Raw genomic sequence first — 60948 nt, 5'->3', positions numbered from 1 at the left:
AGGCGCCATTGCTGGATAGAACATTGCCTTCCTTCCATGGCAGCAGACACAGCACATTCAGGTACTGTGAAAGCTAGAGCACAGGAGGGAGGCTTTCAGGATAAATCCAGCTTGGGTCTTCGGAATCCTACGTCTGATGTACGTTGTGTCTTCAACAATAAGGACTTATCTTCAACTCCTGAGAGGCAACTAACTGTAACAGCGATAACCTCTTGTTTGGGGAGTCACTTGGACAACCCTAATCCATAACTGAAATGGAGGTTTCTCATGTCAAGTCAGTTCTTTTTAACGCGTATGGATGCTATTACTTTGCCTTTTCATTTAACATTTCTTTCTCCTCCAGAATGTGAGCTCACAAGAAGAGCTAGGACTTTGCTTCATAGCCTTCTGAAGCCTCGGTGATCAGTGTAGCACTTGGCACAGAATAGATACTTATATTAAACACGTGCTGTATGAATTTTAAACATGAGGAAATATGTCTGTTCTAATCTTGGACCTTTAGCCACTATGACTCACCTGTAACCCACATAAGCAGTACAATATAATCTTCTGTCGCATTAGATTCCATCATCTTGGCATGTCTGGCTTTTGATCTGCCCTTAATAATTGCCTTCTTTTTTCTCATCTGTTACCTGCAGCAAGAAGATCCTCCTAGTTGGACTTGCGGACACTCTTCCCTCTTTAATCTGCACTCCTTGTAATAATCAGAGGAATCTTTTAAAGTCACGAGTACCATAGGAGCTCAGCACTGTATTGCCTGACATTCCTAGTACCATCAAACTGAATTAATAGGGATTCTGTAATATAATTGCACTAAAAGAATCACTTTCTCCCTTCCTCTGTCCATTGTGGCTCCACAAGCTTCTTCGCTGTCCGTGAACTTGCTCAGCTCTTGATGCAGAGAGGTTTCTGGACGGTGTTCTCCTCTATACACAATTCTCCTCTACTCTCAACTCAGTTTCTTTGTCTTTTCACAGAAGTCTCACTTCATAACCCCTCTTCTCTCTCTCTCTCTCTCTCTCTCTCTCTCTCTCTCTCTCTCTCTCACACACACACACACACACACACACATCTCTTGGCATTCATCTTATTATTAGAAGTTACTCTCACTTTTGTGGAAATCTTTCTCAAGAACCGTCATATTATTTGAGCAAGGAGGGCAGGTCATGTATATGTTCATTATTTTATTCCCAGTAACTTGCACAAATTTTTAGAAGATGTTTATTAAATATTTAGGTATTTACCATACTTCTAATTTGTTGCCTTCAGGGCATTTAAAAGCCATTATCAGAAGTCACCTTATGAAAAATATAGCCTTTCATTTCCTGGTTTTGAACTCTTGCTGAGAAAGTCACCATCATTAACCTGGGCCTTTGCTGTTATGTCAGAAGATGTCTTTTTCTATGCTATTGTGGTCCACTGGCTGCCTTGGGCAACTACCTGGCCAAGCTCCAGTGATCATAGCCCCTGTCCCCAATGGAGGCTTGTCCTGTGCCCTAATTGAGCCATGAAAACTCAAATAAATGTATACACGATGATGACTTGGGACCTGCATCAGACTTTGAGAGGTTCTTCCAGTCCAGTGCCTTCTCCTATCTGCATCTCCATTTCACATCACCTGACTGATTTTGGGACTTCAGATTGGTGCCCCAAAGGTCATAGAGGACATAGTTATTAGAAGAAGCAAAGCAAAACAAAACAAAAGAAACAAACCAAGATCTTGGCCTCTAGCCAGACAGATAAAACTTGAAGAATTTGATAACTACTGAGGTCAAATCTACAACATGGTTGAAACTAGGTACCCGGGGACGCAGCCACAAGGCAAGGCTTCAACCCACCAGAGAGATTGTTAGATGGCTTTGACCTCCTCACTCCAAGCTCAATGCTTTAGATTTGGCCTTCAGTTTCCAGCTGAGTCTGGGAGTCCTGTAGCAAAACTACCTGACTCGCTTCTCTCTTTTAGGAGGATGGCAGTTAAGAAAATGCCAGAGAAGAGAGATTAAAAAAGATCTCTGTGAAATAATGTAGAATTGGGCATGGTAGTGCATACCTGTATGTCCTGAACTTGAGATGTGGAGTCAGGAGAAACAGGGTTCAAAGTCATTCTTAGCTACACACTGACTTTGTGGCTAGCCTGGACTACATAGGACACTGTCTTAAAAAATGATAAAGTGTGAAGAAGAACAAAGTTCTGAATACTCCTCAGCACTGGAGAAGTTTCTAGATGAGACACACTTGGTGTCAGAAATGGTACTGGACCAGGACTCCCAAGACTAAGTTCTATGTACAAAGGAGATTTCTTCACTAGAGAGGGACAGAGGCCATGGAGTAAGGGATGAATACAGGAGACAGAGGAAGAGGGAGAGAGGAAGGAAACAAGGGAGAGAGGGTAGGACATTTTCCAGAGTGGGATAAGGGACTGCCTTTAGATAGACCTCGCCGATAGAAGTGGCTCATAGAAAAATGGAGGTTTTATAAAAGTAAAGTGGGAAATCCCATGTTAGGATGCAGTACTTCATTTTAATTGGGCATGAGTTAGATGAGCCAAAGGGAGCTTTTGATTGCTGGACTTCAATAGTTTGATAGCTGGATCTTGATCGTCAGCCTCTGGAGGAGGAATTAGCTGAATAAGGGGCTAGCTTTAAGAATGCAATCCAATGGTTTTTAGAAAGGCAGAGGGAAAAAGGCAGAAGGGAAAGACCTGTTAGAGCTACACCCAACTCACTCAAGCTGGCCTGTGTCCCTTCACTTGGGTAGAAAAAAAAGGTCAGAGGAGGGAGAGGTGGGAGGGGAAGTTGAAGCACCTTCAGGCTTCAAGCAAGCAACTTGCTGTCAGCTCCCTAACATAGGCTTACTTGCCCTCATTTTGGCTTCTGTGTATCAGCATAGCCTTTGGTGTAGGCTGTTTCCTCTGGTAGCCAAGAACTCAGTCTAAGAAAATTTGCGTGGGCATTGTTAAAACCTCAAGGGGAGGCTTTCTGACTCATCTTCATACTTCGGTCTCACAGCTAGCTCTCCGGAAGGAAACTCCCTGGGTGGAGTCAATGTTACTTGCCTTCTGGTTCTGGTCCATTTTCCTTCCTGTGAGGGGGATGTAGCAGAAGTGGGTTTTCGGCCCTCATCATCCCCTTTCATAGCCCTTCTTCCCTTTTCCAGCAAGCTCTATTTGGAGTTAAAATGGAAGGATAGCAGGCCTTATTCAAAACATTTTAAAAATGCAGGATCTCTAGACTGGAGAGATGACTTGCTGCTCCTCCAAGGGACTTGAATTCAGTCCCTAGCACCCACATGATGGCTCTCAGCTGTTTATAACTCCAGTTCCAGATGACCTTATACTCTCTTCTGGCCTCTCTAGGCACCAAGAATGCAGGAAGTACACAGATACACATGCAGATAAAACATTCCATACATTTTACAAAAAGTCCCCAACCTAAAAATTAAAACCCTAGGACCTCATTATGTAACCCAGACTGGCTTGCACCACTCTGTGTAATCCAGTGTGCCTTCACATAATCTCCTGTTTTAGCTTCCCAAGAACTGGGATTATAGACAGATGCAGAAAACACTTTGGAGGTAGGTAGTGTTGGTGTATGACTTTAGTCCTAGCACTTAGGATGCAGACACACACAGATTTCTCAGTTAGAGGTCAGCTTGGACTATAAAGGGAGTTCCAGGATGGCCAGATCTACTTACATAGAGAAAGCCTGTTTAGGAAAACCAAACCAAACCAACCAACCAAACAACCGACCACCCCCAACCACCATCTAAGCAACAGAACAAAAACCAAACAAAACCAACCAACCAACCAACCAACCAAACAACCAACCAACCCCAACCACTTTTTAATTAAGAGATTAAAGTTTGATAATGTTTCCAGGTTACAAGCTCCAATAGCAATGATGCCCAAGGAGAAGGTGCCAATTGATTTTCTCCCAGATGATTGACAGGCAGTGGAATTATGCCTGGGATCTGCACAACCAGGGCAGAGTCCTCTGGTCCTCAGCAGCTTCACGAATTCCTGCAAAAAATAGTCAAGACTATCTCCAGCATTAGTACCATTGCAAACCACAAAGAAAAATGGAGGAATTACACAGGTGAAGGAAAAGATATTAAAATTTTTACTAAACCTACTATTTCCAAATTTAAGAGAACCCTCAAAGGTGATAGACATATTCCAAGGGGCAGTGAAATTAAAAGCCACCCCTTGTCTTGACATCAGAAGAGCAGCATCCAGGCATGTAAGAGGACCACAAAGAAACATTCCAGAGGGAAGTGGAGGGAACAATTTGCCCTGCCTGCTACTGCTCCTGCAGAAGTCCATGTGCTGACTCCAATTTTTGAGAGAAAAGGGGCCACTGCTCCATCCACACAGGATAGGAAGCAACTTAGCAGTGGCCCCCATGATAAACCCCCAATCCTGTCCCATCTGCATGGGCTCGAACAACCAGGTCCCCATCAGACACAGGTTGAGGATCCCCCTGTAGGTACCTCCCCAAACCCCCACTTGGGGCAAATCTCTGTTCATGCAGCATCCTCTGCACTGATTGGGTGGTAACCACCGCTCCCATATCATGCAAGATGTCCCTCCCCCATCCTGCAGCAGCATCTCTCCAAGGTGGTTGGGTGTACTGCTTCTGTCATTCTCCTTTCCATATGAGACACCCCTCTCCAGACAGCACTGCCCTACATAATTGTTGCCAATCTCCAGGATTCAAATTGGACATAACGTAAGATTCAAAAAATAGCAGAAGTAAAGGGAGCAAGGGAACCATAAGCAGAGACTGCTTCTTTCAGGCTTTTTAACTCATTAGAACTCAGAGGAACATGTTGCCTAATAAGTTGACCTGCCTTGTTGGGGTCCGGGACCTCAACAGCAGGATACTCTGCTCCCTGTCCAGGGGAAGGATCAGGAAAAATTACCCCTCTCCTTGGAGCCTTCTCTCCATAACACCACTCCAAGGAAGGATAGGGCTCATAGGCAAGAGGAGCAGTAGCTCCCTCTTCTTTAAAGAAAGGATTTTTACTAGGAGGACGAGATTCTGATTTTTTAGCAACCCTGCACTCATTAATCTTCCTTTTAAGCGCCTCTATTTCTTTTTCTAATGTCTATTCTTCACCCTCCTCTGAGATTGAATCGTGATCTGAATCAGAGGTTTGTAAAGACTTGTGAGAGGCATCATCCTGTGCCGCTCTGAATATTCTTTCTATCTCTGACATTCGTTCCTTTATTTTGGCATTAGTACTCAAGACAGCATTCTTGACTAATCTCCACAAAGAGAACATGGCAACAGGAATGCTCTTAGGGCCATCTCTCTTCAGTGTTTTTGGCAAATCTATCTTAACATGTTCCCAGTCAGGAACATTAAGTCTTCCTGAATGGACAAACCAGAGACTAGTCTTTTCTAAAGTTTTAATACATTCTTTAGCTGGTTTTTACCTTTATCCCTGTTCTCTGCTGTTTGAGCAGAGCTACTATTTGATCTGTTATCTGTAATGTGGAACTTGAGGTTCCCATGACGTGATCCTTTTACTTACTGCAAACTAAACTTCCTTTCTATTTGCTGCTGCGCCACTCACCCAATATGTTTCTTTCACTTTGCCAGCTGGCTTCCTGGAACAATCCCATCAGGGGTTCCTCACTTTCCTGATCTCGGTGGGACCTCCACTTGACAGTGCCTGTGCCTCCATGGTACCGAGAACCAGGTGTAGGCCTGGGGGACTTAACAGAAGACAAGGACTTGGGTCATTCATGCTAAGAAAATGCCAAAGCTTTACTGAGTTCACACAATATATATAGTCTTAGCCCCTGGTGGAAAAACCCCAGAAGCACAGTGGAAAAACAAGTTTATGTTCTTAGGATAAAACAGGAAGGAACACAGAAATAACTCAGGACTTTATTGTTTGGCCATTTTAACCATAGCTGCTACATTGTGTGCTACAGCCTTGGGCAACAAGCTGGTGGAGCAATTCATCCCACAGGGGTGGGGGCTGGGCCCAGCAGTCTCCTGTCTCTTTTGCTATTTCTCCTCATCTCCAGACTTGAGGGTGTTGAAAGACTGTACAGCCTAGCAGTTGGTCCTCCTTATTATTGGTCTCAGTCCATGATCAAAGTCACCAGACTTCAAGTTTTGAAACAGTATTCTTGGATTCAAAGACAATTGCAACTCCCCAACTGCCTGTAGGTTCATACTGACCTTCTACTGGTAGAACAGGTTCACTTGGGAAACTCAGCCAACTCCTGATTTTCTCCATCTTGGTTGTCTGGATTTGTTCTACCTGCACCTCAGCATACCGTTAAAGCCATTGTTGACTTCTCTCCCACACCCCACACACAACTAGTCAGCAAATGGGCAGTTCAGGTCTATCTTCAAAGCACAACTAGAGTCTGGTCTACGCTCTTGATACCTTCTCTGCTACACCCTGGTCCGATGCTCCATCACCTTAGGCTCGAGCTACTGTAAGAACGTCTTATGAACACTTCCTGCTTCTATCCTGTCACCTTAGACCTCACTTCATAGAACAGAGTGACCCATTGGGAGAGTATGTGAGATCATGCCAGTTTTAAATTCAGAGTCCTGCCACAGTTGCTTATTTGAGTTGAGTATTTGCCAGTTTCTACAGTGACTCTTTGTGATCTGTCCATTCAAATATTCTGACTTCATCTAAGTCTTTCTTACTGTTCCCTCTGCACTAGCTACACTGGAATATTTGACATTACTTAGGCACCTCAAGCTCTGTGCCTGTGCTTCTGCTAGGTCTCCAAGCCTGCTTCCCCTGAATAAGACAGGATAGTTCTTTTTGTTCTGGGGACCTTTTAACCTCAGGCCTTTGGCATGTCTTTGCTTCTGCCCTATCAATCCTGGGTACTCTTGCTTTTATTTTGACTTTTCAGTTACTTGTTAGGATTTTCAGGTTGCTGTCTCCATCTGCACACACACACACACACACACACACACACACACACACACACATTGGCTAATGATGTAGAGATCCCTGGATTCGGTTTTACAGAGATTCGTATGTCTTTTGACTATGGATAATATTTAAAAATGGCCTGTTTTGAGGAATGGATACAGAAAATGTGGTACATCTACACAATGGAATATTACTGGGCTATCAAAAACAATGACTTTATGAAATTCGTAGGCAAATGGTTGGAACTGGAAAATATCATCCTGAGTGAGGTAACCCAATCACAGAAAGACATACATGGTATGCACTCATTGATAAGTGGACATTAGCCCAAATGCATGAATTACCCTAGATGCCTAGAACAAATGAAACTCAAGACGGATGATCAAAATGTGAATGCTTCACTCCTTCTCTAAAAGGGGAACAAGAATACCCTTGGCAGGGAAGAGAGAGGCAAAGATTAAAACAGACACAGAAGGAACATCCATTCAGAGCCTGTCCCCCATGTGGCCCATACATATACAGCCATCCAATTAGACAAGATGGATGAAGCAAAGAAGTGCAGGCCGACAGGAGCCAGATGTAGATCACTCCTGAGAGACACAGCCAGAATACAGCAAATACAGAGGCGAATGCCAGCAGCAAACCACTGAACTGAGAATAGGTCCCCCGTTGAAGGAATCAGAGAAAGAACTGGAAGAGTTTGAAGGGGCTCGAGACCCCATGTGTACAACTATGCCAAGCAACCAGAGCTTCCAGGGACTAAGCCACTACCTAAAGACTACACATAGACTGACCCTGGACTCTGACCCCATAGGTAGCAATGAATATCCTAGTAAGAGCACCAGTGGAAGGGGAAGCCCTGGGTCCTGCTAAGACTGAACCCCCAGTGAACTAGATTGTTGGGGGGAGGGCGGCAATGGGGAGAGGATGGGAGGGGAACACCCATAAAGAAGGGGAGAGGGAGGGATTAGGGGGATGTTTGCCCGGAAACCGGGAAAGGGAATAACACTCGAAATGTATATAAGAAATACTCAAGTTAATAAAAAAAATAAAGAAAAAAAATGGCCTGTTTTAATTTGACTGAGAAGCCCAGGAAAAAGACACTAGGTACTAAAAAACAGCTAAAATAAAAACTGTTTTCCACAGAGGCTACTATTATCTCACAGTATAAAGGTTTCTATAACAAAACCTAACAGGATGCTCATACATGGAAAAGACAAAAGGAACCCTCTGTCCAAAGTCTTTCAACAAGAACTCCAACTTCATAGTTTTAGTAGGGCTTGCCCAGTTAAATTTTGTTAGGGAATGTGAACGTAAATTTTTTTTTTTTTGGTTCTTTTTTTCGGAGCTGGGGACCAAACCCAGGGCCTTGCGCTTCCTAGGTAAGCGCTCTACCACTGAGCTAAATCCCCAGCCCCGTGAACGTAAATTTAATGATGATTATGATAAAACAATCTACCTCGCCATGCTACACAAGTTATAAAAGCTGTCTTATATTTTCTATAAGGTTTACCTGGAAACTTACAAGTCCTAATAGTTTTACAGTATGCACACGGGCAGTGCTAATTTGCAGCATCACTTCATATGTGTAATTTGGATTCAACCCTCCCTTATTAAGGTGATGTCGCACACTATGATCTCAGCTAAACAGCTGCCAATGTCAAAGCTCCAAATGTGTCTACTTAAAACAATGGCAGCTGAACTTGCCAGGTGTTAATAGTGTACTTCGAGCAAGGAGGTGGCCAAGGTCACTGGCCCATCACCTGAGTATCCAGTTGCTCCTGGTATGTGATTAGGGCCCAATTATATCAAACACCAAGGGTTTCTGGGAGTATTCATTATATGAGTCATTAAGGTTTTCTAGGAATACAGGCTAAAAACTAAAATTGGGAAGAGGATCACCTATACAACAATAAAAAAACTGTTGGTATAGGAGCAAAGCCCCAAATATTGCCTAACACCCCTCCCCACCTTTAGAAAATTTCTTATCACAAATAATACACTTATTTGTTACTGTTATATCTTATGGTATTATATTTTTAATCAAGAGAATTGTTAAAATTGCTAAATATAATAATATAAATATAAACTCTTCCCTAACTTCTTGGTTCTTGTTCTAAAACCTACAACAAAAAGTTAATATATAGGCAATCTTAATTTGCTATACCATGTCATGTGTAAATTCTTTTTTTTTTTTTTAAAATGTATTTATTTACTTTTACACTCCAGATTTTATTCCCCTCCTGGCCCACCTCCCCTCTTGGACATTTCCATATCCCCTCCTCACCACCCTACCACTGTGTCTCCACAAGGATGTCCCCACCCCACCTACCCCACTTCCTGGGGCCTCCAGTCTCTTGAGGGTTAGGTGCATCTTCTCTGAATCCAGACCCAGGAGTCCTCTGCTATATATGTGTTGGAGGCCTCATCTCAGCTGGTGTATGCTGCCTGTTTGGTGATCCAGTGTCCAAGAGATCTTGGGAGTCCAGGTTAAGTGAGATTGCTGGTCCCCCTACAGGGTCGCCATTATCCTTAGCTTCCTCCAGCTTTCCCCTAACCCAACCAGAGGGATCAGCAGCTTCTATTCATTGGTTGGGTGCACATATCCGCATCTGACTCTTTCAGCTGCTTGTTGGGTCTTTTGGAGGGCAATCATAGGTCACTTATTGTGAATGTCCCATAGCCTCAGTAATGGTGTCAGGTCTTGGGGCCTCCTTGAGAGACCCTTGAATTGGATCCTACTTTGGCCCTATCGCTGGACCTTCTTTTCCTCAGGCTCTTCTCCATTTCTATCCCTGCATTTCTTTCAGACAGTGTCGGCACCAGCACAGACACAGTACCGAGAATCGGGCGAAAGCCTACAGGATGAAAGAAACACACACACACACACACACACACACACACACACACACACACACACACACACACAGGTTATCATGTCCAGCCAGGAGAGGAAGAGAGGAAGAGAGAGAGAGAGAGAGAGAGAGAGAGAGAGAGAGAGAGAGAGGAAGGAAGAGTGAGAGTGAGGAAGAAGAGTGAGAGTCTCCTGTAGCTCTATTCACCACTTATATACCCAAGTCTCCAGGTAGAAAATAACTGGGAAGCACAGTGGGAAACCCTGGCTCGTGACTACCTGGCTCCTGACTTCGGTAGCAAAAGACCAACTAGGAGACCTGAATTAATTAGGGAGAAATCCGAGAAGACCAGCCTAAATCTCAAGGATAAAGGCTGAGGAAGCAAAAGGCAGAAGTAAATTGACCACCACCCAGGTGTGGTCCAGGTGTGTCGGTTCCACATCAGCCGGGCTCAGCAGAGGTCATGCAGTGGAGACACCGGGTGTTTACTACTTGGTCTTTTCTTCCTGTGCGTAAATACATGGGAGAGGCCTCTGTCCAACAATCCCATGACTTCTAAACTGTGGCCATGCACTTACAAAGCAACCAGGCCCAAATCAATATGGCTCACTACATCTCCCCCGTTATTCTATTATAAAAGACCATTAGGTGGAAGTAGTCGTCTGAGAGAGATCAGACATGCCTCACAGAGTGCCCAGGTCGGCCATGGCGAGCCACTCTTGCAGTTAGGACTGCACCCCAATGGTTAGGAATGAACTTATGCTGTAACACACCGTTCTGGGCTATAAGTGTGTGTTTATTGGGGGAGAAACTGGGCAGAGGAGCATTTGACCGGCCCGTACGTTTAAACGGGGTGTACTACCTCTGTCTTAGGATCGACCTCTCAGACCCCAGCCTCTCTGTCATAGGACCACCTTGTCGCCCTCAAGGCTCCATGTCTAGATTGGTCAAGGGTCAGAGGAAGTTGCCCATCGCTGAGAATAGCTACATCAGGTCATCTTCTCATTCCTCTTACTTGAGCCCAGGGGCAAGGGAGTAGGGGCCAGATGGCATTAATTTAAGAGATTGTGGAAGTTGAGCCTCTCCTGATAAGTAATGGGCACCTCATCTGGTTCTCCTCAGCTGCTACCACCAAGGGCAGTAGTCAAGCCGTTCCTATAATAAAATTTAGAATTCCCGATTGTTAGCAACTACTCCAGAAAGTTCACCCACTGTGTTTGCCTAACAATAGATTGGGGAAGGGTAACTCCAGACACTGCAGACACAATGGCTGCAGCAGTAATGGCTGCTACAATAGCAGCGAAAATGCCAAGGTCTCTCCCAAGACAGTTCAGGATTGGTCATTCTTCTCTGGAACAACCAGCAGGCAATGGAACCATGTCTGAGATCTGCAGAATCAGGGCAGAGTTCCCCAGTCCACAGCAGCTTCCAGCAAGCAGTAGTGCACAGAGGGTTGGAGCACAGGCCGCAGTGGGACGGGACACAATGACTGCAGCAACGCCAGAATTTCTGTGATGACAAAAGATGAGGGGGGATCTTCCATCTTCCTCTTAAGGGCACAGGAATGACTTCAGGAACCCAAACCACGAGAGCTGAATCTTCATGCTCCCAGGATCAGCAAGTCTCACCAGCCACTCAGGCAGCTGGCACACTCCTGTAGCATCCCCCAATCCGTCCCTTCTCCTATGCTGGCCGGGCTCCAGGGACATCCCGTAGGTGGTACCCCTTTCTTCTCCGATCTCGGTGGGACCTCCATTTGTCGGCGCCAGCACCAACACAGTACCGAGAATCGGGCGAAAGCCTACAGGATGAAAGAAGCACACACACACACACACACACACACACACACACACACACACACACAGGTTATCATGTCAAGCCAGGAGAGGAAGAGAGGGAGAGAGAGAGAGAGAGAGAGAGAGAGAGAGAGAGAGAGAGGAAGGAAGAGTGAGAGTGAGGAAGAAGAGTGAGAGCATGTGTAAATTCTTAAAGTTATAATGGTCCATTCATGTTAATAAAATCTGATTTACAGATATAGGTCTAATCACATGTCTATGTTAATGTTGTTAAGCTTTATCTACTTAGAAAAACTAAATTGTATAAAAAAGTATAATATTTTATAAATGTAACTACAAAAGGATTTTTGGAAAATGAGATTTCTAAGCAAGTGCAAGGCCCTAGGTTCGGTCCTCAGCTCCAAAAAAAAAAAAAAAAAAAAAAATTGAGATTTCTAGGTAGTCAGGGGCATCAAATCACATATAAATGACACCCAAGCAGGACCCGAAGCCTAAATTCCAGGAGAGCAAGTGAATGCTGTGCTCTTTCATGGGCCTTGTGTTTATGAAGCAAAGTGTGTAAAGGTTGCCATAAAGGACAAACAAGTGAAGTATTTTATCCAGTACAGCGATTGGAATAAAAGTTGGGATGAATGGGTGCCCGAAAGCAGAGTATGAAATATGTGGACACCGATTGGCAGAAACAGCGAGGACTTCAAAAGACCAATCAGGAACAATATGCAGAGGGAAAGATGAGAGGGGTGCTCCAGGGAAGAAGACATCCGGTCTGCAACAGAAAAATGTTGACGTGAAAACAAAAAAGAACAAGCAGAAAACACCTGGGAACAGCGATGGTGGCAGTACCAGTGAGACAGACACCTCAGCCTCCTAGGAAGAAGAGGGCCCGGGTAGATCCGACCGTTGAAAATGAAGAAACATCATGAACAGAGTTGAGGTTAAAGTGAAGATTCCCGAGGAGCTGAAACCATGGCTCATGGATGACTGGGACTCAATCACCAGACAAAAGCAGCTTACTTTATCTTCCTGCCAAGAAGAATGTGGACTCCATTTTGGAGGATTATGCAAATTATTAGAAGTCTTGAGGAGTAAATACAGATAATAAGGAATATGCTGTTAATGAGTGTGTGGCAGGGATACATGAATACTTTAGTGCAATGGTGGACACTCGGGTACTCTATAAATATGAGAGACCACATTCTGCTGAAATTCTGGCCGATCACCCTGATGCTCCGATGTCCCAGGTGTGAGGAGCGCCACATTTACTGAGATTGTGTGAACTGGAGCGATGTTGGCCTGTACACCTCTAGACAAGGAAAGGCTTGCTTTATTACTGATCTAGCTGCATGATTTCCTCAAGTACTTGGCAAAGAATTCTGCAACTCTGTTCAGTGCCAGTGATTATGAAGTGGCTTCTCCCGAGTACCACTGGAAAGCCGTGTGAGGTGCGCTCTCTCTCTCTCTCTCTCTCTCTCTCTCTCTCTCTCTCTCTCTCTCTCTCTCTCTCTCATGCTTGGATCTCGGTAAACAGTTTGGTTCTTAGTCCTTCTCTTGTTCAAATGATGCAATTGAAGACAGTGTATAACAGAGTTGATGTTTGTTTTCTGTTTGATTTTAAACTGAGAAAATAAAAGGAGTTAACTGCTCCTTTTTTCTTTCCTGTTTTCATTTCAAAGTTTCTACCAGTGTATCAGTGATGGACAATGGAGAGACACGCTGTAGAGCGTTTGCCTAGTTGACAAAGCTGCTTTTGCATGCTGGAGGTTCTGTTCCTTTGACACTGCACACTTTTATAATATGTGTTAATGCTCTATGACAAAAACGCTCTGATTCCTAGTGCCAAAGCTTCCCTTTAGTGTGTATAACTGAGCACTCATCCATCTGTGCTCTTTTTCTTTAATGGTGCTTAAAGAGTCCATCCTCCGCAAGACAACCATACTGTTTCTTAGGCGTTTTATCTTTGTTCAATTGTTAAAGAATGGCGGCTTGTTTTCATGGTTTTCGTATTTGTGTCTAATGCATGTTTTAACACGATAGACGCAATGCATTGTGTAGCTACAGTTTTATAGAAAAATCAATCTTGGGAGTTGTTTTTCAGATATTCAATAAATTTTTCTTTAAATTAAAAAAAGAGATTTCTAGTCTCTCTATGAACTGTATCTATGGTTTAAAGTTTATTTCAATACTAAGAGAGCTTCAATGTTTTTCTTCCCCCCTAACTATTATTTTTATTATTTGAGAAATTCACATAACTCACCCCAATCACACTCACTTCCCAGTCCTCCTAGATCCAACCCCAACTTGTAACCTTCACCACTCTCTGAGAGAGAGAAAGAGAGTGAGAGAGAACTAGAGAAAGCGAGAGAGCGAGAGCAAGAACGAGCGAGAGATACACAAATTCATTTTGTGGTAACCATAGAGCATGGTCAAACTTCCAATGGCCAGCCCCTTAAAGAAAACTGAGTCCTTCCCCTCCCCCACACCTGCCAGAAGCCAACTGTGGAGAGTTATACTTTAGCATCTTGATTACATTTTTAAAGAGTTCTTGTCAATGACTTGGTGTAGAGGATGTTTCTGTTCCCTAATGGGTTCTTGATCTGTTAGTAAAGAAAACCATGGGCCAATTACTGGGTGGAAGGGACAGGCAGAACTTCTGGGTCCCTTGGGGAGGAGAGAGAAGCAAGGGAGGAAAAAGAGTGTTTGCCATGCTTTGGAGGGAAAATAATGGGTCAACCATGAAGGATCTCAAAATGGACTGACCCCATATGCTGCTCCTATAGGCGGGTGGTCAGGGGAACTTAGCAACTGAAGTTTAGGGCAGGTGGAGAGACAGAAGAAAAAAATTGGTAAGGGTGTGCTTTTCCAGGTGGGAGATAACAGTATCCAGCAATTGTGCCAAGAAGGCAACTGGAACAGGAACAAACTGTGTGTGTGTGTCTTTTGTCAGAGGATTCAAGGGAAACTGGATGGGTGCTGGTAGCCCCTTAGAGTAAAAGCTACAGAAAGAACATGCTACAGAAAGAACATGCTACAGAGGTTGCATAACGTGGAAGGCAAGAATCTACTACTAATTAGGAATTCTCAGCTGGACCTCTCTCCTCTCTCTCTCTCTCTCTCTCTCTCTCTCTCTCTCTCTCTCTCTGTCTCTCTCTCACACACACACACACCACACACACACACACACACACACATACACACACACACACACACACACACACACACACACAGAGAGAGAGAGAGAGAGAGAGAGAGAGAGAGAGAGAGAGAGAGAGAGAGAGAATGATACAGGTCTAGGAAAAGGGGAGAGCGGATTGAGCCACATGGTGGCTCCAGTGTGCAGGAAACTTAAATAAAAGAACACAGATCATGGCCAAGTTCATCTGTAACTTCGTGGAGAAGGCACCGTCAGTAATGGCCGCTGCCGTGACTTACTTGAAGCCTCGATTGGCCACATTTTTGCACTACGCCAAGGTTGAGCTGGTTCCCCCAACCCCTGGTGAAATCCCTACAGCTATTCAGAGCATGAAAAAAATAATTCAAAGTGCCAAAACTTGTGGCTTCCAACACCTTACAGTTAAGGAAGCCGTGCTGAATGGTTCGGTGGCCACTGAGGTGTGGATGTGGTTTTATATCCGAGAGATCATAGGCAAACGCGGCATTGTTGGCTATGATGTTTGAAGGTCAATCTTTAACTTCCAGTTTGAGTTCTTATATGAATGTTCTTGGACCATGTGTATTGCTATCTGAGTAAAATACTAGCTGTGGGAAAAAAAAAACACAGGAGGAGCCTCAGCTGGAATCCCCTGCTGTGAAAAAAGACAGGATTTACTAGAGGAAGGCAGAGAGAGGCTGCTGACCCCCAACAAGCAGATAACGGATAGAGATAAATGAAATTTAATTGTTTTTAAGGATAGAAATGAGATTGAAAGGAAACATGCTTTAGGGAAGACTTGAAAGGGTCTTGCCAGAAAATACTCAAATTCTGCGAATGTGGGCTCCACAGGAATTCTGGGATCAATATTTCTGGCATGACAGACTAGAAGCCTAAGAATAGGCTTATATAGACAGCAGGGATAAACTGCCTAACTTATCGCAGACAGTAGGAATTTACGCCTTGGGAATTAAGTAAAGAGTGAGCCTAGAAATAGACTCATACAGTAAGTAGACAGAGATATTAAATAAGTAATTGAGGTTTTGATTTCATAGACGGTTGGGGCAGGGGACAATAGAAGCACTGTCTCAACAGATGACATCAGTTTAGATTGCTTTATTTGCTTTGACTTGTTTTAATTATCACAATGAGTGTAATTTTGAGTTTGGTTATATTAAATTCCTGTGGGAGAGAGGTCAAGCTAAAGGTTTAATGATTTCAAGTTATGGGACCAAGGTCATGCTATTTTGGGAGAAAGGCTCTGCATTTGTGGTGACAGGAAAGGAGAATAGGTTCTGGAGCCCCTCCAGAGTGATATGGATCAGATATGACGAGGGGAGACCCCTGAAAAACTAGAAAATTTCAAGAGAATCAAACAGGACAGGTAGAGATTCTTCGTGCCATCCTTCACGTGGCATGAATGAAGGCTTACTATAATTAGTTATTAATAAAATTGACTTCCATAAAAGACAGCTGTCTTTCACCTGCTCAAACAAGGAGCAGAATTTCATTCTTAACTAATTTGTGCACCCTGCACAATCCATGTAGATATCTGAATGGTACTAAAATTTTGGTTGTGAGATTTATATATTACAGAATGTACAGCTTTGGTATGATTTATCCTCAGAGATGCTGAGCTGACCTGCTTGGACCACCTGTGTCACAGATTCTAGGTTATCTTGCCTCATACATTCAACCTTTCAAATAGATCTTGTCAGAACTTCAGTCAAGCCCCGAGCCTTCTAAGCATACAGAGACTGGAGAACAGATACTAAAGTTAGCTCTTTAAAAGTCTAACCAAAGTTTCTAATTTTCCTACCCCTTTAAAGAATTTTTGTCACCCCTATTCAGATGAAAGAATTTATGGAAAATCATCAACCCAATTCCCTGGGTTTGGGTTATTTTACAAAATATAGAAAAGTTGTCATTTAAGTGGTAATTTGGAAATGGTCATCATTTTGAACAGGGAAGAAATAGGAGGAATTGATTGTGTAGCCACAATCTTAATTGGTAGAAATCTTTATAGTTGATACAAGGTTGAAGTTGTAATTTTTTATATTGGTACAGCATTTATTTTGATACTGATTTAAGATTTTTATTGGTATGAATTTCTTACATTGAGACAAAATTTGGGATTAATATTGTTACTACTAGATAGGCATTGTACCTATGCAACTCATTTAAGACTACAAAGCTTTGGCCCAGTCCTTCTACAACTGCTATTACAAACTGTTTTTGTATGATTAAGCAATATGAGTCAAGGGCCAGAGAGCAAACTTATGCTTAATCCACAAAATGTAACATTTAATGTTATTTAATCATTTGACAATGATATATAGCTGTTTCTGACAGCACCCCCTTTTTGGTTCAAAGAATTGAGCATTTTTACCTCCAAGTGTGGTTGCTTATCGTGGCAAAGTAGCCACTGGGCAGAAATGGCCTATTTCATTTGCAGACTAAATACTGTCCAGGAAAAGAACACATTTTGTAGAATAGTCAACTGTTGGCTCTGCCAGCACAGGGTAAGCAGTCCTTAATAATTCTGCTTTGCAGGGGTCTGTCAGATGATCCTTGGCCAGAAGGCTGAAAACTATGCTGTAACATGGGGCTGTCCAAGTAGTTAACCGTCTCTACAATTGTTTGAGAAACTATGTTTTGTGCTTCCTATATACCCAGGTAATGTTTAAGCCATTCCCAGATTTCCAATGGGGTTCAAGACTAATTTTAGTCTGATATTCAAACTCAAGTTGTTTAACATTGAGAGAGAGAGAGAGAGAGAGAGAGAGAGAGAGAGAGAGAGAGAGAGTTTATAGAATGGATAACAAGGTTTCCAGGTGATGTTACAGGCTTAAATCTAAACATAATCTAGGGATAAAATGATAACTCTTTCAGTTAGGAATGATGGTAGAGTACTTTATATAATTGTCCAACATGATGGACTGAATGTCATTTGTGTATCATACTGTGTAACTTACATGATTGTTATGATTTTGCTCAATTTATGTCTGGGAGACTTTTTTTATTTCTTACTGAACAGAAAAGGTGAGGTGTAGGGAGTGGTTCTGATGGTAAAGTCCTATTTACCAATTGGTTCTTGATCTGTCAGTAAAGAAAGCCGTGGGTCAGTTGCTGGGTGGAGGGAACAGGTGGGACCTCCAGGCTCCTGGAGGAGGAGAGAGATGCAAGGGAGGAGAAGGGTTTTTGTGATGCTTTGGAGGGAGAAGAATATGCCAACCATGTGAGATCTTAAAATGGAGTGGACACACAGGCTGCACCTACAGGTAGGTGGTCAGGGGAGTTTAGCAACTGAAATTAAGGGCAGGTGAAGAGTTGGAGAAAAGAAATTGGTAAGGGTACACTTTTTCCGGAAGGAGAGAGCAGTGCCCAGCAATTGTGCCAAGGAAGCAATTGGAAAAGGAACAAACTGTGTGTGTCTTTTGTCCGAGGATTCAAGGGAAGCTGGATGGGGGCAGGTAGCACAATCACCTCCTGGAGTAAAGGTGGGTAGAGCTTAAAACTACATACTACACTTCCACTTAGACTGATTCTTTTTGTAGGTGTTGGGGAAGGATTCTCACAGAAGCCTTCTATAGTTTTGGAAACAGGGTTTCTCTGTGTATCCCTGCCTGTCCTGAAATTTACTCTGTAGACCAGGCTGGCCTCAAACTCAGATATCCCTCTGCCTCTGCCTCCCGAATGCACTGCCACCACCCTGTCAAAGTTATAAATGTTAAGACTCAACAGAGGTAAAATTACAAAATTCTAATTTTATAAAATTACTTGTTAATCTGTTAAAATAAGACACAGAAATTAATGATCAGTCCCTTTATAAATAATCAAATTCCTTAATGGACTAAAAACTATGTTTGTCATCATCCTAAGTACAGAGACAAGCTTAGAGGGAGAACCAATTTATTCCTCTCATTAAATAGTCTGTATATATTGTCTAAGTTAAGCCTGATCCAAGTAACTCAAAACAAGTTTAAAGTAAACTTAAAGCTTATTTAGTGTAAACTAATATTTAAAATCAGGTACTGTCTTAGTTAGGATTTTACTGCTGTGAACAGACACCATGACCAATGAAAGGTTTATAAAAGACAACATTTAATTGGGGCTGGCTGACAGATTCAGAGGTTCAGTCCATTGTCATCAAGGCAGGAGCATGGCAGCATCCAGGCAGGCATGGTGCAGGAGGAGCTGAGTTCTACATCTTCATTCAAAGGAAGCCAGGAACAGACTAAGCATCCCCAGGCAGCTAGGAGGAGGGTCTCCAAGCCCACCCTACAGTGACATACTTCCTCCAACAAGGCCACACCTTCTAATAGTGACACTCCCTGGTTGCCAAGCATGTGCAAACCACAAACCATCACAGGTACACTAAAAACAAAAACAAAAACAAACAAACAAAACAAAACAAAACAAAAAACTGATTATGAAAAATAAATACTTGTGTAAAATGGGTTCAAAATACAATCTACCTAGTTGGCAGGATGGCCACAAGCTCAAGTAGTTCCCTTTAACGTGAACAATGCCACCAGAGTAAGCTGAATGCTAGTCTTGTCTCAGGATAAGGATGCATGGAAAGATAAGACCTGCCCCAAGTCTGATGCTCCTCTTGCTGGCTGTGTAGGCCTGGCCAGCCCTGGCTGTATAGACCTGACTAACTCTGACTCTATAGACCAAACCAGAAAAGAAACCCTCCTCCGTATCTACAGGGAAGGCAAATTACTCCTCATGTCTTACATGACAGGGGAATGGATTCTCTTGCCCTGTGGAGGAGTCTACATTTATATCCCAAATGTCTCAAACAACAGAGGGGTGAAGAACAGTTACTGTGTCCTCAGCAGTTCCTGAACTGACTTTTGAGGATGCTATAAACATCTTGTATCTAAGCCAACCCTGCAACTGGTATGGGCTGCACACTCTAGTTCGATTGGCCAGGCCCTTTACCCTGAGTTCAATTCTTCCTCTTAGCAGAAGTTAATTCTAGGTTCATACCTTAACAACCCATGTGCCATGATTATAGGAGATGGCAAGACACTCCGTCATAGTGCCCACGGTTTTGGGTGTTTATTCAGACCCTCTAAGTGATGTCTTTAAAAGCTTTGCTAGACGTTCCTGCTAAAATGACTCAATCCCTCATGACCCAACCCTCTGCACAAGCTATTTCCTCTGCCCCAGCAAGATACTTCTTGACTTATTTATTTACTTCTGAGCCTTATCAGAAAAGGTAATCTTGCTGTTCAATCTTCCTTGAGGCCCGTATTTAAAATCGAGACCTTGATTTCTCTGTCTCCCATCCTGTCTTTATCTGTCCTGTCTTCCATGGTAACGGACTGCGTGATTTAATTATTTTTATTTTTAATTTAAAAATTAAATTAAATTTTATTAATTACTAATGAAAACAAAGCTTCATTTTAAAATTTAAACTTAAACCATCTGCCTTTTTGTAAAATATATGTTAACACTCCTGAAGTAGAGGCCTTTGCTTTGCTGATTTGAGAGCTTTGCCAGATGAGTGAGTCAACGGCAGTGCAATCAGGGACGTTCTCACAAATGAAAGGTGGACAGTAGAGCCGTGTGGGCGTTTGAGATCGGAACGGACACTGTAGGCCATGATGGTGATTCAGTAGCCTTCTGGGGACTGTTGTCATTGGCAAGAAGGCAAACTCACTAAATGACAGTTGGTCACCCTCTTATGTAGATCTTATGAACAGATATGACTTAGAGTACTCTGGTGGGTTTTTTTTTTGCCTTAGCTATCAAGAGGCTAATAATATTTCATAATGGAAGAGATACTTAAAATCATTTCCCCTATGTAGATATTAAAAAAATGGAAGGAAAAGTGAAACGTTCCAGGAGAAAATGTGTAGGTTAATTATTTCTGATCTTGGATGTACTGTAGACACACGACAGTGGTGACATGACCTTTCATTGTGGATGAAGAGTACATCAGCCTTTTCAAGACTACAGTCGTCAGGAATGCTCAAACTTGCCTCCATCCTCCTGCTTCTGGACTCAGACCCCTTGATTAAATTCTCATTGCCCTGTGCCTTGCTGACTTCCCCGGTTCAGTGTCTCAGTTAGAGCTTGACCTTATGGATATGGTAGAGAGGAAAGGGCACCAGGAGTCCTCATTACGATGATGCAGCTAGGAACTTCCAGTGTCTTGGAGGGACTTCCTATCTCATGACTGTGGTCCCTTCCTACATGAGATGTCCTGCCTCCCACTCTCTGCTTCCTACAGTGGTGGAAACTCAATTGTGTAGACCTTCGGTTTCCACAGAAGTTCAAAGGTTCACCAAGTACAGTTTAGAATATGTAATTTGGCCATTGAATAACAGGGTGGACTTCAAGTTTCTGGTTACCAGACAAGGGAAGTTGTGCTAAATGAAAACAGAAACCCCAGTGCAGGTCCTGGAACAAGGAACCGCAGTGGCTTAAGACTAGGCAGTGGGCCTCACTGTCCTTGGAAGTGAAGTCGGTGGCATTTCTTGTTACTTGTCTGGGCCAGTCACAGTGCTTTTCTGGACCTTGATATACTCAGCTGCAAATGACAGAGATGTAACTTCGTGCTCTGCCTAAAAGCTGTGCAGCCATTCAGAGTAGTGTTCAAGGGCTTTATCTTTGGACTTGTGGATGAATTCAAATCCTGGTTCTCCAATATAAAACACATTCAAGGGCTGGAGAGATGGATCAGCGGTTAAGAGCACTGACTGCTCTTCCATAGATCCTGAGTTCAAATCCCAGCAACCACATGGTGGTTCACAGCCATCTGTAATGGGATCCAATGCCCTCTTCTGGTGTGTCTGAGGACAGCTACAGTGCTGTATAAGAAATAAAAAAATCTTTAAAAAAACACATTCAAAATTGATCAGGCTACATTTCATTTCTCTCACGTGGATATTGGGGTTTCATTCACAGGATTTTAATGGGGTGAAATAACACTTTTAAAAACAGCGTGTGTAAGTATCTGCCACTGAATTATTCATGAAAGATGCTCATGAGTACGACCTTGCATGAGGCACTTTCTTTCCTATTTGTTAATTTTCATGTGGTAACGAAGGACCGGTTTCAATATGAATTTTATAAACACATTGCACCCTTTGTTTTCATTTATCCACAACTGTCTCCCCCTTCTCCCCTCAACACTTGTTCTTTCCTCTTTCATATCTCCTGTATTCTTCTGTCCTTTCTTATTTATCTCTTTCCCCTTTCCTCTTCTAGTCTATTTCCTACACACACACACACACACTCACTCACACACACACACTCACTCACACACATACACTATTTATAATAAATCTGTCTCTAACCTATTTCTCCAATCATCTCTACTTCTATCCATTTTTATGAAAATGTCATGGCTTCATTCTTTATGGCTGAATAAAATTGTATATATGCACAACACCCATTTCCTTTACTATCCATCTGTTGACGAACATGTAATCTGGTCCCATAACTTGTGATAGTAAATAGTGTTTCGACAAACATGGATGGATAAGTGCTTCTGTAGTATGCTGATTTAGACGTCTTTGGGTACATTTCTAGAAAAAACATAGCTGGGATCAATCATATAGTAATTCTATATTAGCAATTATTGAGAAACCACCATTCTGCTTTCTAGAACAGTCACAGAACTTAGCACTTTCCCTGTATACCATGCCTCCTAGCTTTTTTGGTTGTTATTTTAGTGATAACCATTCTGACAGGGTTAGTCTAGAATTGGTTTGCATTTTGGTTGGGGCTACTTTCAAGGGACAGTATTTCAGGTAAAGGTGGTATTCACTGAAGGTCAGCTGAAAGGCTCTTGTCAGGTTTAACGAGATTGGTAAAGATCAGGGGGGATGGAGTGACTTGCTGGTGTGTGTAAGAGTCAGGACCTTGACATACTCCATGGGAGAAATGAGTCAGATATTCACAGAAGAGACAGAGTTGGATTCGTTTACTCCAGGGAGCACGCTTTTTAATCACAGCCACGTGGAAGAAAAGCCTCTACACAGATGATACAAACAGGGGCAGCTTCTGGCATGTGAGGATGTTCCCGGGGACCATGCTGATGCTGCCTCATCTGTCTGCTCTCACCGTCAGTTCTTCCTAACTTTGCCTGCTGTTAGCACCTCCATGAAGACCAGACTCTGCTTTGGTTTGGCCTCTGATGGGGCTCCAGAGGCCGAGCTGTAGTAGTCCACCCCGGATCTTCAACACTGATCCTTCATTCTTAGTTTATAGATATTGTTCTTTTAAAAAAAAGTCATCCGGGGTTGGGGATTTAGCTCAGTGGTAGAGCGCTTGCCTAGCAAGCGGAAGGCCCTGGGTTCGGTCCCCAGCTCCGAAAAAAAGAAAAAAGAAAAAAAAAAGTCACCCAAGTCATTTGCTTCACAAAAGTTCATATGACCTTTTAACGTTTTCTAAAGCAATTTACTTGTTACAGTAAAGTTGAAAAGTGTAGATGTGTAGAAATAAGAAAACAGTAATATTTCCCTCCCCCTTCCCTCTTTTCCTTTTCTTTTGTAGAGGTGGGCATTGGACCCAGACCTTGTGCACGCCAGGCAAGCACTCTGCCACCAAGCTCTTGGCCTTAGATTTCCTTCCATGAATCATCCGTTAGTATTTATAGAGATTTTTATTGTCAGCCATTATCCTATCCACACTCTCCACATATAATATGCTTTAATTATTTTAAAGAACATTTTATGCTAATGAAGTGATTTGAAAACAGTTTTTAATGGCTACATGATAGTCCATTGTATGAATAAATCAAAGTGCATTTATTTTAATTTCCCTCTGTATTTCTACACTTGATCTTAGACAAAAGGCTGAGAAGTGATCCCTCTGTATTTCTAATATTTTACTTTTTAAGTAAACAATACATGATAAAATTTTGCATATATATCTTTGTCCAGATATCTGTTTCCTTGACAGTAGACTTCACATGTAAGAGGGTGACAGCTGACTTATGGTACTTCTGGGATTTATCTGGGTTTAGGGCAACTGAACTAAGGGATGACTACTTTCTGCATAGACCTCAGGCTGCCAGTAGGTGTCGTCTTTGTCTCATGTTTCTTCTCGCAGCTTCTTACCCATTTATTCTCAGGATCATCTTTGAAGGACTGTGAAAGAATGTGTTGCTAGTTAGTTAATAGAATTAAAATCTGAATGTTGAAGTCCCTCCCAAGGGTCACAGCCCTGAGTGCCCGAGGGCCTGGCTATTTTTCTTTCCTATGTGTTGCTGATTTTATCCAACCCAGAAGCTTATGTGCTATTGACCTGCTACTGAGAGAAATATAATCAGCACAGCCAGCAAGATTCTCTAGGAAATGTGTACACATGTATCACACCACACACGCACACGCACGCGCACGCAGCACGCACGCAGCACGCACGCAGCACGCACGCAGCACGCATGCAGCACGCACGCAGCACGCATGCATACACTCGCGCGCCCGCGTGCGCAGAGAGGGGAAAGACTTTTGCTATTGCTTAATGGGTGCGTTCTTGAAGCATCCTACAACTAAAAATTCATAATAACCTTATAGAGATATTTGTTTTAGCCCCCTTTCCTAAATAAGGAAAGTGAGTCTTGGAGAGGTAACTTGTTAACATAGGACAACTACTGAGATGGTTAATCGTTATTGACGTGGTTAGATTTAGAGTCACTGGGGAGACTGAGGCACATGTTTGAGTGTGTCTGTAAGGATGTCTCCAGGGTGGCTTAACTGAGAAGGAATGATGGGCCTGAGTGTGGGTGACATCGTCCCATGGACTGGAGAACCAGGTGGAATAAGAAGAGAAAAGAGAAAGCAAGCCGAGCTATTGCTGGCTTTCCTGGCCTGCCAAGGTGTCTACTCAGCTTTTGCCATGCCTTCCTCGCCACAGAGAACCAATACCTCTGAAATCTAGAGTCCAGCACGTCTTTTCTCCCTTAAGTTGTTTCTTTATGGTGTTTTGTCACAATGATGAGTAAGTTGACGAGCACACACTACACTGAAGCAGAATTTAGATCCAGGCACACTTACTTTTTTAAAAGATCACACACACACACACACACACACACACACACACACACACACTCTATCTGTATGTACATCTGCATACCAGAAGAGGGCATCAGATCATATTATAGATGGCTGTGAGCCACCAGCTGGTTGCAGGGGTTGAACTCAGGACCTCTGGAAGAGCAGTCAGTGCTCTTAACTGCTGAACCATGTCTCCAGCCCCAGGCACACTTATCTTCGAAATCTATGACTTTAATAATTTCCCCATGTTTGTTAATAAATAAATTAATTAATTAACAAACAAACAATACCGAAGCTCTCTATTAACCATCTGGGCATGGGTTCCTAAGACCTGTGTTTAGAAGACCTTCCTGGGATATTCATGTGGGCATACCAACTGTAGATGCCCATTTCATTTGCATCGGGATTGACTGGAGCAACTGGAAGTCATGGCTAGGGAGGATAGGTTGACCTGTGTGGATTGAGTGTTCAAGTCACTTGTCTTAGGACAGCAACAAAGGTCTTCAAACTCTGGGTCTGGCCTTATAGAGACCAGATGGTGTGTTTTGAAACTGTGAGCTTTGTTGCTAGGCAACCACTCTCCTTTCTTTTGCCAGAAAAATAGTATTAGCTGATACCTGGTTCATTCTTTAGCTTAGCAGTGCAGCATTCAGGCCGGTTCTGTGCTTTAGGGTTAGTCAGACCTGAAATTGACTTGGACTCCTGCTACTTACAGACGGTCTCTGAGACTGACCAGGTTACTTAAGCTCTGTGCCTCAGTTTTTACCTCCAAAGAGTGGGTATAACTATACCTGCCTCACAGAATGGAGGTGACTCTCTGAGATATGAACAGTATTAAGTGTCATATCCTGTGCCAAAATTGGTGACAAGAAGGAATAATATTCAACCAAGTAATGGGGAGACAATGTTATCGTATGTCTCTCTTTTTAATTATCCATAAATAGCCTAGTCACATATACAGCAGAAGTCTGCCCATTGCAGTTGCTCAGTTTATGATTTCTTAGTCTATGTGTTCGTTTGTGCAACCCGTGTGGTCTGACCTTTCCTTGCTGCCTCCCAGTCCTGAATGGAACTGTTTACTCTGTGCTTTTGTAGGTTCGGAACCCGTAACTCTCTCCTTGACTTTACAGGGACTCATAGCTGAAACACTGCCTTGAGTCTCAGAAGAGACTTTGGACTTTTTGAACAATGTTGGGACTGTTAACACGTTTAAAGCTAGACTGAAGGTATTTTCCATTCTGTGGTAGTCGCGAGGTTTGGGTCCCTGAGGTGGAATGTTGTGGTTTAACTCTGAGAAGTCCCTCAGGCTCCTGTTTTGAAGGCTGTGAAGGTACGTACGAGGTAGGGCCTGGCTGGTGGACACAAGCCACTAGAAGAAGACCAATTCCTGTTTTACAGACATTTCTGTCACCTCAAAGAGTTCTCTTTTGCCTGTTTGCTGGCAGTCATTACTTAGGGTCAACTCTTACATAACATATTTTTCTATCTCTAGAGATATTCCATTTTTAACAGTATAAGTGTTATCATGCAATAAACATGAAATTGACACAGGATGGTAAAATATGTAATCTTCGATGTCTGGCTTCTGTACTAAGCACATGGCTATAGCATGTGTGTAGTGTGTACCATTATGTAGTACAGCATGTGGCGTGTACCATTATGTAGTACAGCATGTGGCGTGTACCATTATGTAGTACAGCATGTGGCGTGTACCATTATGTAGTACAGCATGTGGCGTGTACCATTATGTAGTACAGCATGTGGCGTGTACCATTATGTAGTACAGCATGTGGCGTGTACCATTATGTAGTACAGCATGTGGCGTGTACCATTATGTAGTACAGCATGTGGCGTGTACCATTATGTAGTACAGCATGTGGCGTGTACCATTACGTAGTACAGCATGTGGCGTGTACCATTACGTAGTACAGCATGTGGCGTGTGCCATTACGTAGTACAGCATGTGGCGTGTGCCATTATGTAGTACAGCATGTGGCGTGTGCCATTATGTAGTACAGCATGTGGCGTGTACCATTATGTAGTACAGCATGTGGCGTGTACCATTATGTAGTACAGCATGTGGCGTGTACCATTATGTAGTACAGCATGTGGCGTGTACCATTATGTAGTACAGTATGTGGCGTGTACCATTATGTAGTACAGTATGTGGCGTGTACCATTATGTAGTATAGTATGTGGCGTGTACTATTATGTAGTACAGTATGTGGTGTGTACTATTATGTAGTACAGTATGTGGCGTGTACTGTTATGTAGTACAGTATGTGGCGTGTACTGCTATATAGTACAGTATGTAGCGTGTACTATTATATAGTACAGTATGTAGTGTGCATCAGTGGCTTTGCTTTTCATTGTTGAACAGTATCTCATTGTACGGCTATACAATACTCATCAGTTGTTGGATGTTGGATTATTTTTGTCCATTTAGCATCTTGAACACTTGTTCCGAGTTTTTCTATACATACATGTTTTCAGTTTTGTTTTTTTGGATATACCTAGAAATAAAACTGCTGGATAATGTGCTTAACAGCTGAGAGTTTCAGAGAAACTATTGGATTGTTTTCTAAAACACACACCATTTTAGTTTCTCTATGCTTTTACCAACACCCATTACTACCTGTCATTTTAATGACAGCTGTTCTAATAGATTGGAAATAGTATTACCCTGTGAGGTTGGCATCATCATGTGATTATCATGTGTAAAACTGCCTATTATATTTGCCTGTTTTTAAATACACGCACACACACCCATATACACAGACACACACACCACACACACCACACACACATCCCCTACACACACAAAATCTTACTATGTAGCCCTGGCTCTTCATATACACACAGACTGGTCTCAAACTCACAGGTCCTCCTGCCTCTGCCTCCTGAGTGCTGGGATTAAGGGTGTTCACCACCACGCCCTATTTGCCCTAGTTTTAATTGGCCTATGTGTTTTTTTCATTGTCCAGTAATGTGTCCTTACTTACTCTGAATATATTTTCTGAAGTTGATGAGTTACAAATGCCCCGCCCATCTTTGAGGGTGCTTCCCCAATTACAGTGAATTGTTTCTGGGCAGTGTATGTGTATGTGTCATGTGAATGGGGGTCAGAGGTTGACGTGCATGCTTTTCTTTATCAGTGTCACTGCAGTGTTTGAGATAGGCTCTCTCACGGAAGCTGGAACATGGGGTTTGGATAGACTATCTAGTCAGCAAGCCCTAGGGATCTTCCTGACTCTCCTTCCCCAGTACTGGGAATACGGGCATATATTACTGAGTCCCAGCATTTTTGATGTGGGTGATGGGACTTGAACTCAATTTTCAGGCATGGATGCTAAGCGCTTTACCAACAAAGTCATCTTCCCAGCCTCCTTTCACCTTATTGACAATACTTGAAATAGAAAGTTTTCGGAATTTGAATTAAGGCTGACACCTATTTTTCTTCTTTTGATTCTAATGCCCATGGGGTTTAAATGAGGAATGACCCCTACAGGCTCTGTATTTGAGTACTTGGTGCCCACCTAGTAGCATTGCTTAGAGTGGTTTAGGAGGTGAAGCCTTGTTGGAGGGTATGTCGCTGGGGATAGGCTCTGAGAGTTTAAAGCCTTGTTCTAGTTCCAGTTTTCTCTGTCTGCTTTAGGACTGCATTCAAAGATGGGAACGCTGTTTCCCATTCCTGCTGTCATGCCTGCCACTTACTGGTCCATCTTCCTTCTACAATACAGTCTTATTCCTCTGGAACCAAAACCCCAAATAACCTTATATAAGTTGGCTTGGGCATAGCAGTTTATCACAACAAAAAGTAACTCACACAGTGCCCTAAGAATCTATTGCCAACTTACAACAAGGTTGTAAACATTATCTCTATACTTTATTTTGAGTGTTTTATTATTTTATGTCCTATGGTTATATAACTCTAATCTACAGTAGCACAGAGCAAACATTGCTATCCCAGCCCCGCTCTTAACATTTCTGTTATTTGCAGCACACACAACCTCTTTCTTGAGCAGATTCACTTGGGAAGCAGCCTTCTTCAGTCGCTATTCCATTCTCTTGGCATCTCCTACATTCTGGGTGTCCACTTCAAACTTAGGATTCACTTCCATTGCTCGATCCAGGCCTTCAGAGAGTCTTGGAAGGTCAGAGAATCTGATCCCATTACATATTGTCTGGCCTCAATGGCTTTCCCCCCATGATCCTTGGGATAAGTCTCCGCATTCTGCGTCCTTGTAAAACCGGGAACATGGAAGACTGTCTTGTGTCAGGCTTTCTTTCCCTGGCACTTTCATTTCAGACCAAAGTCTTGAAAATGAGTTTACAGTTTTACATCCTTCAACGGTTGATGGAAAGGGTCTTGTCCTCTATTACTACCCCAGGGTACAGTGCTGGGCCACTCCTCAACAGTGTTGATCTCTTAACAACAAGCTTTGTTTTGTCTCTAGCACTCACTCTACAACTTATGATTTATTTATTTAAAAAACAAGTCTTACAGTTCTGGAGACAGAGCCAAAGGCTTCATGGATGCCATGTAAGCATTCAAACACTGTCTTCCAAGTATCTGGGTGACAGTCCCGGGCCACTTTATCTACTACTTTCTCAGGTTAGGACGTTGTCTACAACTTTAACCATGCTCGGATTTCCCTGTCTTCTTCATGTTCTCCCTTCTGCTTAACTCTTTGCTTGGAATTCTCATTATAAATCTGGCTAAAAGCACTGAGCAAGACCTACACATCACAGCCTGGCGCAATGCTACCTGAAATTTCCTCTGCCAAGTGAAGTCTACAACTTTCACTTCAGGTTTATGCAAACATTTCAGGACCCAAACAAAGTGTTGCTCATTTGTTTTTTGCCAGAAGATAACACAAATGTTCCCTGTTCAGTTCAGTTCTTGATGGAATTTTTGCTCCTCTCTGAAACCTCAAGAGCATAGTCTTTACTTTCATCCTGCTCTTCCAGACTCCCAGAAGAACAACCCTTCAAACTAACAACAGTCTGGAACTTTCCTAGAATTTGTCTCCAAACTCTTCCACAGTCTTCCCACAAAACAGTACCCAAAGCTCAAGAAATGCATAGGTCAAGTCTAGCAACGACGCCATTTCTCTGGTGCAAACTTTTTGATGGGTTACTTTTGCATTGCTATGATAGTTCCTAATAGGACAATGTGTGGAAGAAACATTGATCACAACCCATAATTTCAGAGAGATTCCCACCATTATAGTAGTGAATCCATGGGTGTAATTCAGTCTATGGCAGAAGGAGCTTATGGTAGAGGCATTGAAGGTTTGTTACTACCAAGCTATTTCTATCACCTAGACTACAGTCTTCAAAATATTGCCATGTGCACGGTTTAAAATAGGATTATGTAGGGGCTGGGGATTTAGCTCAGTGGTAGAGCGCTTGCCTAGGAAGCGCAAGGCCCTGGGTTCGGTCCCCAGCTCCAAAAAAAAAAGAACCAAAAAAAAAATAGGATTATGTAGAGAACATTTCAAACGGATGTTAGTTCCTTACCACTTTCTACATATGAAATATAGTTTTACTCTCCCCGCCCCCTGTGGCAGAAAGGGAGACCTCCCTTTGTGCTACTGTTTGAGAGGGTCTAAGAGACCTCCAAAATAATACAGGCTATTGCTACTGCCCTTGGTTGCTTCTTAGAACTTGAAGGTAAGACCATATTGCTTAAGACACTGCACACTTTGGAAACAGGACCTGGAGGAATCTGGCTATATCTGATCCAGAGGCTGTCTCCTGAGGACTATCTCTCAGTACTGGAAGAAATTGTCTAAGGAAAGCAACCATTACACCCAGCTGAAAGTATAAATCCAACAGTGCAAGATATGATGATATCCCCAATGATGAAGATGCAGCCCTTAGATCCCGGGGTAACTGACAGGTGCCTTTTAGATTTACAGGGTCATGCCTAGTACTGTAAATCTAACTTGTAGCAGTCAGAGGCTCTAGAGGAGAATGTCCTACTGCCGCTTTTCCAAATGAAACCCTCCAACTGTATTATAAATACACATCCTTTCAGCCACAGACAAGCGCAGGTCTCAGGTCTCACTAAAGGAGCCTCTTGTCTAACAGGTATGTCCAACCCCGATATGGAAATAATTAATCTATTAGAAGTTATACTCTTAAACATTCTTTACCACGCCTTGTCACAGTCTTTAATAGTAGACTAGTTATTTATAAGGTTTGTCTTATTTATTAGGTATATGTCTTGCATCTCATAATTTTTAAAATAACAACTTTTATTTCTTTAACAACTTTATACAATGTATCTTGATTACATGCCTCCCTTTTTCTGTTCAGTCTTCCCACTCTATTTGAACCCTACCAATATATCTCCTTCCCATCCTCGTGTTCTTTTCTTTTTGCTTGCTTTCTTTTTTCTTTCCTTTCCTCTCCTCCCTCCCTCCTTCTTTCCTTCCTCCCTTCCTTCCTTCCCCCTTCCTGATATAGGGTTTCATTATGGAGCCCTGGCTGTTACTGCTATGTAGACCATGCTGGCCTCAATCTCACAGAGATCAACTTGCCTCTGGAATTAAAGGTATGCACTGCTATGCCAGAATGTCTTTTTCTTAAAAAAAGTTCTTGTAATGTAGAGTCCAAAATTAATTCTTCCCATATACACATGGCTTTGAGGCCATCAAAGCATAGGTAATCTGCCAGTGGCCACATTTGCCTAAGAAAAATCACTTCTTCCCCTAGCAACCCGTCATGTGTCCATGGCTTCTCTGTTAGTGATGGGGTTTGTGAGCCCCTTCAGCTGCCATGCTGGAATGCTAATGGTCCAGTCTTGTCCAGTGCTTGTCAGTGCTTGTCTAGGAAACCATAGCAGTTGTGAGTTAATGAGTCTATTGGCTGCATTGTGTCCTGAAGGTGGTGTTTCATCCTGCATGCTCCCCTCCTTTGGTCCTTATATTCTTCCTGTCCGTTCTTCTGTAAATTCACCGAATCTTGGGGGGATCTTTGTACATTTTTTTGCCACAATCTTAAAAATGCCTTCTTCTCTTTCTGGCACCTTACCATAATAAAGACATTTTCCTTTAATGTGATATATGTTCCTGCACCTTGAATACCATAAACATTACACACTTAAACACTACACAATAAATACTAGGGTCTATGGGAAAAACATGTTTGGACTATATCTCAACACACACACACACAGACACACAGACACACACACACACACACACACACACACACACACACACACACACACGCACACACCCAGCAGCCTGCATAGAACCTTCTAGCACTAGGAAAGCTGGCTAGAGGGAAGAAGTTGCCCATCACTTTGAGGTTGATTTCTGTCTCCTGCAGATGGCATGTAGTGTCTCCATAAGTAAGCTCTTACCATGACGTTATAATGAATAACCAAGACCGCTTTCTCTATTTTTAAAGCATGGTTGAAACTCTACTTATGTAAAGAAAACCCTAACAACTTCCCAAGATTTCATCTTATTAAAGTATAATTTTCCAAAAATTTAAAAACACAGCTCACAAAGATGTAGGGCAAATGTAGGACAGGATAGCATGTACAATGGTTTTTAACATAACGGAGAAACTAGGTATTAACCAGCATTTCTTAACAGAATGTTAAAATGAGATTTCTGGATTAGATGCAAAAATGATGTATGACCCATAGAATGATAAAACTATAATTTTTAAAATTCTCTTCACTGCTGGAAATTAGCATATAACAAGACATGGACTTTTGACTGGGAGTAAATAGAAAGTTAAATACAAATGTATTTCTCAAGATAATCAAGTAGTCCTTGACCAGTATAAAGAGAGCATGCTCTCTTTCTTGGCTCGTTGCTAAGTTTCGGATAATTTTCCTTGACATGTGTTAGCTTTGTTGGTTTTTATGGGACTTCGCCTAAGCAAGAGAACTCACAATAGTGGGAATAAAATTATATCCTCCATTAAAAAAGAAAAGCCCTCAGCTTTGTTGTGGTATTGGCCATACTGCAGTTTAAGGCATTTTTTAAATAAACTCTTTACTGAGGCTCCTCTGCTGTGAAGTCAACCCCTGAGCTTCCATGAATTCTTGGTTAGTGGAAAGTTACACCCAAGCCCTACCCTACTGCAGTTTCAACCCCACTGACCCACAATTCCTTACATCTGGATCCAGTTCTGACTTAATTAAAGGCTTGTCAATGTTTTCAACCTTTCTTATCATATATTTTGTATCTCCTATGTCATCTTTCCTGACCATACCAAAATATCTCTCCAGGTACCAGTTATTGATTATGTAAGTATGCTGTATTGTATAATGTGGTAAGATCTTATTTATGAAGACACCATATCTATCTGCCGGAGACAAAGAAATCACTCTTAAATGGATTGGGAAACTTCCATCCCCTGCCTACCTTTCATAGTGCTGGAAGGTTCTCTATAAGCCACTGGGGGATTAAAAGACATCAGTGGTTTCACCCAGAGCTTGACTCTGCCTTCCACAGAATTTACTGGCCAGGCAATATCTGCCTATCAGTGTCATGGGTATATCTGTTAGGGAGTATACTAGCTTCTTTTCTGGTTTTGTGGTAACACATGGGCAAGTAACGAATAGAAGGAAGAGTTGATTTTGCCATACAGTTTCAGAAGGTTAGCATCCACAATGACACAGCAAAGACAGCGGGGCAGCAAGCCTGGTGGCTGGAGCAGGAAGTACACACAGAATGTGAAAGAGATAACTGGAAGTAGAGGGAGAAGTTTAACTTTTAAACCACATGATGAACCTCTAGCAAAGCGGAACCACCTAACCTGCTCTCAATAGCGCCACCAACTGGGAACCAGGGGTTCAAATGACCATGACTACGAGGGACATTTTTTATTCAAAACACCACATGGAGGGCGTAACCACTTTCTGATTGGATTGGAGGCCTTCTCTACAAGAAGGAATTTCATTCCTCGGTATTGAAGTCCCGGCCAAAAGCCCATGGCTAGGGAACTCATAGGCCCCAGAGTAGAACCTGCTGTTGTTATTATCTGAAGGTTTATGTTGTTAAATTGCTGTCTTAATTTTTCACATTTATACTCAGACAGAGCTGCGATGTTCTCAACCTTGGTTAGGGAAGTTTGTTTTTTCAGTGGACACAGATCAATGCATGGATGCTGAAACTGATCAGAGTACGTAGAGGAAGCTGAGTGTTCATTCCAAAGTAGAATACTGATACCAGCTCCTGTGGGGCAAGTGGAACCATGTCACCAGACAAAAACTGGAAAGGTTGAACAGATTTAGAAACCCGGTATTCTCATGTCTGAGACAGGCAGGTGTTTCATCTGCTTCTGACCCACTTCCTGTCCTAGAGCACGTGACCATGACACCCCACGTGAAGATCGTGACCGCTAGTCAAGTAGCACTCAGTTTTCCATGCCAGTGAGGTATTTAGGTGGGCCAGCCCAGTCAATAAGCTTCCCTTTCTGAACATTCCTTTCTGCAAAAGGTATTTAATCTCTGGTGGTCCACCCTGAGTAAGTTGTGTCATGCATTCATTTTCACAATCAATAAACAATTTGGACAAGCAAGGACTGTCTCTTTCATCAAGAACTGCTATGGTGGGCGCACGCGCGCGCAATGGGCGGGGGGTGGGCTCTTTGTCCTACAGAGCCCTACCGCCTAAGTTTCTGCAAAGGCCCTCTGCATTCTTGGACACTCATCATTGCTGGTCCACACACCCCTCTTCCCAACTTACGCTTCCCAGTGGCGTTTGGGTATTCAGGAATTAGGGAAAACCTGCTTTAGCCTCAGCGGGGGTCCTTTCTCACCTGGGTTGGGACCCCATTTTAGGCTGAGTTCTCCCACCCCTGAGCAGTACGTTAGTGCTTCCTGTGAGCCCGACACCCATAAAATGTAGGGTGAAACACAGCCCGGTATCTAACCTTTTATGTTTCCTCTGTCCAAGCAGAGTTCACACACCCCAGCAGTGATGCTAAACATGGAATCACGAGCACCCTCACCCCTGGCCAGGGCTCAAGGAACATCCTGGAAGAGGAGAAAGAATGAAAAAGCCAGAAGAGAGGAAAGAGTGCTTTGAAATCCTGTCTTCTGAACACGACATGACTGTTATATTCATGAACTCACAGCGATGGTACATGCACAAGATCTGCACCAGATCTAGCCAGCCAAAATTCTGGCTTAGGTGAGGAAGGCATTATCTAGGCACAAGCCTTTAATGGGGAGCTGTAGGCGCATGCTCTGAGGGGACAGAGAATCACGGTTTTTTGTTTTTTGTTTTTTTTTCTTTTTTTGTTGTTGTTTGGTGTACTCTTATTGGTAAGTTTTCTATGTTTCAGTGAATGGCGCCACACCCACCTATAAATGAGCAGCATTAATCGGTATTAGAATTAAGAAAGAAAAAAGGGAAGGAAGAAAGTAGGAAAGGAGAAAAAAGGAAGGAAGAAAAGATAAAAGAAGAGATGAGAGATAGCAAGATCTGGAGAATCAGGGAGTTTGCTGTGAGATTGTGCTTCCTAGGAATGCCAGAAGCCACACCCACGTCTCACCAACACGACTGCCTGAGCAGGAGCTGAGCAAGAACAACAGGAATAGACACGCCGATCTGTGTGTATGGGAAGCTCAGGACGCCTCACAGAGAATTACAGCAACCAGGGGGTGTAAAGAGGAGGAGGAGAAATAAATAGTCTTCCCCAGAGAAGAGCACAATTAGGTATCTGATACCTAGTGATCAGCCCTGAAAACATTCATACAAATATAAGGACTGAAGTTGTAGTTATACATTTAGGATACACAACAACAATTGAAGAGAAAAGGCCATTAAATGGAAAGCCATCAGGGGAAGGTTCCTGGAAGCATCTGGAAAGAGGAAGGGAAGGGGGAAATGAGGCAATTACATCATCTCAAAATACAAAAGAACTAGTCTTAAAAATTCTCATTCATTGTAATTATTGCATGTGTATGCATGTATGTGATGTGTGCATGCACACACGTGAGTGTAGGGGTGTGTGTGTAATGTGTGTGGAGGTCAGAGGACTGCCTTGTGGAGTCTGTTCTTTCCTTTCACTTTTCCAGGCATCAAGCTCAGCTCATCTGTCTTGTGTATCAAGCACGTGACCTGAGGACCATCTTATTGCCCCGGATCTATTTCTTATCCCCCACATCTCTTGGGCTTGTACACTTACCTGTCTTCATCTGGCTGTGAGCACTGTGGATACATTTTTCAGGTTTATCAGTGTACGGCTATTCTTTGGAGCTCATGTTTGATCTGATGTGTTGCTTTTGAACTCACTGTGTTTCCCAGGGGAACCCTGAACTTTTCATCTTCCTCTCAGCCTTGAGAGTTCTGGGATTCCAGACATACACTATCACGCTTGGTTTAATAGTCTTAGTGATTAATCACACGTCTCTAATTAGGACTGGTTTTAATTTTTAGAAACTTAAATTCTAATTTCTAAGTCTCAACCGTATTTTTACTTTATTATAATTTCAAGCATGATCACTCCATAAACATGTTTCATATAGTTTATGTTTTGTATAAGACAGCTCAAATACCTATGACAACTACATGATCAAGTTTGCAGTGTTTTTTAATCGACTATTAGTCACGTCTTTTAGTCATATTATTTCCTTGGTTCCATTTTAATGCATATGTATATTTGTGATTTTTTTTTTTAAAAAAGCACGAGCTCATACTCTTGAGAACTTTTATCCATGGAAATTCTTTCAGGCCTTGGTCATGCCACTGCCTTCCTTAAGAGTGAGTTTGCATTTGGTCCTTCTGTGCGACTTGTGGCACTACCAACTTGGGACTACTTTAAACTAAAATCCCAACCTGGGGTTTTCTTGGGCCATATCCTCAGTATAATTTCCAGCTGAAGACTCAATTTGTGACACTTTTTGGTTATCCTTCTTGTCTACAAGTAATAGTTATGTTCCTTTCTGGGAGACCCTTGTGAGACTTCACCGCATTCTCTCTTTAGAGGACTCCTCCACCTGACACCTCATTTGCCTCAGAGTTTAGCCTTGCTGCTTTTATTAGTTGTCAAAGCTGAAGTCCTAGGTGACTACAGGGCAATATGTGTCTAAGGATCAGCTGCTGGCTTCAAAGTTTAGCTCTCTTGCAGATTTCTACATCTTTCAAAAATACCTTTGACCATGAAAAATTTTTGTTACTCTCTTGCCAGCTCAGCTTTTATGTAGTTGAAGAAATGCTTAATGTATTCTTTTCAGCTTTCTCCCATATACTTTCTTTAGGCCACAAATGTATATATATATATATATATATATATATATATATATATATATATACATATATTTCCACAAAAGGTGTGTATATGTGTATGTGTTTATATATGTATATTTACATATATATGCATACCTTTTTGGCAAAATATATTGCATATACATGTACATATATCTATATTTGCCACATATACTACCCTTATGGATATATATATATATATATATATATATATGGCAAATATATATTTCTATTATCTTTATGGCAAAAACCTCACATTTGCCATGAAGCTAAGGTTTGGAGGGTTCCTTTGTAATTTAGTATATAGAATAAGATAAACTGGGTCTAGTCTGGAATCTCTTTGGACTTTTCACTGTTTACGACTTTAATTTATAATGGAATTTAACTGGAGGACTTTAGTTTTTCTTTAGAAACTTCACAGTGAGTAGACTTAAATTAATATAAATGATAGCTAGCCTATTGTTAATGTTTTGTTGTACTGTGTTTTACTATTCGTAGAATCATTGATATTTGGAATAATGTGGACTCATTTCCTGGAAAGAAAATAGAGTAAGGCAGCAACTTTTGGTCCTAGATGGAGAGTGGTGTTGGGAATAATTTCCTTAGTGGACCCTTAGGTCTCAGAGGCTTCTGGAGGCCACACTCTCATTCTCTCATTCTTCATTCATCACAGCCTTATCAAGAATGGAATCTAACGTGCACCCCATCTGCTTCACTGCCTCGCCTCTCTTGATACACTCCGAATTCCGCCAGAAGAACCAGTGTGATTTATTCGGTTTTTTTTTCAGCCCCAATAAAGACTATTTGACGATGCTGAGAGAAAAGGGGACCAGAGCAGAGTAGATCACTGCTCAGCATCCTTTCTTCCTATCTGCTGTGCCACGATGAAAGAAGACGTAATAAAATGACTGGAGTTGTTGAAAAGACAAATTCAGGCCATTTGTGCATTCAAGGGGAGCGAGGTCTTTGTTCCTGATGGTACAGGAGTGGTGAAGTCCCAAGCAGTTTGACTGTCTTGTCTCTGACACATGATTCTTGCACGATCCTGGGCGAGCCGCTTGGTGGTAATAACCGTTCTGTGGGGGTAGTTATTATAATTACTGTTCATGGGTGAGGAAACACAAGCCTGGAAACCTGGGTGAGATAATGTCTGCAAGGTGCTTATCAAACACTCAGAAAATGAGAGCTGCCATCAAAGCCTATAATCCTAGTGTGTGACCTGTCATCATCAAAGTCTCTAATCAAAGGCCTTACTAATATCTGGAAAAGACACATAGTAAATGCAGAAAATTAGACACAGAGATATTTACATAAGGTTTATATGGCATATCCTAAACATACGAGCCCATTAGTTGTGTGCGTAAGCTAAGAAATGACTCAACTCCTACTGTGTGTAGACTACAAATGACCTTATGAAATTTACATAGGTATGTATGACATATGTCAAATTATGAGTGTTCTGCTTGTGTGTGCATATTAAGAAATGACTCAACATTCTTGAATTATCCCTCTTGTCTCAAGGTAGGTTAAGCCTGTAACCTTACCTATTATACTATATTTTCTCCAATCTTTAAGTATTTGACTACTGTTTCTATTTGTTGAAAATCCATAGGGTTTTGAAATTTAAAATTTGATGGTATTCTACATAGCTCTTGTTGAAGCTAAGATCTGTTGACTCTATAAAGTAAGGATATGATTACTCCAAGGTATGGATGAGGGGAAGGTTTTTATTGTAGATATGAGGAAGGTACATCTGAAAGAGTCCAGAGCAGACAGAGAAAATACTACGTTGAACATGGCCACCAGACTGAATTGGACCACAAGAAGAGAGACAGAGAGAGTGAAAGACCAAGACAAAAAGAAAGTGCCAAGAAAGCTTGTGGCTGAAATGGCAGGGTTATATAGAAATGAGAAGCTAGGAGAAGGGAAGGGGGTGTGCTGGAGAAATTTAGGGTGGAGGTAAGGGTGGGAAGAGTCAGGATGCTAGCATGAACTCTATAACAGGTGTCTGTAATACTGAGAGAGCCTGACGAGAAAGCCCGGAGGCCAGCATGTGCCTTGGTGTGCTAATAGGCACCACAGTTAGCCAGTTGAGTTTCTTTTGAAGCTGGTATGGATATGGTCTCTATTTTGTTAATTTTGTAGTTTGGGGATGTGTGAACACAAGAGACGGTGGCAGGGGAGTGTTTGTACTAGTGAGAGAAGAGTCCTAGGCCTAGGGCCTGAAAGGCTGGAGAGCATTCCCTTCATCCAGTTCCATAACATAAAGTTTAGTTCCCTAAGTAAAGCTGTTTATCTTTATATGCAGATGTTATCACTAGTGTATGTTCAAGGCACATAGCACTGGGTTACATTAGGACACGTACATACAAGTCTGCTTTGTATTTTAAGAATATTCCACCGTACCCGTCCACTCTCTCCTTCCTCCCTGTCCTTTAGTCCAGTGTTCCCCCAAATGGCTTTGCTTCTACTCTCATGGATTATATACATAATATTATATACGATTACACTTTTTGAATACTTCCGTGTATTAATTGTCAAAGTAATTCAATATTTTATTCTTTATCAACATTCAATATTTATGTAAACTAATGGAACCTAAAGAGGAGTTTTCAAAAACGATCCTTGCAAAAGTAAAAAAGAGCTAGTATTTGTATTTAGTTTCGGTTTCATTCGTTAAAATTTTAAGCTTAGTATACTTTAATGGTCAATAGACGTGCATGTATAATTGCATAGTGTGAAAACATGCTCTCCTTTTGTTAGTAAGAAAGTAAGTAAATTAATCTGGGGATTATGAGGGCTAAAGTAATGTTTTAAGTTTTAGTTACTGTACTTAAGAGATGGGTAACTTCCTGGAATGCTGAGGACTGTTGTTCACGGAAGGTAACCAGACAAACCTTGTGTTTCCACTTCTGCAAACAAGGTTGGTTGATCCAAGTTCCATTTCTGCAAACAAGGTTGGTTGATCCAAGTTCTACTTGCAAACAAGGTTGCTTGATCCAAGTGCACAGGGTGTGTTTGATCGTGTATGTGGTAAGTAGGCCAGAAGTACATCAGGATGTGTGCTTGCTCCTGGTTGGACAAAAGCAGGAAGTACATAGTCTTGTGGGTTTTGCCTTTATAAGCACCAGACTAATGTAATTTGTGACCATTTTCTGGGAATCCTGGGTATGAACCTGGCCGCTCTCCATCATCCGGGGTAGTAATCAGTAAAGCTTGCTTTAAATTTGGCTCAACAATTGTGGTAGTGGTCTTATTCTCACTGGGTGGGAATAACAAGATCATGGAATAGGTTATACATGCAGATTAAACTTTCAGGCCTGGCGTGCTGTGAATAAGTGTGCAAAGTAACTTTTAGTAGGAACATTATCTACAGATTACATATCACTCACACCCACCCACTTACATATGGCCACTAGTTAAAGATTGTTAATTTTATAAAATAATGACTAGGACATGTCTAAATGGTGTGGTTGCAAGTGCTGAATGAAATATGAGCAGAGGTCAGATGGGGCTAAATTTCTCCAGAAACGTTAGTGTTGAGTGTCTACAGCAGAATTATAGCATTTGGCTTGTTACCGCTTGTTCCCTCAAGTAAAGTATTCTAAAGAAAGATGCAATGCATTTCTAAGAGGATCACATGGAGCTGTCAAATGTGTCATATTCTAATTAAAAAATAAAAACAGACTTTCCTTTTTAGCTTGGTACCAGTTACTTTTGGTTGCTGTGATAAAACACCACAGCCAAAAGTGAATTATGGAATAGTTAATTTTTATTTATGGTTCAGGAAGGGGACCAATCAGGTCAGTAGAGGCAAGGCAGTAGGCAGCTGGATCAGGAAACTTAGCTATAACATTTTCACCCACATGCAGAAAACAGAGTGAACTGGAAGACAGGGTGAGGCCATAAGCTCCCCGAAACCATGCCTAGTGACATTCCTGGACTTCCTTCCGTAAGACTATACCTCTTCGCAGAGTACCAACAACTTGGGGACAAGTGCATAAGCCCATGGGGATGTTTCTCATGCATCTCAAAATACAAGAGAGGTGTGTTTTAGGTTGAGAGGTGAAGGTCCAAGGGAGTCTGAGGAGATTCTGAGGGGGTAAAACAAGGAACCATTAGAAGCAGGTGAAAGAAAGAAGAGAGATCTAGCTTTTCCTGTTCAATTGTAAAGGGTTTTACAGCTAACTGAGATATGTGAATGAATTCTCTTCATGTGCAGAGGTGGAGAAGAGAGTGAATGCAGAGAGGAAGGCCTTCTTTTTCATCTCGCAGCTCTTGTAGCCCATGCGTTCTGTGTCTTATGGCAGTGCCCTAGTTCCCCGCTCCTGTTCTGGAACCATCTTATGTGTGTACCCCAGTTTCTCTTTTCTTAGAAGGAACCATTTCCATTAGAAGCCCGATCTACTCCAGTACAGACTCATCATTACTCACTACATGCAACTGTCCTACAGACAGAGCTACATTTGGAAGTCCATGGGGCAGGACTTCAATATGTCTTTTTAGAACACATGATTCAACAATCCCAGTCTCGAGTGGTCTGAGGCTTCTGAGGAGAGAGGTGGAGTGCTCCATGGTGACCCTGGATTTCAGGACTGTTAGTGGAAGCCGGGAGAATGGAGTAAGGATGACTTTTCTTAGGTTTTTTAAAGTCAGAACAAGAGACTGAAGACTTGAGACAAGAACCGTAAGGCAACGGGAAAGCAGGAAGCTCTCATGTCCTGAGCTTAGGCTGGATGCTTCACTGATTAACCCTGTAGAGCTGGTGCCTGGATGCTGCCACTCTGGGCCGTGCGTACTCCATCTGCGTTAATGATATTTTAGCTGTTAACTCTTGTGAATGTCATCCCTGGGAATAATGACTTAAATGAACCCTAATTCTAATTTAGTCAGAGACGGACAAAAAATTTTTAAAATTTGGTGGTAAAGAAAAGTTAAAGTAGCTTGATGGGAGGGTAAAATTAAGACCCCCCTTTTTATTACTTTTTAAAGGGTAAGGTGTGATTTGAATGCATTTGCTGTTAAACAGGAGGGATCAATGTCCTTTTGTGGGTAGGAGAGTTTGGGACCAGGCACACTAGTACTGGGTCAATACTAAAAGAAAAATAAAATATTTCTGCTGGCAATTATTTCATTCCACATGTCCTTTATCCCAAATGTCCTCTAGACTCCAGTCAGGGCACCTGGGATGGATGCGTGCCCTAAATCATGGATGCTTTCCTAGTTTGGACTTTGTCTTGGCCATCTGGCAGGAGTGGGTATTGCTGTTTCCTCCTCATGGGGACAGTGGCACTTTGTCACACATGAACATATCATTGCCAGAGGCGAGTGACTCAGGAGAGGTCTGAGCCAGTTTTTAATTTCTGTCTCTTTTTTTTCCACCTTCTATGTGTTAGTGGCCAACTGACCTAGTTTCTGAGGAAACAAAGATCCATTCATTCATTTGCCTTCATACTGTTTTTTTTAACCAGTAAAATTCCATCTAAGATCTGTATGTTTCTCAGTTCATATAATTGACTTAAATATGACACATATAAAAATGAATGGGACAAGTATGAAAGTCTGATAGGGCACTTCTGTCTTACGGACATCTTAAAAGTTTAATTCAACAACCTGGATCAAGCGGTTAATATTGTTGAATTTCCCCTATCTTCTTTGCATCACAGAATAGTGAATTAGTCAGGTCCTTGATAACTATCAATGCAGATGAGAGATTAGGTGAACCACAAAGCTGCTAGACTTCTGGAGAAGAGGGATCAGACATTGGCTTCCTCCTTGCAGAGTCTAGAGTCAAATAAGGAAAGCAGAGATCACTAATCCTGCCTATAGGAACCCAGGAAGATCCAGATCGCCTTACCCAGTTGGATCTCTTTTAGGCCCGGAATCCTTGACCAATGAAGCGTAGGCATCCAGGTAGCCCTACTATGACTCATCTGTCTTCACCACACAGTCTCTTGTCATTGTCTCTGTCTCTGTTCAAACAGGAGCCTGGCTCTTTGGTAGGCAAATACATGTTGAATCTGAAGACAGGTATTTATCCAGTTACATGGTTGTATTTCAAGACAGCATGTTCCAAGAGTAAAACCTCACAGCGTACCGTCAAGATGGGGTGAGAGGTGATGGAGTGGGGAGCTTCTCACTTGAGGTGAGCTTGAGTTCCACAAGGGAGGCAGCTTGCAGGTACAAGCTTCCAGGAAGGTTAGACACTAAGGTAACCAGGGGAATTAGGCAGAACAAACTCACCTGCCTCTCTCCCATATCAGGGGAACACGGGAGAAAAACTAATGAGGATAAACTTTTGGAGTACTTAGTGTGTTTAGGTTTGGGGATTAGGAGTGTAATCTTTCTTAAAGGTTTTCGCAAGACAGTATGGATGGAGTTCTCCAGGGGTCTTCCTGAGTCTAAAGTCCAAGTTCTTTGCACAACCCTTACTCTGTTCAGTTACCCTTTTGCCTCATGGGGCACACTTCCAAAGCTAAGGAATCCTGGGGGAGAATACAGTCCTATCTGCTGCCTCCTCTTCCTGGGGCTGGGGAAAAGGTAGATTATGGCAAGACATTGAAAAGGCCACTCAAGACACTTTCTTTTAGGTTTGCTTGGGACCTGCTCTTGTTTGGGTCTTGGATGTTGCCTAATAATCATGTACACTAAAGGGTTGCTTCCTGGGGTAGTGTTGTTAGAGCACAGTGGAAACTCTAAAAGGTAGGCCTTAGTAGAAGTTTTAGATTCCTGAAGGCTTGTCCACTCTTCAGACTTTAATGAGATAGTGGGGCACCAGTTCCTTCTTCTGTTTATGCTCAGCAATGAGGGGAAGAGCTTTTTGACGATGGTGTATAGCGTCATCAGTGGTCCACAGCACTGAGGCCAGTCTGTTGTGAACCTGAAGCCTCTAAACTGTGGGTTAAAATACAATTTCCCCAAATATGTCAACTCAGATGTTGACTTGAATTTGAACTTTAGACTCAGACAGACCCCTGGAGGATTGCAGACTCTGCCTTTCAAAGTCCTTTAATAGACTTTGCACATTCCTAACCCCAAACCTAAACCCCCTAAGTGCTCTAAAGTCCATTTTTGAGTACTGAAATGTTGTTTCAAGTGAAATAGTCAATACTTGGCCTCAAATGACATGGACACACTAAAATTAGTTCAGGACTAATATAGGATTACAAAAACCATGTGCCTTGTGGACTCTTGCACCCTATCCTGGCTGGTTTTGACATAGTTTAGAATCATCACAGAAGGAGCCTCCATTGTGAAAATGTCTCTCTGAGATCCAGCTGTAAGGCATTTTCTCAATTACTGATCAATCCGGGAGGGCCCAGCTAATGATGGGTGGTGCTAGCCCTGGGTGCTGGATTTTATAAGAAAGCAGGCTAAGCAAGCCATGGGAAGCAAGCCAGTAAGCATCAGCCCTCCATGGCTTCTGCATCAGTTCCTCCTTGCCCTGCTTGAGTTCTTGTGCTGACTTTCTTAGATAGTAAACAAACGGCACTATGGAAATGTAAGCTGAATAAACCCTGCCCTCCTTAAACTTGATTTTTGATCATGGTGTTTCTTTGGAGCAGTAAAAGCCTGAACTAAGACATACCCAAAGGCTGGAGTTGAGAATTGGTTTGCTCTCAATTTCCTTAATGATGCTTTAGGGATGTTAGAAACAGAATAATCTTGATGTGACACAAAGGAACACCTGAACAAAATTAAAGTATCCCAGCAAGACAATTCTTTTTTCCATAATGGGTGCTTCGGAACCTCAGATGGTCTGATGCACTAGGGCCAAGATGGCATTGGTCTTCTGTCAGAGAAGGGGAAGTCCTTGGGTACCATCTCTCCTGGGACATCAAGTCCCAGCAGGACTAAGTGCATCCTCTCCCACTGAGGCCTGACCAAGCATTCAGCTAAGGGAAGGGAATCCAATGGCAGGCAACAGAGTCAGAGACAGCCCCACTGCATTTGTTAGGGTTCCCATGAAGACCAAGTTGTACATTTGCCACAAATGTGTAGGAGATCCTTAATGGTCCCTGATTGGTGTCCCAGGCTCTGTGAGCCCCCATGGTCCCAGCACAGTTGACTCTGTGGGTCTTCTTGGGATATCCTTGACCTGTCCAACTTGCTCACTTCTATCCCCTAGCCTTCTACAAGACTTCCTGAGCTCTGCTTGATGTTTGGCTGTGGGTCGCTGCATCTGTTTCCGTCTCTTGGCTGTTTGATAGAGGCTTTCAGGAGACAGTTGTGCTAGGTTCCTGTCTGCAAGCATAGCAGACAATCATCAATATCATCAATAGTGTCAGGTTGGCTCCCTCACATGAGACGGAGCAGTCATGGGTTGGTTGTTCCCTTAGTCTCTGCTCCATCTTTATCCCTGTGCATCTTGTGGTCAGGGCAATTTTTGGGTTGAAGGTTTTGTGAATGGGTTGATGTCCCCCTCCTTCCATTGGAAGTCAGAACTGGCTATAGGAGGTGGCCAGTTCAGGCTCCATATTCTCCACTGCTAGGAGTCTCAGCTAAAGTCAATGCACATAGACTCCTGCCTCATCTCCTACATCCCAGGTCTCAGGCAAGTCCCATAAGTGCCCCTCATCAATTTCTAGTCTCTCTTCTGTGCCTCTCCTCACAATTAATTCCCAACCCCTTCCCCTCCTCATCCCACTCTCCCACTCAGTTCCCTTCCTCCATCCATCTCCTATGTCTATTTTATTTCCCTTTCTGAGTGAGATTCAAGCTGCCTCCCTTGGGCCCTCCTTATTACTTAGTTTCTTTGGGTCTGTGGACTGGAGTATGGCTATTTCATACTTTATGGCTAAGGTCCATTTATAAGTGATTACATGCCATGTATGTCTTCCTGGGTCTGGGCTACCTCACTCAGGATGATCTTTTCTAGCTCTAGTCATTTGCCTATGAGTTTCATGATGCATTTGTTTTTCTAACTCTTTACTGTTTAGAATAAACTTTCAGTTATTTTGAAAGGTGGCCACTAGGAGATGCACAAGCTTCAGAGACCTTAGAACAATCTGTGCTTGACTTTTTCTTCCCTCCCTCCCTCCCTCCCTCCCTCCCTCCCTCCCTCCCTCCCTCCCTCCCTCCCTCCCTCCCTCCCTCCTTTCCTCCCTCCCTCTCTCCTTTCCTCCCTCCCTCCCTCTCCCTCCCCCTTCTTTCTTTCTTTCTTTCTTTCTTTCTTTCTTTCTTTCTTTCTTTCTTTCTTTTGTTTGCTTTTCCATATTTTCTCAAGCTTTGCAAGTTTCTTTTGTTCTAAATCCATTGAGAACTGAGGACAGAACATCTTCCCCAAAGCTCCCCAAAGTGATAGATAGATACATTTGCCTTTTCATCTAGTGACAGAAACTGAAGGAAAGGATAAGCCAGACTCAGGTGACAAGAGAGTTTAGGGTGAAGGTCAGTGCTGTCATCACAGCAGTAAAAGTGGTAATGGTTGCAATTCAGATGGCTATCTTTCTTGTGATCTACTTAGCACCCAAAACTATGGTAGTTTCGCTTCTATCTCAATTTACTGACACAAAAATGCTGTTATCTCTACTTTGAGGAAGCTGAAGCATAGAGAGGTTAAGAATTGGATCTGAGCTTGCCTTCCTAGTATGTTGGAGAGCATGTAAACTAAAGACTGGGTATCTTCATCAGTTAAGTATAACTGCTTCCTGGTTATCACCTCAACAAGCCAGAAGAGAATCTATGGAACAGAAGTCAGACCAGCTCAAGGACTTTTCCTGAGTCTTAGCTGGCCTTGGGAGAAGTGTAGAGTACCCATTTCTTCTCCTTCTTTACCATGAAGGTATAGCATCTGCAAACTGCCAAGGGGAAGAAGAAGAGGAGGTGGATTGAATCGGATTCTCAACACAGAAGAAATAGTAGAAGACTGATAACAGGAATATTGCCTCCACTGGGCCCTTGGAGGTTGCCAGCATTGTGGGAGCTTGAACAAAAGCACTGTGTGGCTCACTTTGCCTTATTCTGGCTTTGGAGCTGTCTGGCAGCTGGACTGTCTTCTGAGGTAGGGAGCAGGTGCATTCAACTCCTTCCAGCCACCTACACCATTTTGCCCTAATAGAAAGTTAGTTGATTTTTCAATCTTATTCCTATAAGTACATGTTTTTTAATTCTCCATTTCCTTTCCAGGGTTCTATATATTTGCTGTTTTTATCACTGAGAGAGGTTCACAGTTGTCACTCAGATGGCCTTTGTATTTGTGCATACCCCACTTTATCATTCTCATCATTGGGAGCTGCCTTGGATTTCTGAGTTCAACAGAGCAGTGGAGCCCATATTCTGCTATGGGTTAAGACCCAGTCCTCAGGAGTGCTGAATAACAGGTGGAGGTAGTATGTTCATCTGGAGAGGGTGAGGGGCAAGACATGTCATGTGAAGCCTGCGGGAGTTATGGATGGATAGATGATCCCTGATAGACAGGAGAAGGTTCTTGGTGGGGTGGGGGTAGGTACATGGGGGTAAGGAAAGTAGATCCTCCCACTACCAAAAGACAGACTATAAGCAAATGAATAAGTAAGTTAGGTTCTAAACCAACTCTCCCTCTTTCTTCTATCTCTTCTTTTCATCCTTCTCTCATTCCCCTCTTTCATTATCCCCACTTCCCACCCACCCCTGTAGGTTTGTGGAGCCATTTATTTTGGTGAAGTTATAGTGGATTGCAAGGTGACTGTAAAGATAGAGTCAAAATAGAGTTCTTTAAGTTGGAAAGTGAACCCCTCTTGGCAACCATTCTTCTTTATCAATCAGAATTGGATAAGAAGAACCTTGAGAAGTTTTATTAATTCCAATATTTTACTGGGGGGATGGGAATTTCAAATGATGTTTTGAGTAAGAATAAGATTGGAATTATTGAATGCACAATTGTAGGAGAGTATTGGGTGGGTTTTTAACCTCTTGGGTTGTCATGGATACAATGAGCAAGGCTCTTTTCAGGCCACCTGGGTGGTGTGACCTATGATAAGGTCTTTAAACTTCATGTACATAGAATACACTCCAGACTTGTGTGGTAATAATTGTACAAAGCCAACCATTTATGACCTGATGGGGCTTGTTTGTATGTCTTAAACACTTTTAAGACAAATAAATTGTCTCAGGAGTCTATATTTGGTGGCCTATTTTTTTCATCTCTATGTACACAACTGAATTGAGCTGGCTGCTTGCTCTTGATACACATATAATGGTCTAATTGTCCCATATGCTAGGGGGTGTGTATGGAGCACACCCCGACCCTTGTGGGAACCCATTGAAGGGAGGTGGCTATTTGGATGTGTAGTCTGTAGTGGAGACAAGTTAACAACCTTGCCTGGGGCATTCCAGAGTTTATTTAACGATAAAATTGGCCTGGAGTTCTCCACTGGGGCTTGTAAGTTCTGTGCAGTGTGGGATGGGGTGAGAATGCAGTTAAACATACATCCTAGAGGCATTTTAACTTGGGAGGAAATAGTAAATCCCCTCTGTGATTTGAAAAATTGTGCCAGAGATTCTTTTTTCTAACCCAGTTCCTATGAATCAGAAAAATAAAATGATAGTTTGATATAGGAACACATTCGTCCAAGCATCTGATGGATGGCTGAAAAGTTCATCGCCATTGTCATGTAAATAAGCAAAATATAGTCATTGAATTGGTCTATACTCACAAATATTTTACTAAAACTAGTCACACTGATTCATATTGCTGTAGCCTAAGTGTGTCATTGGCCTGAAACTCATGATCAGTAAATTAGATATGAAAGTTTTAAATAAAGCAACACAGAGTCCCTGAACATCAGCTTTCTAACTTTATGATCTTGGCAGGCCTTAACTTCCCAGTTTTGTTGATGTTGGTGATCAATCCAAGGAAAGCATCAGTAAGGGGATGGTTGACTGCTAGGAGGACGACTCTGGTCTGAGATTCCATGCAATATCAATTGCATGTGTAACTGGGAAATAGAGTGAAATGTCAACTTCTGATGATGACATTTCCATTATCTCCTTACACCAGTAGACCTTTCTTTGCCCACTTAGAGCATTTTGCAGATGTTGTATCACTGACTAATGGGCTAATCAATTAATGGGGGTCTTGAAAGGAAAAGGGGCTATGGGAGCCATAGGATCTTAGTTTCTAGTCCTTTCGATATGTTGGGGCCAAGAGAAACAGTGAATATGGAATAAGGTAGAGCAGTTCTCAGGAGAGGGTGAGAAAGGCAGTGACTTGCTTTCCTTATGAATTCTTCCCTAGGTTAGATTTGTTGAGGAACATATATTGGTTGGCTTCTTTAAGCGAGATACAGTGTAGGTTAAGCCAGGCAAGCAGTGTGTTAAATGTACACACATGGAGACTGTATTGTTTTCAAATGTGGGATGGCCTTGAGAACATATTGTACAGTGAAGCTAGTGAGGAGACTGCACAGGCTTAATAACTTGGATGGAATATGAGCAAATATTAGAAGGAAGGGCCATCAAATGAAAGGGATGCTAAGTGAGGAAGTAGGGCTATCCATGGAAAGAATGGACCAAAATAGGCATGAAGGAATGTTCAACCAAACAGCTGTAATATAAACAATGTGTTAATATTGGCACACCAGTTATAGCAGATGCCCTCCAAGAAGTTAACAATGGGGAAGCTAGAAACGGGTGTTTCATAGGATGTGTGGAGATTCTTTATGATTCTTATTCATGTTTCCTGTAACCCCTACCCACCAAAAATGAATAAAGAAAATTTCTCTTTTTAAAAAGTGAGGGAAAATGTTGTGGTTAAGCTGGGCATAAGCCTTGATGCTAGAACTAACAAGTTCAGCACATGGCAGAGTTTAAGGTAGAATATAGGAGGGATGGTCAAAATCCACTGGAGAGAGAAGCACCTGCCCCTAAAGCCATGAGAGAAGATGTTACATTTTAGGATTTCCTTGGGTCAATGGAAGCACAAGATTAACAGATGTCCTTAGAGAAGAGAGTGTAGCCATAGCATAAAAGATGGAGATACTCTGAGCTTAGATGGAAGCTAGACCTGGGGCAAAGACTGAATGGTAGATTCAGGAGGGCTTGAATAACAAGAAGGCAACTAACAGTGTCAGCAATCACCATGCCTTGCTGAGCTCTTACAGCACACAGACACTGTGCTAAGTAAGCTCTTCATAGATTTTATTTCATTTGCTCTTGATGACAAGCAACAATTGTAGGCTATGTTTTTATTTCCACTTCTTGGATAAAGAAACTGAGACTCAGGGAGGTCAAATGACTTGTCTGGAACACTAAGTGTACAGTATCAGGGCCAGTGTTTGGAAACCAATGTGATTCTATTGCTATAGGCTGACTTTTGACTACTGCATAATTCCCCATGACTCAGTTGCTTAATAGTTACTTATAACTTTCAAACTTTGTAACTAAAATTCTTACTTAAGCACCATGAAATTGTGTTTTTAATACTTTGTCTTTAAGATTAATGTCCACTATATTTCTATCTCCTTTTTTCACCTCAAGGACTTGAGTCATAGGGGGATATTTGTTTGCCATGTGATGGTAAAAACCAGAAGTTGAGCTATGCTATCAGAGAACTTGAGTAAGAAAAATGCAGGGTAATAGCTTCCTTCTTCCTCTGTTAAGACAAAATAATCTACTAATCATAACTTATTCATGAAGAATATTCATAAATAAAATACATACCATTATCATTTAGTTTCAAAAGAGGAACAGGAATCCTTCTGAGAGCTGTCTGAAGTGGAGCGAAGAGCAACAGACTTTCTGAGCAGAGTCCTGTGCTCTGGCTCAGATCCTGAAGAAGGAAAGGTAAAGCCAGTGCTGTCCTTGTTATGAAGGAGAGCATGACTACACAAACAGATAGCTGTGCCACATGTGTGGAACAAACTAAACTCTGCTTAAGGCACACATCTCATGCAGACTTCTCCAGAGAACTCACATTTCCTTTAGAAAACATTATAATACAAAATCTCAACAGCTGAGTCTTAATCTAAGCCAATATCCTGTCAGTGTCTATACACCGTGTGAAGATGGTTCAATGAGGAAATCAAAGCTGCATATGAGGACAGACTCACATATTCTCCTAGTACCACACAAAGCTGACAGCACATTCTTGGCTTCCTCTGGTCCTGGAAAGACATGGACAAGGAAGGTGCTCAATCACGGATGAATTTAACTTCAAGTAACTCTGGCTCTGGAGTCTTTGCTTTGTGCCAGATATGGTGATGACAGGCTGGGCCCTTGGGGTGCTAAGAAGACTTGGCCTACCCAGGATAGAATTCCTAAACTGCTCAAAGTTGGTTTGCCCATCATGCCTTCCAGAGAAGCTCAAATGAACTCTCAGAAACTTTTGGTGTCCAAAAGACAGTGTAATGAGAATAAATACAAACTTCCTTTTGCCATGTACAATGCCCGTCTCCTGGGAAGCTGAATTATGTGGCATCTATCAATGTGTACTTAGTGATAGTCACATGGCTGTGAAAACAAGATGTGAGTAGTGTACACCAAACATATAAACTATGATTAGTTTCCTTCTCAGTTCTCATCAATAACTCACAAACATGATCCCAACTGAGATAATTCATTGGTTTTTTTTTTTTTTGGCAAGTATTAGGTGATTATTGTGTACTTAGGCAAAATCTAGGTACTAGGGACACAACAATGAGCAAACATCTAAGTCACCTAGAATTAGTGTGTGTGCATGTGTGTGAGAGACAGAAACACACAGTGAGACAGAGATAGATAGACAGAGAGATAGAAAGATGGGGTAGAGAGAAAGAATAAGCAAATATTCACAGTAGCTTTCTATTTTTTATAGAGGATTCACACCAAAACAGTCACAGCGAGACACCTAAAATCTAATAATACACAACTTTACATATGCTGTATTTTTCCTGTACAAACATACCTGTGAAAAAAGTTTAACTTATAAATTAATCACAACAAGAAAATAAGAATAGCAATACTGAAATAGAGCAACCCTAACAATATATTATAATAAAAGTTAAATAAATGTGGTTTTTATCCTGCTTTCCTCCCCATTACCTCACCCCTTCTTTATTTGTACTGTATTTGTGTACCTCTGAGTTGTCCCTTGTCTTTGGAACATCTGAGTTGACATCACATTACTGTTGTATGTTGGGGCCATTATTGAATGAAGTTAGGAGTTCTTGCCTACAGCAAGTACTGAGTACTGCCTGCTGCATTGCTGGGACAACTTAATTTGATGACTGAAATGAATGCTTGGAGATGAATAGATAGGTAGTGAGGGTATGGCAGGATAGACACAGTGGACAAGGGGATATGAGCCTTCACCATGCTACTCAAGCCAGTGTACAATTTAAAACTATGAATATTTGCTCCTGGGATTTTCCATTTAATATTTTTGGTCTGTGGTTGGCTCAGATAATTGAAATAATGAAAAGCGAGACTGTAGATAAGAGGGCACTATTATAAATAAATAATAAATAACAGTGTATATATAGTATGTTAAATGGTTACACATGCGGAGAAAAGGGCAAGAGGGAAATGGGATTTCTAGAGGACTAGGAGATTCAACCTTATTTAGAAAATTATTTAGTTTTCACTGTGTGTGTGTGTACATATGTTTGTATGTGATCAGTATGTGTGAATGTAGGGCTGCACATACCATGATGTGCATGTGGAGGTCAAAGGACAACTTTTGGGAGCTGGTTCTCTCATTACACCTTAGCGCGGCAGTGTCTCTCTTGTGACTGTTCTACTTTCGTGTATGAATTGTGAACCTAACCATGAGCTTCCAGTTGACTTCCCTATCTCTGCTTTGAATCTTGACATATGAGTTTTGGAATTATAGTTGCACCATCATGCCCAGTTTAGTAGGGGTGGTTCTGATGCTAAGGTCCTGTTCCCCAGTTGGTTCTTGATCTGTCAGTAAAAATGCCATGGGCCAACTGCTGGGTGGGAGGATAGTCAGGACTTCCGGATCCCCACAGGCAAGCTGGCAGAGAAATGGGAAGAGAGTTTGCTGTTGTTGGGATGGAGAAAAGTCAATCAGCCATATGAGAGATCTCAGGTGGAGCGACCACAGGCTGCTTCTATAGGTGGTCAGTTGGGGATGTTGAACTGGGACTAAAGGTAACTTAGCAACAACAGTTGAGGAATATTTAGGGTACTATTAAGAGCATTGGGGAGGACACATTAGCTGTGGGAGATTTATACTGCCCAACAATTGAGCCAATAAAGCAAATTGAAATTGAGCAACATGTGTGTCTGTGTTTTTTATCCTAGAATTCGAAGGAATGTAGGTGGGGGTTGGTAGCACGGTCCATTCCTGGACCTTAGATAGGGTAGAAAAAGCTACATGCAACACAGTTTTCTCACGGGGTTTTTGGGATCAAACTTAGGTTGTCAGGTTTGCAAGGCAAGCACTTTTATCTACCCTGTCATCTCACTGGCCAACAATTTTTGATAGTGTCTAATGTGGATGTCTGAGTGGGGACATGGCTATCTGGTGAAAGACTGTTTAAGGCAGCAGGGAAAGTGCAAAGTTCCTGAAGTAAAGCATGCTTACTAAGTTCACGAAGCATGCCAAAGGATACTGTATAGGGATACAGTGAAGGAGGAAATGATGTTGAGAAAGGAGGTGAAGGAGTGATTCATGGTGAGTCTGGCCTGGGATTTTCCTCTGAAAGGGGTAGAAGATGGATCAGGTGAGAAAATCATACAACCACAAGGTCTGAACATTCGAGAGACATGACCTGAATTTTATTTGAAAGGACGATTCTGGCTGCTTTGTTTAGAAAAGGTTCTAGGGTGATGAGGGCAGAAGTTAGATGACAGTGAGTTTTCTGAGGTTGAGACAGATAGAGGCTGAAGGTCAAAATAAGCTTAAGACTTATTCTGTATGAGGTCAGCAAGCACTCACACCTCAAAGGAACAAGTGTGTGAGGTCCACTAGATATCCAAATGGAGTTGGCTATTTTGTGCAAGTCTGGAGTTCAAAGGGTGGGTCTGAGCTAAAGATAAATCATGCTTTGATGGAGATAAGAAATATTTACTGGCACAAACTTAGGGTCAACAATCTGGTGAGTGCAAACAGAGAAAGGGCGTTAACATTGTTTAGAGGCTCAACCTTCACTCCAGATGTGGAAGACACACAGAATAATTCTACTATCTACCTGGAAAGATGGATAGTTAAGTTCAGAATGACAGAACTGGATAGGATATTATACACCATTTCAAGTAGAACCATGTTATTGGGGGAGTTAGGCTGAAGCCAAGAGACATTTCTGCCAGTGAGTTTTTTTGGTGACTCCAAAGTACAGAGGTGGCAAGTATGTGTGTGTGTGTGTGTGTGTGTGTGTGTGTGTGTGTGTGTGTGTGTTTTCATCTGATTCATAGAAAGGATGGAGGTTCTACTCATATATTAAGTGAGATCTCCTATTTATTAAAGGACTGCATGCTCTCAGCTAGTAATCCCTCCAGAGCCATACTGTCTGAAAATAGTAACTAGGCATGGAGCTGAGAGGGAACTTAAGTTTTACAATTTATTTTTACCCCCTCTCTTTGTTCCTTTGAGGTGTTGGTGACGTTAGGGCCTACAGAGAATTCCTCTTCAGAGATTAGAGTTTATGTCTTGCATCTCATATGTTCGATGGCTGCATTTCCTATGCTGGTTCTCACAAGGGTGTTTACCCTGGAGGCTATACAGATTCTATAACAGAATAAAGGCTTTTCAGTGGAGCAGGGCAGGGTAGATTTGTAAAAAAAACAACCAGACCATTGAATTTACTGAGACTAAACATTCAAAATCATAGCTCTTTTTCTTGTTTGTATTGACCTTGGGACTCAAAACTGCAGGACAGTGTCATTCACATTTAGAGCAAGTCTTCACACTTTAATTAGTCTAATCTAGAAATACTCACATAGATACCCTCGGGGTTTTGTCTCCTGGGTGATTGTCTATCTTGTCAAATTGAGAATCCATCTCAACCATTATGGAACTATAGGCAATCTTTATTCTTCCTCCTCAGAGTCAACACCGAGACTGGGGAGATATACTCAAGGCCCCAAATAACCGATCTAAAGGCTATTGTATGGCACCGAGTTAAAGGAAAGCGTGTTGGGTTTATTAGGAGGCTGTCCTTCAAGCTCTATCCTGTAAGGATGTTTATAACCACTGTGGAAAGATGTACCTCTGTCCTTCTTGCTCTGCCTAAAGCACATTCTGATTGATCAAAAAAAAAGCTGATGGCCAGTAAGCTGAGGCAGGATCAGAAGGCGAGAAATCTGGCAGAGGAACTCGGGAAAATAGGCATGGGTGATTCACCATATGGACCCAGAGGAAGTTGGTAGTATGAAATTGAGGAGAGGGGACTAGTCATGTGGCAGACATAGACTAGTACAAAAGGGATAACTGAGTTATGAGCTAGTCAGGGAACAGGCCTAGCTAAAGGCCTGGGCATTTACTAATAAATCATAAGCTTTTGAGTCATTATTGGGGAACTGGGGCACAGGTGGAAAAGCCCCCTCCATGGCCAGTCTGCATTTATATTTATATGCTATTTGTGTCCTTTGAGATAACTGACAATGCCCTGTTGAGAAATTTGTCCTATATGATACAGATAACTCTTGCTATTACAACAATCCCACTCAAATTGCTCTTGACCTGTTGATGAAATGTATCAGCCAACCCATATGATTGCTTGAGAGTCATAGACAACCCATCACTTTTTTTTATACCCATCTCTTACAGTGAACTACAAGTGGTCATGTAGATGTCCAAACAATATCAAACACATGGGTTAGGTGAGACAATATTAAAACTGAACAAACTAAGGGGTGACTGTGGGCTAGAACAATCTGAGAGCCCAAGAAAGTTGTGAGTCTGAACTAAGGCCTTCAAAAATGCATAGAATTTTTTGAACAAAAGTAAAAATAGCCTGTAAGTCATTTTTAAGAATTGCATTCATATCTTAGCCATCAAATCATCTTGGAAAATGCATATTAGCAAGAAAATGAACTAGGAAATTCTGTTTCAATGAATCAGTTATCCATTTATATGAATCTTTTAACAGGAAATATTTGGGCTATATATTTAACAGAACTGTAAAAGTGTGAGCTCTGATGGTTTCAGGAGGAGAACTTTGCCTGATTTATGGTTTTGTGCAACTTTAATTCAAGAATAAAAATGGGCTTTTGATCTTTTTTTTTCTTGTCCCTTTAGAATTTCTAGCTCGGAGGATTTTCATGAGAAATTTATTTGCCTGGTTTTATCAAGCAATTGTAAAACAAAAATATTTAACTAGTGAAAGGTTCCTGAACCCGGTAAACCCATCAAGCCGATGGGATGATGGTGGTGACGCGGGAGTGAAACATGCACAGATGGCCACAACACAAAGTGGATTTTGTCCTCTTGAGAGCTCATGGCTGTTTTCTTCTCCCCAAATTTATTGAGGTTTCAAACATTCTGTTAAATTTTATTGGAATCTCCCTCATTTGTTTTCCTAAGTGTGCATGCTCATGTGTTTGTCTTTGCAGTTATTTTCAGTGCTAACATTCACAGCATCTCCTTGGCCAGCATCGCTGGAGGTCTCAGCTCAGTGTCTCTGAGGTCACCGCAAAGCTAAGTGCATATCAGCGATGTCAGTGCCCTAAATGCTGCGCGAAGAGGCAGGGATTGTCAGCATAGAGAGAGTCGGGTTGCCATTTGAATAAAATGTTGTACATAGCTTGATAGTGGGAGATAAATCAGGAACACATTAGCCTATGAAGGCTCCTGTAGGCTTTGCCCGTATCAGCTACAACACACTTCAAGTTTCTTGTACCCTAATTATATATATAAATAAAGTTGATTAATAAGGAAATCTCTATAAGCAAGAACAAGAAGACATTGGCAGGATGTAGATATAGTTCATTTAATTTATGAAGAACTAATAAATGGATCCGCGTGATAGCCCTTTAATACTTCAACTACATTTCCACTGTTGGTAGAGTCGAGTGTTGTGTTGAGACAGTTTATTACTCTCGTGAGTTTCCATCACTGCCAACAGGATAATAGAAACATGAGTATTAGTTTTATAATGCTAGTGTTTCCAAAGAAGAAATAGATTGATGATTATAACAAACTAACTTTTCATGTATTTGGATATATAAATATTAAAGACCCTGAGATGGATTATTTTAGAGAAACATTTCCAAACAATATGAAAAACCCTTCACTCTTGTTATAACTCTTAAAGTATAAAAGCATAACAATAACTTCTTTAATTTTTAAATATAAAGCATAAGGTTTTTAAGACTGGGTTGCAACAACTTTAAAAAAACAAAAACCACCATGACACTCAGTTAAATGTAGTGTACAGTTTCATAAATACTTGGGCTTTATTCAAATACATGTCATTTAAAAGTTCATCTGTTGAGAGAGTATATTTTATGTTTTATAGTTTTTCTAAAGTAAATTAAACATTTTATGTTACTTGTTAAATAGATGGATGCTTTCATGATAGATTATAAATATTAGAGATTACAATAAAATAATCTAATGTATACAATTTTGTAATATACTGATATGATATTTAATTTATGTGTGTAATAAAGGGTTTGGCTAGACTTTATCCCTAGTTATTGGGAGACAACCTCTATATCATAGGAATTTCCCACGTCTGCCATTACTCATGGCAGACCCCTCTGGCCAAAGGCTGCAGTGTATGCTAATGAGCTAACTTAGGATGCCACACCAAACAGACCAACCACAGGACTAGAGGGTTGTGTTTTGAGCCACCTAACCCCCATCTCACTCCTATCCTTGAGAATGAGAGGACTAGATATCACATCACACGGCCAATAATTCAGTCAACCATCCCTATGTAATGGAACCTTAGTAAAACCCTAGACACTGAAGTGAGGCTTAGCTTCTCTGGTTGGCAATATGCTTCAAGTGACAAGAGGCTAATGCATCCCTGAGGACAACAGACGCCTCACACCGGGATCCTTTCCAGACTTAATCCAATGTCATTTAAAAGTTCATTTGTTGAGAGAGTGTATTTTATGTTTTATAGTTAGTATTTCTTCCTCAGACTTAGTCCAGTGTATTTCTTCTTTTGGCTAGCTCTCATTTGTCTACTTTTGATATAATAAAACTCTAACTATTGTAATTCCTAAGTTCTGTGAATCGTTCAGAGAATATGACATTGTTTTTGAAAATTGAAAATATGATTGCTAAAACCAAATTTTAACAGAAGCAATAAGTGAAAGAATGAATTGAACTCAAAACTGAAGTAGCAGTCCTGGGGTGTCAAGGAGGTTAGGTAGGAAGAATTTTCTTTTTATTCTATTTATTTTTAGACTGTCTGCATTTTTTAAAAATAAAGTATGGACAAAAACAAAAGAGAAAACTTGAAAACTACTTCAATAATTCTACTTTTATTAATTATTTTAAAATTTCTTGGGGCCAGAGGGATGGTTAAGAGCACTTACAGGGGTCTTCAGTTCAATTCCCAACACCCTCAGAGTAACTCACAACCTGTTTTCACCGCCATGAGCACCAGACACGCTTGTGGTGCACACGCATACATGCAGACACATAGGAAATAAAACAAATACTTTAAAAGTATTTTTTGGGTAATTTTATTTTTTGGTGATTATCAAAAAACCTAGGTGAGGAAAAATGTGTAGCTTATAATATTAATACATATATATATACCAGCAGCATAATAGAGATAACCCAAATATTAAATATGAGGATTAGTAAATTACCAAATGTTCACACGATGACATGCTATTGTGCTACTTAAAGTCATGTTGGCCTTCTTCTCTAGACATGAAGAAAGCATTTAAGATACAGGAAGCGATGAAGATAGAATTACAACTATACGTAGGGCAACAGACATAGTGGCACACGCCTGCCATCTCAGCATATAATCATCTCCCACCACAGATAGACACAGGACCCTAAATCTATATATGTGTTTTCCAGCCAAAATAGGTTAGAGAACTTTAAATCTTTCTTCATTAAAAAATATGTGGCATGTTACAAAGTATGAGTACCAATGCATTTTCACAAAAGTATCTTATCTTTTAATAGTCTATGTAAGAGATGAATTAATTGGTACTTTCTTTCATTCTTGAATCAAAGAAGATTCTTTACCTATGACTAAAAGGCATTTTGTCCATTCTTTACAAATTGCTATTTGATATTTGAAATATTCTTGTAACCTGTAGGCATAGTATCTTTTTTTCTCAAAAGTTATCCAACTAGAACCATTTTCTACTTCAGAGGCTCTGTGTGATTACTTCTCTCTTCACAGAGAGAGAGAGAACTTAGCAAAGGCAACTTGAGGAAGGAGAGGTTTTGGCTTACAGTTTTAGGAGACACAGTCTCTCATGGCAGTGAGACCATGGTGATCGTGGGAGCTTGTAGGTTATTTACATCATGGTCAGCCAGGATGTAGTGAGCTCAGGCCAAAATCTGGCTGAGCGCTAACCTTCAAAGGCCTGCCCTCAGATGAGTAACATCAGTAGCTGGGAACAGACACTTGTGTGGTGGACATCCACATTCAAACTGTAATGGGAGCTCCCTCTGTCATCCTTCTATGTGACTGATGAAATATTGCAGCTATTTTGAGAAATTAGAACATTACTTTATTTGGAATAATTTTCTTTAAAATGTTTATTTTTCAAAGAAAAATGGCAACAGCCAGTTGGAAACCTACTTATTCTTCAACTCCAATTTTGTTTCCTTTAAATTTAGAAGTGACTCACTGATTTACTATTTAAAACAACCCCTTCCCCTTAAAATGTTTACCATCTACTCGTGCTGAGTCCTTCCAAGGAGATTGCTCCAGCGTATATCTCCAGGTCCTTGCTTTGCTCCTTTTACCAAAAAAAGGGAAACATAATTTTATCATGCCTCTTAAGGGCTCCAATCATCAAAAATAGGAAAACAATATTCTTTGGAATAGACAAATAGGTTGAATGGAAAAAAATATACACGAATGCAGTTTGGTTGGGGCAGGAAGGAATCCATTTCTATGTTCCTGGTAATCTGATCCCGCTCCAGGAATCCTGGTAATTCATTCTCCCTCTTGCACTTCTTTTCATCTTTTTAGATTATAATTACATCGTTTTCCCATCCCTGTTTCCTCCAGGCTACCAATGCATGCATCTCCTTTTCTCTCATTCAAACTCAAGGTCCCTTGTTCTTTAATTATTACATATGCATGTTTACACATGTGCACATGTGCACACACATATGCATATACACACTCCTAAGCATATAGGTACAACCTGCTAGGTCTGTATAAAGTTACCGGTGTTGGAGATGACCATTTTGTATTGGATACCCAACTATGGTGTGCTGTTCCCAGGGGAAGACTATGTCTCCCGCTCTCAGCATTCCTTAGTTGCCTATAGTTCTTTGTGTAGGGCTGAGGACTCTTGGGCTTCCCCTCATAGTATGTCTTTTAGCGCCTTTGTTTAGGATTTTAAAAGATAATGATTTTTAAAATGGTTTTATCTTTATTATTTTTAATATTCTCTCTCTCTCTCTCTCTCTCTCTCTCTCTCTCTCTCTCTCTCTCTCTCTCTCTCTCTCTGTACACGAATGCAGAGGCCAGAGATCAGATCCCCAGAGATGGAGTTACAAATTTGATATGGAAAGGCAGCAAGCACTCTTAGCCACTGAATGACCTCAATTATTCCCTCAGTCTAGATTTTTAGAAACTCATCAGTTAAATAACTTTATGTTTTAATATAAGAGTTTTCATCCCCTCCTCCTTCTCTGGCTTCCAGAAAAATTATAGTGTAAAAACATGGCTGTAAAGCCAAACTGGCTTATTGGAATCCTGGCTACATCCTTGTACTCCTTCCTTGTTTCCTGGCTGCAGCAAATACCTCACAGTAACAACCTTAGTTTGGAAGGAGGAGTTTCATTTGGCTCACAGTTTCAGAGCTCTCTCAGTTTCAGAGCTCAACTCAAAGTCTTGTTAGGGTTCCTATTGCTGTGAAGAGACACCATGACTACTGCGACTCTTT

At 41.7% G+C, this 60948-nt stretch overlaps 2 pseudogenes; both read left to right on the top strand.

The window, feature by feature from the left end:
- The first annotated feature begins 12032 nt into the window (after nt 1–12032).
- Morf4l1-ps1 (mortality factor 4 like 1, pseudogene 1) lies at nt 12033–13007 on the top strand (annotated as a pseudogene).
- A 1922-nt stretch (nt 13008–14929) lies between these two features.
- Nucleotides 14930–15241, top strand: Atp5mgl3 (ATP synthase membrane subunit G like 3; annotated as a pseudogene).
- The last annotated feature ends 45707 nt before the right edge of the window (nt 15242–60948 follow it).

Source organism: Rattus norvegicus, chromosome 6 (genome assembly GCF_021556685.1).
Source record: "Rattus norvegicus strain SHRSP/BbbUtx chromosome 6, alternate assembly SHRSP_T2T, whole genome shotgun sequence".
Classification (NCBI taxonomy): Eukaryota; Metazoa; Chordata; class Mammalia; order Rodentia; family Muridae; genus Rattus; species Rattus norvegicus.
This window is presented reverse-complemented; position numbering and strand designations above follow the sequence as displayed.